At 40.1% G+C, this 72,089-nt stretch overlaps 1 long non-coding RNA gene across 1 annotated transcript; it reads left to right on the forward strand.

Annotated features, from left to right (window-relative positions):
* The first annotated feature begins 14,748 nt into the window (after window positions 1-14,748).
* LOC141578081 (uncharacterized) lies at window positions 14,749-51,507 on the forward strand. The gene is made up of 4 exons (XR_012507950.1): window positions 14,749-14,817; window positions 19,763-19,862; window positions 47,441-47,538; window positions 51,270-51,507. It is a non-coding gene; the product is annotated as an uncharacterized LOC141578081 (long non-coding RNA).
* Window positions 51,508-72,089: the final 20,582 nt, after the last annotated feature.

A 72,089-nucleotide genomic window follows, 5' to 3' on the forward strand; every position in this document is an offset into this window, starting at 1 on the left:
TAACCTGAGTTCCACGAACCTGGGGCAGCAGAGGCCAAGCTCAGGACATGTGCTGGGGAGTTTGAAGCAAATCCACTGGCACACATGGGCGGACCCCATAACCAGCCACTGCCTTTGACCACACCGCGCCCTCCTCCTGGGAGCAGGCTGACCTGGGGTCCGTGCCTGGAGCAGCAGAGGCCGAGCCCTGGACAGGCCGTGGGGGAGATGGGGGCAAATCGACCAGCTTGCCAGGTCGCTGCCCATCTCCCTGCCGCTACCCCAGGTTCGTGGACCACTTGTTTTCAAGTCAGTGGGTTCCTGAGATACAGGAGCGGTGCAGTCAGGAGGCAGGGTCTGCGGGGAGGGGTGCTGCCCGAGGGGGAGCAGGTGGACTTGCTCCCATCTCCCCCAGGGCCAGACCTGGATACGGCCTCTGCTGCCTCAGGTTTGCAGGACATATGTCATGTCAGCCTGTCCCTGGGAGGAGGGTTCAGGTTACTCGGGGCAGCCTCAGTGGCTGAGAAGGATTTTAGAAGTGGGCTCTAGCCCAGCATAACTAAATCCTTTCTTCTCTTGCTTCCTCAGTTGGTGGCTGTATCGGCTTTTTCATTATAGGTTATTGCTGGATAATGAACATAGTTTTCTGTGCTATACAGAAGAAACTTTATTTAAAATCTATTTTTATATATAGTGGCTAACATTTGTAAATCTCCCAGATTTATCCCTTCCCATCCCCTTTCCCTGGTAACCTTAAGATTGTTTACTAAGTCTGCAAGTCTGTTTCTGTTTTGTAAATGTGTTCACAGTGTCTTTTTCTCTCTTTTTTTAGATTGCACATCTGAGTGGTATCATTTGGTATTTTTCTGTTTCTGGTTGCTTTCACTTAGAATGACGATCTCTAGATACATCCATGTTGCTGCAAATGGTTTTATTTTGTCCTTTTCATGGTAGAGTAGTATTCCAGTATATAAATATACCACAACTTCTTTATCCAGTCATCTGTTGCTACATTTAGCTTGCCTCCATGTCTCAGCTATTGTATACAGTGGTGCTATGAATACTGGGGTGCAGGTATCTTTTCACATTGGAGTTCCTTCCAGTTATATACCCAGAAGTGGGATTGCTGGGTCATAGGGTAAGTCTACTTTTAGTTTTTTGAGGGATTTCCATGCTTTCCATAATGAGTACACCAAACTGGATTCCCACCAGCAGTGTAAGAGGGTACACTACACTCTTCTGCCTATCTAGCATTTATCATTCATGAAATTCTGAGTGATGGCCATTCTGACTGGTGTGGGCTGATACCTCATTGTAGTTTTGATTTGCATTTCTCAGTTTATTAGTGATACTGAGCATTTTTTCATGTATCTATTGGACATTTGTGTCTTCATTGGAGAAATGCTGGTTTAGGTCTTCTGCCTATTTTTGGATTGAGTTTTTTTTGTTGTTGTTGTTGTTAAGTTGTATGAGCTGTTTATATATTCTGAAAATTAAGCCTTTGTTAGTCGTATCATTTGCAAATATTTTCTCCCATTCATAGGTTTATGTTTTCTTTTACTTATGGTTGCCTTTGCTGTGAAGGAAATTATAAGTTTAATTACGTCCCATTTGTTTGTTTTTTTCTCTTATTTCCATTGCCTGGGTAGATTGCCCTAGGAGAACGTTGCTAAGATTTATGTCAGATAATGTTTTGCCTATGTTTTCTTTTAGGAGGTTTATCAAGTCTTGTCCATCTGCAGCTTAAGCCTGTACTCTAGATCTGTGCTTCAGTTTTGAATTTTGAGCTTCTTAGAGAACACCTACTCTTAGCTCATATGTCAGATTCAACATGTCTAAAGCTGATTTCATAATCTTTTTTCTTGCAGCGTCTCCACTTATTCAGTGGGATCATCATTCTTCTGGTCTTGAATAGCCAAAGGCTTGGAATGGACTTTGATTCATCTTTCTCTCACCACCCTCCACATTTTGTCAGCTTCTGGAACTGTATGTTTTTGGTTTCAAGTGTCTATTCTGATTGCTGATACTCTGATGAAGAGCTTTCATCCCTGATACATGAATTTTCCCTTCTGTAGAATTCTTGGATATTCTCTCACCTCCCCTTTTCAGTCAACCTACCATTTTGACCTTCCAACATCTAGAGTCAAGTCAAAGACTTACCACAAACAGTTCTCAGACAGGTAGGCTTGAACCTTCATCACTTTGGCCTTACCTTATGTGTTCCAATCATTATGTGACTTAGCCTCCGAGGGTAACCTGTGCCTTATTAAAAACCAGGAGTCACCAGTCTTTTCCTCTCCAGTCCTCAGTTAAAACAGCTTAGAATTGCCCTGAGAACTAGTTGAATCCCTATCCCCTTCATAGAATCTTCCCTATTTACTCCAAATACTTCTAGCTCCTCTTTGTATTCCTGCACTGCTTATGATCGGTAGCCTGTTATCTTGGCTTTGAGTACTGACTTGGTACCATTCCTGGGTGGTTTCCAATGTGTCTCCTCACTGAGCTGGTAACTGGAGAAGACTCCATTGTTCAGCCTCCTTTATACCCTCACCCTGCTTAGCATCGGGCAATAGCAGGCATCCAGGCAGTGCTAAACTACTTTAGTTATTCGCAGGGGTGGTGGTGTGGAGTATAGCTAATAACTATTAATTCAGTGTTGCAATTAAAAAAGAAAGCCAAGAAAATCCATGGAGAAAAACTTTATCTCCATGTTCAGCTTAGCGCTTTACCTCAACAGTTTTCTTAACTCTGTGTTTACATTCACATAGTGTTCAGTGCTTGTACAGTTCCCTGAGGCAAGCAGGTGAGATGTCATTATGTTTGACTTTCACGTTACATTTCATATTGGATATATTTGTGCAATGACAAAACCTTCTTTTATAAGTAAACAGCCGGAAGCCCAGAGAGACTAACAGCCTAACCCAGGGTCACCTGTTTAGTGTTTGGCACAGGCCAGGACCGCGGTTCACATCTTCCAGCTGCTCCTCTTCCAGTGCCTTTTCATTCCAGTGCTGGGAAATGTAGCCCCATCAGCCAAACGGCCAAGTCTCATTGCTGCCCCTTTACCTGCCAGTGATGGCAGTGCTACAAAACGTGGCAAAGGAAAGGTCAGAGATAGGAGTGATAAAAGACATGGAAGTGCTGGAAATGGATCCTCAGCCTCTTCCTCCTTATTTGAGCGCCTCACAAGTGTCCCACTCTGACACTGCTGTTCACTGATTATAACACAGTCTTTAAAATCAGACTGATCTTTTGTAGGACATGCTTTTATCCTGGTCCCTTTCCTGCTAGTAGTCACCGTCATGGGCAGAAAGTGCCTGACTGTGCTCTGTTTGTCACGTAGGTGGGAGGGGAAGTGGGAGAGTAAGCGGGTTGAACTGAAGCCGAGCTTTTTACAGCTCTGTTGTTCTAGGACCAGAGCAGTTCCAATCCTGCTTTCATCACCTCTCCACCTCTAAGTCCCAGCCACCCACTTCTGCCTGCTTCCCCACATGCCACGTCCTGGGGGAGGACAGTGTGGTTGGCAATGCCCCCTCCACCCTCCGCCTTCCGCCCTGGGAGGTGCAGGAGTCTGCTTCAACTTTTGAGCTGTTTTGGTAGTTGGGCTTTTCCAGCCTTTCTAGGCATCTGCTTTCCAGCTCTGGGAAATTGGAGATGTAACTTAACCATACAAGTTCTATACTAATGTATTCAGTGGCATTAATGTGATGTTGTCTTTAAGGTGTTCTGGGACTGGATAGGAGGTTTTTAACACAGGATGCTTCACATCCAATTCTAAAGGCCTACAGGATGCAGGTGTAATTCAAGTTCTTACATGGCTGTAAGGCAGACATGGACATTATTTTATAATATGACCATATGTTCATAGATTACGGTTAGTCCGCCGGCTCTGTATCTAATAAAAGTTTAAATTCCAAACGCTTGAAGAAAATTTGCGGACCATGTCTTTTTGCCTGTAACTAGTTGCAAAAACTGAAATCAAGACTCTACCACAAGCCAGTGTTTCCCAGTAGAGAAACCCTCTACTTTTACAACCTCTAAGTAATGCGGTGGTTCTTTGGGTGAGATGAGGGATGCCAGAGTATTTTGTTGGGACACTAGAGTGGCATGACAAGTATTCTGGGACTGGTTACAGTTGAATCTCTGCTTCCTATATCCTGGACTGATTACAGAGTCAATGTTAGTGCGTTAACCAGCTTCTGAATGCAAGGGTAGCTAGGAAGACAACAGAGAAAATAGAAGGATATAAAGTAATGGACAGACTTCAGAGCAGTACAAATGTTGACTTTGACACCACCAGCTGCTGACGTGAACTTGGCAGGAATTTGTGAGAAATGGTGGGTGTCACTGCAAGCAGGAGAGTCCTGCAGCTTTTGGGGTGAACAGGCAAAGGGGAGAACAGTTATTGTGACCACTCGGGGGCTGATTATTTGTGTCCTGAATGTGAAAATGTCTGGTCTCCTGTTCAATTTTGCAGCCACAACTTCACGTGACTCAGGGCATTATTTCCACCAGAAAACCATAAAAACATAAACAACCTCTGTTTCCCAAAGTGTTTGTTCTCGATCTGAGATGATTGTCCTGTGGTGGGAGGTAAGTGGGCGGTGGGTCCTATTACATCACTCCCTTTCACTAAAAGTCTACCTCGCTGTTTTTCACCCTACTGAAGAGGTGCTGCCATTCTGTTACACCTAGACCTATAAGACGGGCTTGCCTGAATCCTCAGGTGAATAGGGATAGTTATGTGAAATTTTAAATAATTGCTTGGGTCATGTGGTCCTTTGTTCCCTCCATTGGAAATCACTATTCCAGAGCAAATAGTATGAATCTATATAAACTATATTGTTTGTAAGTTGTCTTCAGAAGTTTTGCAGTAGGTTTAAATATTTGCTTGGTGATGGCATCTTGATTGTTTGAAGGAGGCAACACTCACTAGGGGCTTTGTTGGCTCCCTTAGAGTTCCCTTACTGGCAGTAGAGTGTTTGTAGGCAGAGTTAGAAATTTAACTGTGCTGAGAAGCCAAATTTGCCCTCAGCTGGGAATTGGCAGAAGAGTCAGTTATGGAAGGAAGGCTTTAGGATTATCTGGTAGCAGAGTTGTGGGATCCAAGCACTGGGAAACCTCAGCTTTTGTATAGTATGTTCTGTAACAATAGGCTATTGGATAATTTTAACACTTGTTATGGGATGTAGAGTTGGGGAAAGACTTAAAAGTGAAAGAACCTTAAAAAAGAATCTCCAAATATTTTAAAGAAAACAGTACTCAGATTGAGAGCTTTCCTGGAAAAGACTAGTTCTTCACTTCACAGGGGAATCAGGGAGAAGATGTAACTGCACTTACGGTAACTTAAAAGGTAAACCTTACCCTCCCACTTAGCTGTTTCCTGGTGTAAGTTCATATTCCACATCTGTAGTTTTAGACATGATGTGTCATTTTCTGGTACTCTATTCTGCTTCTGAGTGAGAGACTGACGCAAAGTCACATAGCAATTGAAAAATTGCACAAAAGTCTTTATTGTTAAAAATGTAGATATGTGGCAGGGTGCTGCATTTGCAAATGACTTTCAGTACAGAGAACACTTAAAAGAATGCAGTGTTATTTCTTTTTTTATTCCTTTAAGCCTTTGAATAGAAGGTTTCCTTTGCAGAGTTTCTGGAGTACATCAGAACAAGCAGGAACTAAAAATAGCTTTAAGAAAGCACCAGTATAGATGTTGCTTATAGTATGGTATCTGTCTTAAAGTTAACTCTTTAAAGCAGGAAGTTGTAACTCTCAATTTCTTAAGCAAATATAAACATTCTTGACTCATAATGACATTCTTTGTGGGGTGAAGCCGCTTTTGCTTCCATTCTGAGCATTGAAAGGCCTTCAAGTATAATTCTACCAGTCCTCAATATTTTATTTTCCCTCTGTTGTGAACTTGTTATTAAACTTGAAGCAGATATAAATATCATTAACTTGCTACATATGTAGATATTTAGTGTTACATAGTCAGAAAGTTTGTGTACATCACACGTATCTACATAATTCCCCAGTTTCCAACTGTGTTCCTGATGAAAGGATGGTGGGAAATGGCAGTATGGGGATATGTCTTACAGTACAGTGTTTCCCCTGTTCCCTCTACCAGATCTGGATGTTCTTTCATCTTTCGGCTTCTAGAATTTCTACCTCTTTTTCTTAAGACAGGTGTAACTCATCCCCCTGCTCACACAAATATGCGTACACACACACACACACACACACACACGCACACACAATGTGCCGTAGGGAGTAGCGTGCACCATCCCATTCTCTGACTCCAGCTCTGATCCCACACACTGGAGGCAGTGTCTTGCACGAATTCATTTGTAAGTTCCTTTTTAAAACTCGAGTGGTCGGGAAATAGGACTGATATCCTCACCTAGTAGGCAAGCCCTCAAGGATAACTTCTATGGTTAATGCCAGGGTATCTTAATGTTTGAGTACCTGGGTTTCATGTCTTCCTGTACCACCTGTGTGACCCATGATTCCCACAGTTCTGTCTCCCGTTAGACTTTTTCTCTCAAACTCTGGACTCTTATAATATTCTGCTGATTTGGCATCTTCACTTGGAACTCTGATATCTTAAAACCAACATGTGTAAAAACTGAACTCTTGGTCCTCCTACCCCCCAAACTGGTTCTTTATGCAGCCTCCCCCATTCAGTTAGTGGAAACTTAATCCTTCCAGCTGCTTGGGTCAAAAAACTTGGAGTTATTCTGACTTTCACTGACATACCACATGAATTCTGTCAATAGATCTGGTTTAACACTGCCTTTAAAACATATCCAGAGCCCAGCCACTTCTCACCATGGCTCCTGCTTCCACTGCTGCTTCCCTGCCCTGAGCCACTGTCCTCTCCTCCTGCATAGCCCTTCTCAGTAGCTTCCCACCTTTCATCTCTGACCCGTTTGCACTATTCTCACCCCGCAGTCAAGTGAGCCTTGAAAACCTAAGTTAGATTGTGTCGTCCTTCTGCAGTGCCTCCCCATTTCACTCCGGGTAAAAGCCACAGTCCTTACAATCTCCTCCAAGGCCATACAGGATCTGCACTGACCCTTCTCCGCAGCTCCATCCGTGCCCCCATTCTGGAACATGCGAGGTCACGCTGGCCTTGGTGATGGTTATTCCGTCCTCCTGGGACTTCTCACCTCCTAGTCTTAATTCTAACCTCAGTTCACAGTGTGCCCTGCTCTGGTATTTAATACAACATCACCCTCATCCTATACCCTCAACTCTCTTTACTTTGCCCTTTTTACTTTTTTCCATGGTTCCTCTTTCCTAGCATGCCACCTCCTCTGCTGCTCTGTTGTGTGTATTGTCATCTCCACCCCCCACCCCAGCTAGACTCCAACCAAGCTCCGTGAGGACAGGACTTTTGTTTTGTTATTGATCTATTCCAAGTGCCTAGAGTAGTCCTGGGTACATTGTAGGCCGTCAAAAATTATTTGCTGAATAAATTAAAAGGCTATTTTAAAAATGAATCATCCTTTCATTAACAGGTGAGGAAAGGAAGCTGCATGAAGGAAAATGGTGCAGTAAATAATGATATTTGCCTGTTGTACTATGTATGATATATATATATGTGTTTTAGTCTTAATTTGGTATCTCAGTTTCTTAATTTAATAGCTGTATTAAGGTGTAATTTACAGGCCATACAATTCACATATTATAATTGTACAATTCAGCCATTTTAACTATTTCTAGAGTTGTGCAACTGTGTCCTCATAAAGTCCCCTTGTGTCCATCCATATGCAGTTCGCCCTCCCCTCAGTGGCACCCTGATTTTATTTGTTTTTGTTTTTTTGGCAATCACATCTGAAAAGAATAATTTACACAGCAGTACTAATATAGCTTTGCACTTTTAGAAATGACACACTTAAATATGAAATCAGGAGTCATTGCTGAATGTAGGCAGCAGTATCAGACATCGGTGAGAAGAATGGACTTGAGTGTCAGACTGGCTGCGATATTACCCAGCTCCACCATTTACCAAGTTACCCAAATTATTTTCTGTCTCAAGCTCTATGTCTGTTATATGGGTGTAATAATAGCAGCTTACAGAGTTGTGAGGATTAAGCAAACAGGGAAACAAAATTTAGTATAGTGGCCAGCTTATGTTATTACCTAAGAAATAGCCTTGCAGGTAGAGAGCAAAATTCAAATCAGTTTCTAAAGTATGTGTAAAATATGATCCAGTTCCTGCCTGGTTTGTAAACACGTATGCCTACTGCAGAATGTAAAAGCAGGCTAATTTCCAACAGAAAAGATCATTTCTCAGCATTTCTTTCAAAGGTAGTTGCAAAATAATTTTTACTAAATTTTCTGTGCCCATCTCTGACAGAGCTTTGACACCAGGGAGGTAATTATCTACATTTTTGTTAAAATGATGCTGACCATCAGGAAGTGTTCCGAATTATATTTTAGCCTTTATGTTGGGAAATATTGTGAAACTTCTTCTAAATTAATGGAGGAGGGGCATTCATTGTAGCTCTTGTAGCCTGATAAGGCTTCTCTAAATTATCTTTTTTTAAATTTTAATTAAAGTAATTAATTAATTTTTTGCAGGGGGTGGTAATTAGGTTTTTATTTATTTTATTTTTATAAGAAGTTCTGGGGATTGAACCCAGGCCCTTGTGCATGCTAAGAATATGATCTTTCATTTGAGCTATACTCCCCTAAATTATCTTTAATAAGGTCTTTTTCTCTGTTTTGTTATTTTCTTTTATGTACAGATGCACAAAGCAGGGTCATCAGAAGCCTCTCAATTCCAAAGATGATTATAGTGAAAAACATTGCACAGTGACAGTGAATCCTTGGAATATGAAGAAAGATTGTAAAGTCCTGAATGAATTAAGAAGGAATTGTTACATTAACTTACATGTAACCATGGCTCTCTTACCTTTATTTTTCACTTTATAATGAAGATATTCCTCACCCGTCAAGGTTGCTTTGTTAGATATAGGGAATATCTAAAGCCTTTTCTGGAAGTTTTTTAAATAAATAAGAGCAGGTAATTTATCAGAAGTGTGAATGGTGTAATCTGCTCTGTCTAGTATGGTAGCCACCAGCCACATGTGGCTATTGTGAATTGAGATGTTCTATAAGTGGAAAATACATAATAGATTTTCAAGACTTCGTACAACAATAATAATGTAAAATATTTATTAAAAGTTTTCAAAGTGTTAATCACACTTTTGAAATGATAGTATATTGGATATTTTGGGATAAATATAATTATTCCTGGAATTAAGTACACTTGTTCCTTTTTATTGTCTAAATGGGATTACTGGAAAATTGTGACTTGCACTATGTTTCTATTGACAGTGCTGGCTTCTAACTTATTGCAAATAATATGAAAAAAACTTTGATTAAGTATTTTATAATTGAGTAGTTGATTTCCATCATATTATTTTCAGGTGTACAACACAGAGGCTCAACATCTTTATATATTATATTCCATTTAATGTCACCATAAAATAATGGCTATATTTCCCTGTGCTGTATGATACAGCCCTATAACCTATCCATTTTATACATAGTACTTTTTACCTCTCAATCCCTTACCCCCTTCCTGCCTCCCTCTCCTCCTTCTCCCCATTGGTAACCACCAGTCTGTTCTGTGTACCTGTGAGTCTATTTCTGTTTTATTATAGTAATTAATTTGTTTTATTTTTTAGATATACATATAAGTTAATAAATAGAATATTTGTTTTTCTTTCTCTGACATATTTCACTTAGCATAATACCCTGTAGGTCCATCCATGTTATTGCAAAAGACATTATTTAATTTTTTAATGGCTGAGCAGTATTCCATTGTGTGTGTGTGTGTTCATGTGTATATATGTGTGTGTATATGCGTGTATATATGTAAATATACATATATATATAATATACCACAACTTCTTTATCCAATCATCTGCCAGTGAACATTTGGGTTGTTTCAGTGTGTTGGCTATTGTAAATAGTGCTGCTGTGAACACTGGGGTGCATGTGTCTTTTTGAATTATATTTTTCTCCAGACATATACCCATGAATGGGATTGCTGGATCACACGGAAGTATATTTTCAGTTTTTTAAGGAAACTCTATACTGTCCTCCATGGTGGCTGCAACATTTACATTCCCACCAACCGAGTAGGAGGGTTCCTTTTTCTCTTAAAAGGTCAAAAATTCTCTACATTTATATACTTTCCTTACAGTTTAGGACACAATTTGGCAAAAGCCAGATAGAATTTAATAGGAGTAAATACAGTATTTTTTCAAATGTCCATGCATTATGGATAGATATGTTATTGATGAGTTGGTTCCCTATTTTTGTAGATGCAGAAGTTTTTATAGCTTCACAGACATTTCAGTCTTGCAGAAAGAAAAATGTCTTTGCATTTTGCTGAACTTGTCCGGGTGGCTTTATGGAATTTGGTCCAGGCCTGCAGAGGTGAATACACATCCAAACCTGAACCATTTGAATGTCTGCAAGATTTTAAGAGTCTAGAATGTCAGATCTGGACTATAACTCTGGTGAATGACATCAGTGAGTGGACTCAAGAAAACTCCATTTGAGTGCAAAGCCTTTCATAAGCCAAAAAAGGCTTTGAAATTGTGGCAAAGCCAGAGACTTTTGTGCACCACATATGGCCACAAACCCATGGGGACAACCACAGGCCTTCTGGAGTGCCAAGGGAATTCCATGTGAGGAGTCCAGCACTCAAAGGAATCCAACAAGTCCCTGCCAGCCAGAGCACCTTCATTGCTACTGTGGTATTTTGAGCAAATGTCTTTTCTTCAGGTTCAAATTGGTTTGTTGTTTTTTTTTTAATAAAAGAAAATCAAACAACTTCTTGTTCCCTTGGTGAAAGTAAAAGCCTAACATTTTCTGATTTCTTTTGACAGAGAAAACTTGAGCCTATGAATCTAAACTCATCTGTGATGGTCTGCAGCTGGGAGCAAGCAGATCAGTGTCAGTCCCTTTGCAGCCGTTGGCTGGGAGCCTGCATGTTCCCTGGACTGATATTTGAAACATGTCACCCTAGCCGTGCCTTCGCTCTGGACTGGGAGGCGAGTCAGTCAGAATCTGCATTATGGAATGTATTTTTCAGATCCAAAGCTACGAGATCTTTTTTAATAGCCAGAGAATGTAGTCATAAATATATCTATTAATGTATTTATGCAAGAACAATTTTAAAGTTTTTTTATTATAAAAATTTCCCCCAAAATTGAAAATGAAAGAACATTGGAATTAAAATCCAATGGAATTAAAAACAGTGGAATTAAAAATCATCTGTACCTTAGTTATACATAAAGAATCTTAAAATCCTTCTAAACATTTTTTTGTTCAAATGTAGATATTTTTCCCTTCCAAAAATGAAAATTATTATTTCACATTTTTTTCTTTTTCCTTTTATTATATATTCCATATTAATAAATATAATTCTTTTAAATCCCTTTTAATGGCTGTTTAACATTATATTGAACAGATATGTAAATAGTCCTAGGTTTAAGAAATTTAAAAAATTGTCATTACAGTGCCCCTGCAAAGAATTTTTTCGTGTTTCTATTCTTAGTTACTAATTTGGACTAAAAGTTAACAAGTTTACTTTTCTTCATCTAAAACATTGGTTATTTTATGAATGAATTGTAAGGATTTTAAATAACTTTTCAGTAATTTCAACAAAGAAATTAACTTTAATGCAAAAATGTATGATGGTTTGCAAATCTATTTTCATTATATCTTCACTTTTACCAGTGTCATATCTGTGTGTGTTTGCACAAGTGCTTTAACTACCAGCAATGTAAGAAAAATCTGTGTACTAAAAATGTGAAAATAGTTTCCTGGTTTGTGTTTTCATTCTCCCAATATAGGTTTTGGATGACAAGCTTGTATTTGCAAATGTACACACCCTGTGGGAGGTGATCTGTACATACGCTGAGATACTGTACATAAAATTGCCTCTGAATCCCAATCATCTGAAAACCGTGTCCTCAGCCTTTGATACCTTCAGCTGTTTTATGAAAGTCCTCCAAGTGGATGAAAGTATCAACAACCGGAACAAGAGTTTTTCATTGCCCTATTTGAGAAGAGCTGCGTGAACGACTTTTATATTCAGGATAGAGATACATTCATCAATCCAACCACCAGGAGCCGCACTGTAAGTCTAAACCGAGTTTAGCTGCTGTCTTGGGGGTGATTTAGAACCTGCTGTTGAATTATAAGTGATTTGGTTTTGTTGGTTTGGTTTGGTTTTTAAAAGCTGCCCATAAAAATGAAAAAAGAGAAAGAAAAGAAATATGCCTACAGATTCCTGTTAGGATAGTAAACAGTGGCTGGTTATTTACCCTGTATAAACCACACGCTTTCTTAGAATCTATTTAGGTTTACTTCATCCTTTCTCAGATCAAGTATCAAGTAAGGGACAGTTTTAAAAAAAAATTCAGGATTAACTGGATTGTGAGCTCCGGGATCTGCAAGGCAGCTTTCCCTTCCCATGGTGTAAGTCAAATGGCAGAAATGAAATAAAGCACTTCATGTATCCTCCGGTGTTAACAGGAAAAGGTGAGTCTTCTTGACCTTGTTACTTCCTGGGTAAAATGAAGATAATATGTCAGGAGTCGACAAGCCCATTTAGGGCAGGAACCATGTTGTCTTGTTCACTGCTGAATCCCAGGCACCAGGAAGGCTGAGTTTAACAAGTGGGTGAATGAATGAACTGTATTTCCCCCAGAGTTACCATGTGGGGCAGTGTGGATTAGCATCTAAGAACATAGACACGAGAGGTGAGGGTACAGCTCAAGTGATGGGGCGCATGCTTAGCACGCATAAAGTCCTGGGTTCAGCCCCCAACACCTCCTCTAAAATAGACAAATAACCCTAATTACCTCCCCACCCCCCCACCAGAATTACCTTATTATCTCCCTGCCACCAAAAAAAAAAAAAAAAAAGGTAGAAGTGGCCAAGAGCATAGACTCAGGCTGGAACACTTGTGCTGGTTTCTCGCTGTCTACCTTGTAAAAGTCATTTAGCCTCTGTGTTTATCAAGTTCCTCATCAATAAAATGGGGATAATAATAGTACCCACCTCGTAGAGATGCTATGGGGATTAATGAATCTGCTTGAATTTTAGAACAGCCCTGGCTAATAGTAAGTACTATGCATTTGCCAGCTCTTTTCATAATTACTGACAGATGTTATTATCAACCAAAGAAGTATTAGTTCTTTGTAAGGGAAATGCATGTTAGACCATTTCATTTATCATTTTCTGTAATTCAGGCTTTTTCCCTCTGAAATACCATTTTCTGTCTGTGCACTAGTAAATCACAGGGCTTTCCAAATTTCATCTGTCTGAGTTCTTGTCATGATGACAATACTGCAGAGTTTTGACATTTTTTAGGGACTCCATCTGAGATGACAGCAACCCCTCAAATTCAGAAGCACTTCTCTAACTGACAACATCTCGCATGAAATGAAGTTTGTAAAATGTAAGAGCTTCAGACGCTAAATGATGCCATAAATGCAAAGATGTTATATCTAAGCTCTTTAAATAAATCCTGTCATTGAAATAAAGGAAATACTATATTATAGCGCTCTATGACTTTGTTACCTTGCTATCCGTTTATCTGACTCTCTAAGACAAAAGAAAGCAAAGACTGAGATTGATCATTACTACTGTGTGGTACACGTATTTGTGGATGAAGACCATACTGAAATACACTGTCTAAGATACTAAAATGGACACTAAACAGCTGCTTGATGCACATGCATGAACAGAACAGGGAGCTGGTTGCAGGGAGCAGACACTGAGCTTCCTGGATCAGAGACTCAGCATAGCAGTCCAGCCCAGCAGTCCACATGTTTTATATTTATATCCGAGCAAAATTAGCAGTGAGAGTCTGAAATGAACTTTGGGGACACTTGCAAACAGCTGTCATGATTACTAATGTGGGACACCAGGATTCTACAGTGTTTAGTTGGCATCTGCACACAACCATTTCTTTTCCACTAAAGCCTGTTGTAATTGCTGGTTCCACATCCAGGCTGAGGAATCATCTCATGTGTTGTTTGGGAGGGAGGTAAGTGGAGTCAGGACCCATGCTAAGGCTGGGTGGGTAATAATCTGGTTCTAGTACAGGAGAAAGGAAAGTACGTCAGGTGGGAAGGAGAATGACTGGATTTAAATTTTGTTTCTTGAGTAAGCTAAATATATAACATCATGTCAAGTTTCTTTATTGTTTATATTCCATGTGCTGTCACCGAATAACTACTGAATTGTGGGGACAAAATAGCCTGGGTTTTAGAATTGACCCTGCCCCTAAACAGCCAGAGTCCAGGTTCCTCTGGGTGTCCAAGGAGGGGGCTGCTGCCTCCACTGAAGCAGTTTGGGCACTTGGGTGGCGTAGTTTTTTTTGCTGTGGAAGACTGGCCCGGTTGTAGGACATTAAGCATCTGCAAGGCCCTCACCAGGTACCCACGGTGGTCCCAGGAGTGTAACATCCAAGTGTTCCTTTCCAGCCACGTTTGCAAATGACCCTCAAGGGGTTAGTATTAATCCTCGGTGAGAATTATGAAAAATTATATGGTACCTCCATCCCTTCTGGCAAAGGATGGCCCCTTATTTACAAATGACCACAAAGTGTTAGCACCACATTTTATTAGCAGAACATGTGAACACGTGGTGACAGTGACGCTCACCTGTTTGCTTCTGCTTCCCAGTGCAACTTCAGCCTCCATCAGAGGACCTCAGCTGCCCCAGTGAACAGGGCCTTCTGTACAGGGAATGTGCTCCTCCTCGAAGCATAGACAAGAAGCAGCCCTTAGATCTCATCAGGTGAGCTGTTGTGGAGGGCACTCCAGTGGGAAGGGCTCAGGGTTGCCCTCATGGCTTCTGAGTGTGACAGTCCTCCGAGAGTGTTACCAACCAGGAAGCTCACAGGAGCTCTGAGCTTTGTTGCCCCAAGTTTTTACTGGAGACTTTATTACAAAGACATGGTTTATTGGGTCACTACTGACATGGCTACCCCACACAATAACTGTAAGTCAAAGCCCTAACATTTGAGCCCCTACCTCTCCTGATGGTCAGTCACTTGTCACAAAGCTCAAAGCCCCACTCCTCTAATCACATGGTTGGTGTCTCTGGCTGGCCAGTCCCCATCCTGAGTTATCTCATGAACACAAGCCATCCAAGGGTCCACCATGAATAGTAAAGACACTCCTATCTTGGGAAATTTCAAGGCTTTAGGGGTTGCCGTCCAGGAACTGGGAACAAAGACCTACCAAATTCTTCATTAAACAGAAGTAAATGTTAGGTTTCACTTAAATTATAAAATAAGAGAAGTATTCTCACTGCTTAGCTCTATCTGCTGTTCGACACCGTTTCACTACACCACGTGACTGTAATGTCGCGCTCAGCATGTGTATTCTCAGAGCATCAGCGCCGGCTGCTCCCCGGGAGCTTATGCTGTTTGTGCAAGGCTTCTGGGAGGAGGGAGGCCAAGGACAACTGAGCAAACAAAAATAATCGGGCTAATAAGGAAACAATTTCAGATTGAAATGAAGGAAATAATACAGTGTTGAGATGGGAGACTTGGGGGAAATGGAGTCAAGAAAGCTATCTTTGAGAAGGTTACATGTGAGCTGAGATGGTGATAAGGAGGCTGGTCTTTGAGGATCTGGGATAAGTCACCCCAGGAATAGAGGCAGCTTCTCCATTGCCCCGAGGCACAAATGTGCTCAGCAGGTTTGAGGAGATACTGGAGCCAACGCTGGTGAGAGTGATGAGACGCGAGGTTTAGAAGGGCATCAGGAGCACGGAAAGTAGTGTAGACTCTAAGTGCAGTGAGAAGCAGTCATGATAGTTTAAGCACTAAGGTAATTTTCTCTCACAATTTGCAAAGATAATGTGGAGAATGAATTGCAGGGACCCAGGAAGCAGGGAGGCCTGGTCGGAGGCTCTTGGAGTGGGCCAGATGAGAGATGGTGGGAGCCAGGGAGAATGCGTTTGGGGAGTGGAGCTGACAGGATGCAGTTATGGGCTGGCTGTGGATGGTGAGGAGAAGAGAAGGGTCAAGGTAGCCCCAGGTCGGCCTGGAGCCAGGTGCCTGATCTTCCTAATCTCAGTGCCCCATTCAGATGCCCACCTACTTGGGCAAACCTCTTAACCTTCCAAGTGAGGGTTTTAAATCACTGAAGTCTTTTTGTTTGTTTCACATTTTATGGAAAGATACAAACACGTACAGAAGTAGAGAGAACAGCACAGCCAGCCTGTCTGTATCAGTCACCCATCTCCAGAATTATCAACTCAGAGTCACTGTTGTTGCAACTTTCATCTCCACCTCTTCCCCTCCCCCACTTCGGGATCATTTTGAAGGCAATCCTACGTAGCTTAACCTTTCATTAGTGAAATGACAAGGTCTCTTTCAAATACAATTGGAATATTCATTTTTTTTAGGGTTACAAAATAATTCCCTGATTGTCACAAAAATACACTTTTAAGCAGTTTTGGGGTTGAAATCAGGATCCAGACTAAGTTCACACATTGCAGCTAGCATATCTCTCAAGTGGGTTCTAATCTATAATTTTCCTGTTTCTCATTTTCCTTGAAATTGCTGAGGGATTTCTCTATTTCCTGTTTGGTTGATTTCATTCTCCCCTGTGGTTAGACTTATTTCTCCATCCTATGTATTGGCTTTAGCTAAGTGATTTGATCCTCCCCTAAAAGCTTGATCTGAACGAGGTTCAAATTTGTGCAAGAATATTTGTTATATGAAGTTTTGTACTCCTGTCATAAGGTACATAATGTCCAGTTGACTCTCTTTTTTGTGATGACAGCAGCCAATAATGATTGTCACCCGGGATCATTATTACATAAGGGATTTTATTTCATGTGGTCATACTCTAATTTCCTCCCACAATTATCAGCAGGATCACAGTCATGAAGAGGCACTTTCTCATTAACCCGGATTATCCTGTAGAACAGTTTTAAAACAGGAAGTTTTTATATTTGTAAATATTTAAAGTTGATACATTTTTCTATTGTTTCTAATGTTTTTTTCTAATAGAGGTACTGAAGATTGAATCTAGGACCTTATGCTTGCTGAGCACACACTCTGCCACTGAGTGTACCCCATCCCCCTTGAGATTCATATTTATATGATATATTCCTTCTGTTATTTTTGTTTTATGTTATACAAAATTTGATGGCAGGGCAATGGGTTTGATGGCTATTTAATCATTCTTTACGGGATTTTGGGGTTGGTGTGTGTGTTTGTGTTTGTAAAGAAAACAATTTTCCCACTATTTTAAGTATGTTTTGTGAAGGAAATTATGTTGATCTGTTCCCTTCTCCTGGTCCATGTATTCCCTTGTTGCTTCCCACTAGTGGCCCCTTGAGCTCTGTGACAAGACTAGCATGTCTTTAATCCAGGTTGAAGGAGATCTGAAGAGATTTATTCAAGGAGATGAAATTTGTAGACAGTGAATTGGAAAGTATTGAGAAAGTTATTCATTAGGAGAAGGTATGGGGTTGAATTGTTAAGCGCAGAGAAATCTAAGCTATGAACCACCAAGACAATTATTAACTCCAGGAAAAACAAAGTAGGGAATAAAAAAGTAAGCCTAGCAGACAACTTGCTACAGCTGTGAACAGTCTGTAGAGAGTCCTAATAATGTAAAGCAGGGATACTGAGCTGATCAAAATTATAATGTATTTGTATCAAAAGGTTGGAAGAATGAAGGTTTGGGTGTGTAGAGGAGATGTGGTTTGAAAGAGAGCTTAATATTCATTTTCCAAAATAGAAAGTTAAATAGGTGATACATAAAGCTGAAAAAGTCAGTAGGCTGTGTTACAAGGATATTAGTCAGAAATAGGGAGTTTTTATTCCAAGAGTCAGCAGTAGGAGCTGAACATTGTTGCTTCTGACCAGGAAATGGGGTGGTTGTTGGGAACTGCTCCTTTTTACAATCGGTGTTCGAGAACTGTTTGACTCTTTAATGAATGTATGGTATAAGTTTGATAAAAAGAAATCAAAGCTGAATTTTGAAAAATTGATGTTAAGAATTGGGGTGTTTTTGACAGAGAGAGATAACAATCAGACAAAACTACATTTGAAGGGATCCTCATTATTTCTAGCCTTTCAGCAAGGACTAGGGGGCAGACATCTGTTTAAGGTTCAAAAATTCTTTCTGACATTCTTGCCGACATGTAACCTTTGGAAGTAATGAACTCTCCGTCATTGTAAATATGCAGGCAGAGGCTGCCTGACCAGCTCTCTAACTGTAGCAGGGTGTGTTTACCATTGGCCAGTTGGAGCAAGCAACTTCTAACATTCTTTCAGTTTTGAATGTGGCATTTTCAGGATGGATAGTTGATAAGAATGTATTACAAAAAGCTTAACAAGAAAGAGTCCAAGATATCTCAAACCCATTGCCAGGGTTTTCTCTGCCAGACACCATCCTGAGCCTGCCATCTGTGAGCCAGGCCACAAAGACCAGTCACATGAGAATGAACACACTTTGTCCCTCCTATCTGATTTGGCATCAGGCTCAGCCATTTTCCCCATGGAATGGTCCACGCCCAGGTCTCTGACGATGGAGCTGGTCTCACAGCAGCCCTGTGAGCGCTGGTCCAGCCCTAGGGGTTCCTGCGTGAAGTTTCTCAGGACTCCAGGCTGTTCTCAGAGCTGAGTCCCCCCTAGACTAGGCCCTCGGAGCTCATCTCAGCTCCAGACTGAGCCGGAAGCTTCCGAGAGAACTCAGAGCTGAGGAAAGTCACAGGTTTTACCCAGCACTGCCGCGTCAGCAGTGCTCCAGCTGAGGGAAGTATCAGCAGCAGCAAACACACCTGAGCCGCCGCCTCATTGTTCCGCCTCATCCCTAAGCCCTCTGTGTCTGCCTGTCTGTGTCTGTCTCCCTTTCAGGACCAGCCTGGCACCGCTTCGTGCCCTGACTCCTTTCTTCTAATCTTGCCTCCCTGGCCTGTTCCGTCTACTCCAGATTAACTGAGTAACATTGAAGTGTTTTTGAAACCTAGGAACAGCCGACGTGCTAGATAAAAAGAATACAGGGCAGTTCCTTACTCAGCCACATCCCTCCTGCCCTCTCCCATTCCTACATGAGTTTTATAAATATTTTGTCAGAGAGACATTGCACTCCCAGTTGTTATCATTATCAGCCATTTCCTTATTATCTGTGGTTTACGATGCATTTGCTCCTGGGAAGTTCCCGAGATAAGGCAGACTCAGATGACTGAGCCAGTAGTTGAAGTCCACTTGTGTCAAGCCTGTTAAGAATGATCTTTGGTGGGATTTGTTGAATGTGCCAGACTGTCCAGTGAGTGGTGATGATCCCCTGCATCTGCTCCGGAGTCGGCCTCGTCCCCTCCTTTGCTCTGTTCTCATTTATCTCTCTTCAGCAGGTGAACCAGTGATCTGTATTTCTATGATACGTAAAATACTTCTTATTTCACGGTAGAATTTGGGGGCTGCTGTGAAAGCGCATATGTTTTAAGTGTGAATTGAGTCAGAGGTTTAAACTTAAAGCCCCCTTGATTTAGAATCAGAAATTAGTATGATGGAAGGAGGGTATAACTCAGTGGTAGAGTGAATGCCTTGCATGCATGAGGTACTGGGTTCAATCCCCAATGCCTCCATTTAAAAAACAAATAAATAAACCTATTTATGCCCCACCAAAAAACAAAGAAAAAAGAAATTAACATGAGGATGAAGCTACAGAGTGAATATGTGTGTCTTCTGAAACTACCTTCTGTCTTTCTACAGGAAATTCTACGGAGAGAAGGTCGGAATCTACTTTGCTTGGGCTGGGCTATTACATTCAGATGCTCCTCCTGGCAGCAGTCGTGGGGGTGACTTGCTTTCTGTATGTATATTTTAATCAAAATAACTGTACTTAGAGGTAACTTCTCTTTATTCCTTGTTACCGTGCTTACTTAACTTAGAATGACATTCTCCAGGAGCATCCACGTTGCTGCAAATGGCCCTATATTGTCAGTTTTTATAGCCGAGTGGTTTTCCATTGTATAAATATACCACTTCTTTAGCCAGTCATCCGTTGATGGACATTTAGGCTATCTCCATGTCTTGGCTATTGTAAATAGTGCTGCTATGTATATTGGGGTTGCAGCTGTCATCCTGAAGTAGGGTTCCTTCAGGATATATGCACAGGAGTGGGATTCCTGTGTCATATGGCAATTCTATTCCTAGTCTTTTGAGGAAACTCAATACTGTTTCCACAGTGGCTGCACCAAACTGCATTCCCACCAGAAGTGTCGGAGGTTTCCCTTTGTCCACAGCCTCTCTAGCATATGTCATTTGTGGATTTTTGAATGATGGCCATTCTGACTGGTTTGAGGTGATACCTCATTGTACTTTTGATTTGCATTTCTCTGATAATTAGTGATATTGAGCATTTTTTCATGTGCCCATTGATCATTTGTATATCTTCCTTGGAGAATTGCTTGTTTTGGTCTTCTGCCTATGTTTGGATTGGGTTATTTGGTTGTTTCTTAGTAAGTCATATGAGCTGCTTATATATTCTGGAGATCAAGCCTTTGTTAGTTTCATTTGCAAAAATGTTCTCCCATTCTGTAAGTTGTATTTTGTTTTACTTAAGGTGTCCTTTGCTGTGCAGAAGCTTGTAAGTTTCATTAGGTCCCATTTGTTTATTCTTGCTTTTATTTCTATTGCTTGGGTAGACTGCCCTAGGGGAAGATTTCTGAGATGTATGTCAGATATTTTGCCTGTATTTTCTCCTAGGAGGTTTATTGTATCTTGTCTTATGTTTATCTTGCTGAAGAGACTATCTTTATTCCATTGTATATTCTTGCCTCCTTTGTTGAATATTAGTTGACCAAAAGTATTTGGGCTCATTTCTGGGCTCTCTATTCTGTTCCATTTGGCTGTATGTCTGTTTTTGTACTAATACCATGCTGTCTTGACGACTGTAACTCTATAGTATTGTCTCAAGTCTGGGACAGTTATTTTTCCAGCCTCTTTCTTTTTTTCTTAAGTTATTCCCTGGAAATTCTATGTCTTTGATGGTTCCATATAAATTTTATTGTGATTTGTTCTAGTTCTATGTAATATGTCCAGGATAATTTGGTAGGGATTGCATTAAATCTGTAGATTGCCTTGGGCAGTGTGACCAATTTAACAATATTGATTCTTGCAATCCAAGAGCTTGGGATACCTTTCCATTTTTTAATGTCTTCTTTAATTTCCTTCACCAATGGTTTATAGTTTTCTGTGTATAATTCTCTCACGTCTGTGGTTAGATTTATTCCTAGATATTTTATTACTTTGGGTGCTATTTTAAAGGGGATTGTTTCTTTACTTTCTTTTTCTGTTGACTCATCATTTGTGTAAAGAAATGCAACTGATTTTTGAACATTAATCTTGTAACCTGCTACTTTGCTAAATTCTTTGATCAGCTCTAGTAGTTTTTGTGTGGACCTTTTATGGTTTTCTATATATATTGTCGTGTCATCTGCATATAGTGACACTTTTACCTCTTCTTTTCCAATTTAGACCCCTTTTACTTCTGTTACTTGCCTGATTGCTGTGGCCAGGACTTCCAAGACTATGTTGAATAGGAGTGGTGATAGTGGGAATCCTTGACTTGTCCCAGATTTTAGTGGGAATCTTTTGAGGTTTTCATCGTTGAGTGCTATGCTGGCTGTAGGTTTGTCATCTATAGCTTTTATGATGTTGAGATATGTTCCCTCAATACCCACTTTGGTGAGAATTTTTATCATAAATGGGTGTTGAATTTTATCAAAAGTTTTCTGCATCTATTGAGATGATCATGTGGTTTTTGTCCTTTCTCTTGTTGATGTGAACTATTTCATTGATTGATTTTCATATGTTGAACCACCCTTGTGTCCCTGAGATGAACCCCACTTGAGCATGATGTATTATCTTTTTTATGTGCTGTTGGATTTTATTTACTAGTATTTTGGTAAGGACTTTTTTCATCTGTGTTCATCAGTGATATTAGTCTGTAATTCTCTTTTTTGGTGGTGTCTTTGCCTGGTTTTGGTATCAGGGTAATAGTGGCTTCATAGAATGAGTTTGGGAATATTCCTTCTTTTCAATCTTCTGGAAGAGTTTGAGAAGGACTGGTATGAGTTCTTCTTTGTATGTGTGGTAGAACTCCCCGGTGAAGCTGTCCAGTCCTGGACTTTTATTTGTAGGGAGGTTTTTTATTGTTAATTCAATTTCATTCCTAGTGATCCATTTGTTCAAGTGGATAGTTTCTTCTTGATTCAGTCTTAGTTGACTGTATGTTTCCAGAAACTTGTCCATCTCCACTAGGTTATCCATTTTTTTCCATGTAGTTTGTCATGATATTCTCATATGATATTCTGTATTTCTATGTTATTTGTTGTAATTTCTCCATTTTCCTTTCTTATTTTGCAAATTTGTGCTCTCTCTTTATTCTTCTTTGTGAGTACGGCCAGAGGATTTTCGATTTTATTTATTCTTTCAAAAAACTAGCTTTTGGTTTGATTGATTATTTTCTCTATTTTTTTAATCTTTATTTTATTTATTTCCTCCATGATCTTTATTATTTCCTTCCTTCTGCTGACTTTTGTGTGTTTTTGCTCTTCTGTTTCTAGTTCTTTCAGCTGGTGGGTTAGATTGTTTATTTGGTATTGTTCTTCTTTTTTGAGGAAGGCCTGCATTACCCTAAACTTTCCTCTTAGCACTGCTTTTGCTGTGTCCCATATGTTTTGTGTGGTTGTGTTTTCATTTTCATTTGTCTCAAGGTATTCTTTAATTTCAACTTTGATTACATCATTGACCCATTGGTTTTCTAATAGCATGTTGTTTAATCTCAATGCTTTCCTTTCTTTCTCCTTTGTTTCTCTGAAGTTGATTTCTAGTTTCCATGGCATTGTGGTCAGAAAAGATTCTTGAGATAATTTCTATCTTCTTAAAATTGTTGAGGCTTCTTTTGTGACTAAGTACATGATCAATCCTAGAAAATGTTCCACACACATTTTAAGAGATTGTTTATTCTGTTATGGGGGATTGTAATGCTCTGAAAATATCCACTAAATCCAATTATTCTCTTGTATCATTTAATTTCTCTGTTGCCTTATTTATTTTCTGTCTGGAAGATCTGTCTAGTGATGTTAATGTGGTGTTAAAATTTCTGACAATGATTGTATTCCCATCAATTTCCCCCTTTATCTCTGTTAGTAGTTGTTTAATGTACTTAGGTGCTCATGTTGGGTGCATATATATTAATGATTGTAATATCTTCATCTTGTATTGATCCTTTAATCATTATAAAATGTCTTTATTTATCTTTCTTTATGGCCCTTGTTTTAAAGTCTATTTTGTCTGAAATCAATACTGCTACACCTGCTTTTATGGCATTTCCATTTGCATGGAATATCCTTTTCCGTCCATTCACTCTCAATCTATATGTGTCCTTCTCCCTAAAGTGTGTCTCTTGTATGCAGTGTATTGAAGGTTCTTGCTTTATTATCCAGTCTGCTACTATGTCTTTTGACTGGAGCATTTAGACCATTAACATTTACAGTAATTAATGATAGATGAGAGTTTATTGCTATTTTCAATTTATTTTTGCAGTTGATTTGGTATTTCTTCTTGGTTCCTTTCTTCTTCCTTTTGTGGTATGGTAATTTTCCTTTGTATTGTATTTAGTTTTTGTGACTCACTTGTAAGTTTTTGGCTTGTGATTACACTTTTTTGTAAGTCTGTTAACCAATTACTGTAACTGTGTGTACTAAACAGATATTAATGTAATCTCAAACCCATCCTACTGAGAACAAGATTTAAAAAAAAAAAAAGAAGAAGAAAGGAAAAATACTCTCACAGTCATGAATTCTCATTTCTGTAGCATCCTGCTTCTTTTCTATTTAGAGTAGACCTTTCAATATTTCTTTTAGCATGGGTTTAGTGTTGCTAAATTCTTTTAGTATTTGCTTCTCTGTGAAATTCTTTATCTCTCCTTCTATTCTAAAGGATAGCCTTGCTGGAGCAAGTATCCTAGGCTGCATCTTTTTTTTTTCATTCAGGACTTTGAATATATCTTGCCAATCCCTTCTGGCCTGTAGTGTTTCTGTAGAGAAATCAGCTGAGAGCCTTCTCTTGTAACTCACTCTTTGTTTTTCTCTTGCTGCCTTTAGGAACATTTCTTTATCCTTCAGTCTGGCCATCTTGATTTATGATATATCTTGGCGTGTTTCTCTTTGGGCTCTTCCTGTTTGGGACCCTCTGATCCTCCTGTGCTTGGGTGTCTGATTCCTTCTTTAAGTTTGGGAAGTTTTCAGTCATGATTTCTTTAATTACCTTTTCCATCCCCTTTGTTCTTTCTTCCCCTTCTGGTACCCCTATTATGCATAGATTGGCATGCTTTATATTATCCCATAGGTTCCTTATATTGTTTTCATTGTTTTATATTTGTTTTTCTCTCAGCTGTTCTGATTGGGTGCTTTCTGTTGTCCTGTCTTCTAGGTCACTTATTCGTTCTGCTGCATTATCTAGCCTGCTTTGTACAGCCTTTAGGTCAGATCTCATTTCAGCCAATGAATTTACCAATTCTACTTGGCTCTTCTTTATAGCTTCTATTTTGTTTTTGATATATTTTATGTCTCTAAAGACTATCTCTTTTAGTTCCTTCAGTAATTTGATCACTTCTTTTTTGAAATCTTGATCTAGTAGGCCATCAATGTCTATTTTATTGATCGTTCTTTGAGGGGATTTCTCTTGCTATTTTAATTGGCAGGACTTCCTCTGCTTCTTCATTCTGCTCATATCTCTCTGGCCCTGTGGCTTTTGGAGTATCAGTTATCTATTGTGGTCCTTAAAGGAGTTTATTTATTTATCTATCTAAAGCCTATGTGGGAATAAAACTTAAAAGAGAGAGAGAGAGAATTTTAAAAGAATGGAGGAAAAGAAGGTTTGAAAAGAGTGTATAATCAATAATAGAAGAGCAAGTTGAAGCAGAATAGCAATCGAGTTGAGATATCTTTTAAGAATCTTAATAAAAAGAAGAGAAAATTCAAAATACAATATTTGAAAACTGTGACTAATAAATAACAGATCAAAACCAAGAGAATATAAATGAAATGAGAATTGTAAACATATAGGACTGTTTAAAAATAAAGATTAAAAATGTAATAGGAATAAAACAGATATAAAAAGATTTTAAAAACAAAGATGTGTTCTCCTAGAGACTGTGTGCTCTTAATGGTTTTATTGAGAGGCCTTTGTGTCTTCGCCCTGTTTCACAAACTCACCTTGCTCTGTTTGCCCCCTTGTCTGTGCTGCTCACAGTGTCTTTCGGCAAGAAGATTGCACCCCTCCAACACTGGGTCAGGTGATCCTTTCCTTTGTGGTGGGTGGGTGGGTCACTCCCCCTCCAGATGCTGCAGTCAGTGCTGGGCCAGTTGCTCCATATGTGGGCTCAGCTTCAAAAGTAACAGCTTTATGGAGATATAATTCACATACAATAAAATGCAGCCTTTGAAATTGTGCATTAGGATTTTAAGTACATTTCAGTGTTTTGTAGCCATCACTCCCAAAAAGAACCAGTACCCTTTAGTAAGTCACTCCCTAAACTTCCTTTCCCTTAGACCCCAGCAGCCACCACTCTACTTTCTGTCTCTACGGATTTGCCTGTTCTGGGCATTTCATATAAGTAGAACCATACAGTATGCTGCCTTTTTTGATTGTCGTCTTTCATTTAGTGTGACGTTGTCAAGGCTCATCCATGGTGTAGCATATATCAGTACCCAAAGTCCTTTTTGTGTTCAAATAATATGCCATTGTTATAAATACACCACTTTGCTTATCCATCTATCAGTTGATGATGAATAATTCTGCTGTAAATGCTCATGGACAAGTTTTTGTGTGAACACATATTTTCAGTTCTTCTCAGGATATATCAAAAAATGGAATTGCTGGGATGTATTCTACTTTTAACATTTTGAGGAATTGCTAAAGTAGTTTTTAAAGTGACTGCACCATTTTATATTTCCAGTAGTAATGTATGAGGAGTCCAGTTTCTCCAAATCCTCATCAACACTTTTTATTACCGAGTTTATAGATACATATTTATATATCATATATCATATATATTTGTCATCCTATTTGGTATGAAGTGGCATGTCATTGTGCTTTTGATTTCTGTTTCCCTAATGCCTACTGATGTTGAACATCTTTTTATGTGCTTATTTCCCATTCGTATGTCTTCTTTGGAGAAACATCTATTCAAATTCTTTGCCCATTTTAATTGTATTTGTCTTTGTATTTTCATGTTTTAAGTCTCCTTTGTCTATTCTGGATAAAAAGTCCCTTATCAGGGAAAATATTGGAAATATTTTCACCCATTCTGTGGATTGTCCTCTTACTTTGTTGATGAAGTCCTTTGAAGCACAGAAGTGTTTAATTTTACTGAAGTCCAGTTCACTTGATATATTTTCTTTTGTTGTTTGTGCTTTTGCTGTCATATCTTAGAAGTATTTGTACTTCAAAATCCTGAAGATTTTCTCATTGTTCATTTTCTAAAAGTTTTATAATTTCAGGTCTGTGATTTATTTTGAGTTAATTTTCATAAATGGTGTTAAGGTAAAAGTTCAGTTTTCTTTCTTTCCAGGTGTATGTTCAGGTGTCCCAGCATCATTTTTGTAAAAATTACTTTTTTCCCGTTGGATTGTCATGGAACCTTTACGAAAAATTAACTGGCTACATATAAGAGTTTGTTTATGGACTCTCAGTTGTTTTCTCTCAATCTATTTGTGTGTCCCTTATGCAAGTACCACACTGTATGGATTACCATTTTGTTACTGAGTTTTGAATTTGGAAACTTCAAAACTTTGTTCTTTTTCAAGATTGTTTTGACTATTCTGGGTATCTTGCATTTCCATAGTTTTAGGAACAGTTTGCTCATTTCTCCCAAAAAGCCAGATTTGCATTGAATCTATAGGTCATTTTGAGGACAAATGCCATCCTAACAATGATAAGGCTTCTGATCCATGAACACAGAAGAGCTTTCCATTTATTTTAGGTCATTTTTAACTTCTATCAGTAGTATTTTAGTTTTCAATATACAAGTTTCAGACATTTTCCTCAGTATTCCACAAATTTTTCTTAATATTCCTAAGTATTTTATTCTTTTTGATGCTATTGTAAATGAAAATGTTTCCTACATTTTATTTTTAGATTATTCACTGCTGTTGTATAGAAATATAATTACTTTTTTATATATCGATTTGTGTCTTACAATTTTGGTCAAACTATGTTGTTAATTCTAATAGTTTTTTTTTTCTCTCTCTCTCTCTCTTTTTTCTTTGTGGATTCCTTGTGATTTCAATGTATAATATCATGTCATCTGGAATTGAAATAGTTTTATTTCTTTCTTTCTAATCTAGAGGCTTTATTTTCTTTGTCTGTTTGCTTTGACTAGAACCTCTAGTACAATGTTGATTTTGGGAGGAAATAATTCAGTCTTTCACCATTATGTATGATCTTTGCTCCAGGTTTTTCATAGATGTTCTCTGTCAAGTTGAGGAAGTTCCCTTCTATTCCTAGTTTTTATCTATTATTCTATTAATATGGCATATTACATGAATTGACTTTTGTATGTTGAAATGCCTTTGCATACCTGGATACATCCCACTGAATTGTGGTCTATTTTATATGTTACTGGATTGGATTTGCTTTTATTCTGTTGAGGACTTTTGCATTTATATCCATAAGAGATAGTCTTTAGTTTTCTTGTGATGCCTTTGTCTGGTTTTGGTATCAGTGTGAAACTTGTGTCATTGAATGAATTGGGAAGTGTGCCCACCTCTTTATTTTTAGACGAGTTTGTGAAGCATTTTTTTGTTTGTTTGTTTTTTGTTTTTGTTTTTTCTTTAAGTAGTTGATGGAATTCACCAGCAAAGCCATACTGGCCTAGCATTTCCTTGTGGGAATGTTTTGGATTACTGTTTCAGTCACTACTTATTGTAGGATTATTTGAGTTTTCTATCTCTCCTTGAATTAGATTTAGTCACATATCCTTCTAGAAATTTATCCATTTCATCTAGATTATCTCATTTATTGGCTATACAAGTATTCATGGTATTCCCTTATATTCCTTGTTATTTTTGTTAGGGCAGTAGTGACATCCTTCCTTTCATTTCTCATCTTAGTAATTTGAACCATCTCTCTTTTTTTCTTCAGTATTAGCTAAAAATTTGTCAATTTTCTTGATCTTTTCAAAGAACCAACTTTTCTTTTTGTTGATTATTCTCTGTTATTCATCTATTCTCTATTCCATTTATTTCTGCCTTTACTATTTTGATTAGAATATTTAATTCATTTACATTAATGTAATTTCTTATCAGGTTGAAGTTACATCTGCTATCTGCTTTCTATATGACTTTTTATTTCCCCAATGCTCTATTACTACACTTTTTTGTACAAAGTAGGCATTTTCAAGTGTGCCATTTTAATTTGTTGTTTATTTTATCTTTTTCTTCTCCTCCTCCTCCTCCTCTTCCTCCTCCTCCTTCTCCTCCATTGCCCTGGAGATTATTATTAACATATTGTTTTAAAGCAATCTTATTCACATGAATGCCAACTTAATTTCAATAGTACACAAAAACTTTGCTTTGATAACAATCTTTTCCCTCCCCCTCCTCATGCTGTCACTGTCATACAAGTTACACCTTTATGCATTTATAAGTGCATCTACACTGTTTCATAAGTATTGTTTTATGTAGTTGTCTTTTACATCAAATAGAAGAAAACAAGTACATGTAATACTGTATTTATACTGTTTTATTTTCTTACTCATGTAGTAGTGCTCTTTATTTTTCAGGTGAGTGTCTTTTCATTTACACCTGCTGGACTATCCTTAGTATTTCTTGTAGGGCAGGCCTGCTAGCAATTGATCCTTTCAGATTTTGTAGGAGTGTGTTAATTTCTTCTTTTTTTTTTTTTTTTGAAGAATCATTTTGTTGGCTATAAAATACTTGGTGACAGTATTTTCCTTTTATCACTTTGACGATACCATCCCACTGCCTTCTGGTCTCCATGGTTTTTGATGAGAAATCAACTGTCTTACTGAGGAGCCTTTGAATATGTTGAGCCTCTTTTCTCTTTCTGCTGTCAAGATTCTTTGTTCTTCTCTTTTGACACACTTAGTCTGATGTGCCTATTTTCGATGTCTCTACGTTCATACCACGTGGAGTTTGTTGAGCTGCTGGGATGTACAAATTAATGTTTTCATCAAATTTGGGAAGTTTTCAGCCATTATTTCTTTATATATTTTTTCTACCCCTTCTTTTCTCTCCTTCCTTCTGGCGCTCATATTATATGTGTATTGGTATTGTTGATGGTGTCCAACCTATCTCTGACACAGTGTTTATTTTTTTTCATTCCTTTTTCTTTCTGTTCCACAGACTGGATAATCTCAGTAGTTTTAAATTAACTGACTTTTTCTTCAACAAGTTCATATCTACAGAGAAATCTCTTATTGAATTTTTCATTTTAGTCATTATATTTGTATCTCTAGAATGTCCAGTTGGTTTTTAATGTAAATTTTATCTATTGATATTCTCTGTACAATGAGATGTTCACATACTTAAATTCTTTAGGCATGGTTTCGGTTAGCTCTTTAATCATATGTGTAATTCCTTATTTATGTCTTTGTCTAGTAAGTCCAGTGTCTGGGTTTCCTCAGGGAGTTTCTATTGACTACTTTCTCCCCTGTGTTATGGCCAAACTTTTCTGTTTCTTTGTACATCTTGTAATTTTCTGTTGAAAATTGGACATTTAAAATATTACAATATGGCAGATCTGAAAGCCAGATTTTCCTCATCTCCAGGGTTTATCGTTGCTTCCATTGTCATTGCTGCTGCAGCTATTTATGTAGTTACTTTCCTGAACAAATTCTGTAAAGTCTGTATTCTTTATCATGCATGGCCATGAGATCTGTATGTGTGCAGAAAGCCTAGTTGTCATCACTGTAATAATGATTGGACAGTGAATTCTTTCAATGCCTGGAGCCAATCGTTTGAGCTGTTGCCAGGTGGCTGTGTGCCTGCGTGCTGAGGGAAGCCCTCAGCACCGGCAGGCAGTCTGCAGCTATTCTGTAGACTTTAGTTCTTGCTTATGCAGAACCTCAAGTTCAGCCAGAGTTGAAGGCTTAAGATTTTCTCAGATCTTTCCTTGCCATATGCCACACATGTGTACGGACTTCTACAATTCTCAGAATTTTTTGGAGCTATTTAACCCTACCTCCAACCCCAGAAAGTCTCAATACTCAATTTTGCCTTCTAAGTTTCCTAGTCAGCATCTAATTAGCCTGTACTGGTACCACTGCCTCATGCAGTTGTAAAGTTACTCACTGCTGATTGTTTTCCACAAACACTCTGGGGACAGGCTGTTTGCACAGCATGAGTTTGAGATAGGTGAATTAGTGACAGCTCTCTGGGGGCGGATTTTTTGGGTAACTTCAAATCACTTCTGCCTCTTCCTTGATTGTGAGACTGTTGCTTTCAAAGGCCACCATTTAGGTGAGGATACGGGGATGGGGGTAGTTCAAGTTACGATATGACAAACCTGACTATCTTTATGGAGATTTAGCTGTTATTTTTTCTCAAATAAACATTCCCCTTATTGCTGGAAGCCTTGGTTAAATTTCCAGAGTTCTGCAGAGGTTAATTTTAACAAATTTTGCCATTGTCATTGCTTAACAGAGGAGTAAGTTTTCCAAGATTTTTACTCAGATATTGTAGAAGTGTATCCCATTTGCATTTGTTTTTAACTGAGTTACTTGCAAGAGTAACTAATTCTACAGCTCCAGCCCCATTCACATAAGAGTCCATCTGCATGGCTTCTCCTACAGGGAGAAGTGTGCAACCTGTTGTCCATTTGTTGTTTTACTTATTAAAGTGTAGGGGTTTTTAAGAATATGCTCATGAATAGCCCTTTGTCATTTTTACACGTTACAAATCTTCCACTAGTCTGTGGCTATTTTTTTCCCTTTCTTTTAGTTGCTTTAATGAAGTTCTCAGTTTTAAGGATTTTCAGTATAGCAATATGTGGATGCTGATTACACGGGTGAGGCATTTAACTACTGTCTAAACCTCAGTCTTTGCTCTGATTCACTGTCTAGAACATCTGAACATATCTACTGAACCCCATATACCAATGGACACTGACAGTCCTAATTAAAAAAATGCTTTTTAAGTAAAGCAAAAAATATTATATTCGACACTGGAAAAGACAAATTTCAAATTTACTAGCTGATCTTGTTTTCTGTGATCATTAGCTACATCATGATTATAGAGCCGAGAGGCATATTGAGCTACTGATTATATTTCATCGGATTTTAGAATGTAGAACACATTTCAGGCCCACTTATAGCACCATATGTGTATCTTTAAGGATATGTACATATGATGATGTCTTTATTATAAGTACCTTATTTTATTTTAAGTACCAACTCTGTGAACCTCATTAAGGAAACCTTGGAACTGCGGGACTGAAATTTTTCACACCACCACCATCCCGTAGCATCTCTTTTGCACTTAGATGTTGTGTGGCAGAGTATTTTTCTGCTCCCTAGGAATGATCAATGTTGAAGGGGGAAAAAAATCCCTCCTCTAATAAATAAAGTCCAAATCACATATTTATCTGAACAATGGCCACCATTTTAGTCCACACCAATCCATCTACTCATACTGACTCAGAGTCCTTAACACAGACAATCCACAACTGTAGTCAGGGTCCTCAGCCCACGTTGTATCCCCTCCTCATTCTTTGTTGATTCTGACCTACTTTTGTCCAACACGTCCTGCCAGCCTCTTCGCTACCTTACTGCAGTTTTTAATTTTTACCTTTGAGTCCCAGGCTGTGCCTAGTGATTTCCAGAGAAACGCCAGACACCTGGCACATCAGGAGGGGTGGGGAGGATTTCAGGAAGCTATTACCAAAACTCACTTGCAGATCAGTAAGTGGCTGTTGTGAGCATTCCTTCTAGATCTCTGCCAGGCCCGCTGCATCCACCCCAGCAAAATAACGTAGCTCCTCCACCCACCTTTGCCTCCATTCATCTGGTTTTCTGCTTTAAGTGACACTCAGAAGCTGCTGATGGGCATTATATATATATATATATTTTTTTATTTGAAGTATAGTCAGTTACAATGTGTCAATTTCTGATGTACAGCACAATGTTCCAGTCATTCATATACACATATATATGTATGAATTCCTTTCCATATTATTTTTCATTAAAAGTTATTACAAGATATTAAATATAGTTCCCTGTGCTATACAGAAGAAATTTAGTTTTTTTAGCTATTTTTATATATAGTTGTTAATATTTGTAAATCTCAATCTCTGATGGGCATTTTTAAAGCCACATCTGGAACCCTTGCTGCAGAAGAGTCTGAGAAATATATTTTCAACCTCATAGCATTTTGGTTAGGAAGTTGGAATAAAGGCTGAGCTGGCTCACCTAACTTGTCTGCCTTTGTGAGTAAAGAGGTCTGGAGATTCAAGGCCCAATGAAATGTCCCAGCCCTTCAGTAGCAAACTCTTAAAGCAACCAAAATGCTCCCATCTGCCAGAGCATGACTTGTCCTTAGATACTGCTGGCCATAACCACCAACGCTGTCTAATGCATCGTCTTCATCTGGTGCACACTTTCTTTAGATGTCTAATATCCTGATTAAGAGGACAAGCTGGTTTGGATTCCCAAGGTCACAGGCAGCCTTCTGCCTGACTTTGATGTATATATGTTCATTGAAGAGTCCTCTCTCAGATCAGCTAGAGCTGCCTGGTGTGTGGCTTGCCAGAGAATGTGGGTATATTGCTCCCCACCAGAGTCCTACCAGTTGTTTTATTGCAGGAAGAGAGAGAGCAAAAGAGACAGAACAGAAAGTTCTTGTCCAGCCTCAAGCACAGTCACCCCTGCCCAGGGCCCTTGCTCTGGGACACGAAGAAGTACAGGTCAGCATCGACGTGGCCCTGGTGTACTCCAAAACATGGTGTGGTTTTACTGGGCTATCTGTGTCTTTCATGGACCCTGCAAAATTCTCCCCATTTGTGAAATGGGGAACCAAGGAACTCCCACCCATGCCTGTAGCTCCCAGGGTTTGCACCCTTATGGGTTTTGAGGATTTGCTGGCAATTCATTCTTTTACACCAGGTCATTTCTCAGTTACACGGCAGTCCTGTGACTTCCTCATCAGAACTACTCCTTAAGTACGGGATTCAGTGAAAGATGCCATTCATGTTCAGGGAGGAGGAGGAAGACAACACAGATCAGAATTTCTGTTTTGCTTTTTTTGTTGTTGTTGTTTTCATAAGCCGTCTCCAGTTGTCGAATAGACCCTGAGCAAATGAATGACAGTTACACTCCCATTTGAAGGATGAGGAAAATGACACTCAGGGAGAGGAGGCAAATATCCTGAGGTTCCAAAGACAAAAAGGGATGAGCACAGAATAAGATCCCTGCAAATTTCTTGGCTGTCATCAGCCTTTAGGTCAATGACAGAGTGCCGTGTGTAGTAGTAAAGTTGTAGCGTGCATTTAGAAGGGTGCAGATATTCTTGTTTTAGTTGATACAATCACACTGTTTTGTCTGGGACTCTGAAAAAGAGAAATGGGTTAGAAAACGTTGGTTTCTCATCCTTGGTCCTTCCTCACCCTCACCCGTCTCATGAGATCAGTACTCATTCATTTCATCCCTGCCCACCTGTAGGTGATAAAGCATAGCATGATTTTCATGTCCTGCTTCACTGATTCTTGTGAAATTAGGTGTTTGAAGATAGGAAGTCATGAAAGGAAGCTGCTTTTTTTAAATAAAGTGCAGTAATTTTCTTAGCAGTGTAGGAAATTGAGGATTTTCTTCATTGAAAATCAATAGAGATTTCAAGAATATCTGTATTTCTGATGTGTAGATTAAAATGACAAAATCTAGAGGGATTACAGAAACACAAGGATGATACAAAAAGTATCTTTAAAGAGCTTTCCTAAGACTGGGCTTGTAAAGAGACTGTTAGTTGACAGAGACCCTCTTCTCACCCATAGTCCCTCTCCTTAGGTTGTAAAGGGCCAGCGTTTCCCCTGTGTGCAGTCCTGGTGCTTCAAGTGAGTTGTGGGGTAGGGCGGTGCACATGGTGCTGCCTTCAGTTTGTCCACCCTAAGTAACCTCTAACAGTCAAGGGGCGAGTGTGTTGTAACGGCATGAACCATGCGCCATGCTCTCCGGGGTGTGTGCCCATCTCAGCTCATCCCAGCTCAGGTGATGGCAGAGCAGAGAGTGGTGGCAAGAGGTCAGCCATGAGTAGCAGGGAGCACCTGTAGTCAGCTGGGACCCAAGAGGCTAGGAGTTCCAGGTGGAAATCCCAGGACTTCCCACAGCTCATTCATTCAGCTAATACTTCTCCAGCACCTGTGATGTGCTGGTGCTTCCTTTGTGAACAGAACCAAATCCTTGTCCTCCTGAAGTTGATGTTCTAGTGGAAATAAGAAATGATACACACAGGAGCAGATCCTGGTCAGGACACATGAGTGCTGTCTATTTTGGAGTGCACAAGGTGAGATCCTTTGGGAAGGAATGTATGATACAGGAAAATGTGGGGGAGAGGATGGCCATATCCCAGGTCGTATTTGGGTCCCTGGGATGCACCTCACCAAGTGTGGGTCCTTGGTTTGCCCAGCAACAAATTCGAGAGCCACAGTTCAGTAAAAGTAGATTTATTCAGAGAGATATATACACCATAGACAGAGTGGGCTGTTTCAGAAGGCAACAGAAAGGCCATGAGGCATGGGGGTTGGGTGCTCCAGTTTAAAGTAAAAGTAGATACACACTCCACAGACAGTGTGTGGGCTGTCTATCTCAGCAGAGAGAGCAACCACGAGCTGTGGGATTGTTAGATTTTATGCACTCAGTATCTTCATATGCTAATAAGTGGGAGGAATATTCCAACTGCTTTGGGAAAGGTGTTGGGATTCCCAGAAATTGGGCCACCACTCACCCTTTGACATTTTATGGTCAGCCTTGAACCTGTCCTGGGACCTGTGGGAGTGCCATTTAACATCCTGCTGTATTTCGGTGAGTGTGTATTGAAGCTCAAGATCTACTGGGAGTTGACTTTTCCACCATCTTGGTGCTAAAGGCTGTGCCATTCCTTTATTGGATTTGCCCGGCCCCTTCCTTTCTCATGAGGGAGCTCTGGACTGATTGCACAATTGCAGAGCAGGGGACACAGTGGAAAGAACTTCATAAGTGGAAGGTGGAAGGCAGTGTTTTCAGTAGAATTCTCAAGTCAATTACAAAGTAACGGTCTTCTTTTTGCTGGGGGTACATGGTGTCACATGAGGGAACTGTGAGCCTTGGATACTGTAGTGAGTGGGTGGCTCACTGTGTATACTGTGTTGCTTCTTAGGTGGCCCAAGGACAGTTGGCTTATAGGTGACCCATTCCCTCAAGCAGGGGTCTCTTTGGGGATTTTCTGCATGTGAGGGTAACATGGGTCACTTGGGGGGCAGGACCAGCCAGTCACAGCTTGGTCCACAGTCACCTAGTGCCCTCAAGGCTTTCACCCCATGGATGCGTCACCTCCCCCTGGATGGGGACAAGGGCACAAGTGGTGGGGCAGCTTCTCAGTGGTGGAGGCATTGCTCTCCAGACCCAACACTCAACAGCGTGGACCCCTGGTGTTGGCCACAGTCTTGGCTAGATGAGGCTGTTCGGTAGCTGAGCTCATGAGACATGGGTGCCATGCTTCCATTCTCACCAAGAGCTCTAGTTTCGAAGGTTCTCGTCAGACAGCCACAAATACTCCATAGCCCATAAACAAAGAACAGTCTCCTTCAATCGGGGAAGGGCACACAGAAGGAGAACGGATGATCCCGAGAGCAGGAGAGGACAAATCCGTCCTGCCATCAGGGATCTGACAGACGAGCCAGCTCAGTTCCTCTTACTAGTTGTTTACTTGGAGGATCTGGGGTATTTGGGTGACCTGCAAGTGTCAGGAAATAGTACACGAGGGCTTTGTAGATTTTCTGGTCCGGTGTTTACTCACCCTATTGTAGCTGTCGTGTAAGGAAACAAAACTTGTTGGACAACAGGCCATGGCCTCTGCTCCCTGGTGGAGCCAGGAGATTACAATATTAAGTACGACTGCGGGGGCATCATTTCTATGTTGAGAGGCCAGATGTCCTTACATAACTCTCATGCTGGATGTCTAAGTTGCAGAGGGAAACTGGATTCCATCCAGCTCTCCAGCCAAGGAGGATACCAGAAGTGGCCTCCGCCACCAACTGTGAGCTCTTTGCCTCCACTGACAGCAGCATCTATAGCAAAAAGCTGGGCTGCCACCTGCGTTTCCGTGTAAACATCCGAGTACCCACAGCAATGGCCTCGTGAGGGTTGGTGTGCCCAAGGAAGCGGTGTGTGAGATGGAGGGAGCAGTGCCGGGGTCAGACACCGGGCGGGCAGGCAGGCAGTGACGACATCTGTGCAGCGCAGGGCCCATGGAACTGAGCCAAAGGGAGGCGGGTTTTGGAGCAGGGAGCCTGGGCAGTGCCGTGTTATTCGTAAGAAGATCCTGGGCTCTGGATCCACGAAGTCATTGGCTTGATTCCAGACACTAACCTTCATCTTGGGCAAATGTTTGAAGCTTTCTGTGACTCTGTTTCTTGGTGTCCCAAATGGGGACAATAGTAGCAATTACCTCTGAGAGTCAGGAGTGCCTTTATAGTTGTCATTTCATTACGCTCACAGCAGCCCACGAGCACGGTTCTAGGTCCCCCAGTTTACACGTGGCAGACCGGTAACCTTTTAATCAGTAATCACGCAGCTAAGAATGGTCAGAACGAGCATTTGAATTTGATCCCTTTGTCCAGATTATTTCTATTCTCACCCAGTATTACTGGAAAAGTAGTAAACTCAGAAGAAACACTGCTGGGAAGTGGGTGCTTGAAACATGTTTGTCATTGGGGAGTGTTGAGTTCACGTTCCTCACAGCCCATCCGAGGCTCCCTGCATCTCCGGCTGCCCTTGCTGGGGTCTGCAGGGCTCTGGGAAGCTTCTCCTTGATCTCTACCCCAAGGCTCTCTGCTCTCTACAGGTTGATTCTCAACCCTGACTGCTCAGTAGAGCTAATGTCTAAAAACAAAAAAATGGTGGGGAGGGTATGGCTCAGTGGCTGAGCACTTGCTTAGCATGCAAGAGGTCCTGGGTTCAATTCCAAGTACCTCCATTAAAATAAATAAATCTAACTACCCCCCCAAAAAAGGAAAGTATTTAAAAAACAATAAACAGTACAAAGGCCCCACACCAGGCTGGGGCGCACTATGTTTTAAAGTCTCCCAGATGCTTCCCATGTGCAGGACGGTGAGAGCTACCCCTCTACATCTCTTCTCGTGAGCTTGTCCACTCACAACCATTAGCCTCTTGAAGCAGGAAAACTACTTGGCTCAGCCTAGAACTTTCTCCCGATTTCTAGACTTTTATTTGCCTATTGGACATCTCTCCTGGAGCCCACAGGCACCCAGCCAGAACTGAATCAGTTGTCTCCTCTCACGACTTGCTCCTCTTCCTGCCCTTCTTGTTTTAGGAAATGGCACTATAATTTAGGACACTGCCAAAGCCAGAAAGCTGGCCGGCATCTTTGACCTCTTCCTGCCCTTCCATCACATCTGTGGCCAATCCGTCCACCTGCTGAAATGTTTTCTTCTCTCTCCTCCTAGCGGGGCCTCAGCAGGCCTTCACATGAACCTGCCAATAGGTCTCCCTGCCTCTATCTTTTTTCTTTCTAGATCACTTTGCATGTCTCCTTTACCTTGGAGGCACACAGAGTCCTGTGTGATGTGCACCTGTGATCTCTCCACCTGGTTGCCTCACCTGCCTCCCACACCCTGTTCTCACTTCTAGACTATTTGCAGTTCCTGGAAGTGACCTGGCTCTCTTTGGCCTCCCTCCTTTGCATGTGCAGCTCCCCAGGGAGAAATGGCCTTAACATTATAACTTCACCTGATCACTTCTAGGGCATCTCAGAACTCACCACAGTGGTTCCCTCCTCTGGGAGAGCGTTGGCTACAGTTCCGGCTCTCTGCCCCGAGCACCCACTGCTGACTGTTATCCAAGCCGTCTTAACACGCCTCCTCAGCCATCATTTCATGATGAGTCCTGTGCACCTAGGAGCTCCCGGAAGCAGGGACTGTGTCTTTTTTCTCTTTATTCTCAGAGCATGGTAGAGACTCAGGTATAATGGTGGAGGGAACAGTGGTTATTCTGGAATTTCTCTAGAGTTAGGGCCTAGGGGTAACAGTCTGGTTGGAAGAAGGGCTTAGGGGATTTACCCTGAAGCCACATTTTTCAATAAACATTTCATGTTGTTTTTGTCTACTATTTGAAGTTACGAGTCTTAAAACAGATTGACGATTTCTAAAAATTACTTTACCGAAGATTGAGGAAAATGGCAGTTTTCCATATTTAAGAATATTATTTTAATTTTGTGTGACTGGGGTGGTGGAAAATAGAAATGCAAGGGTTACTAAAGCATTGTTATCCCCTTCCCCACCCTCAGGTCCTTTGGACAGAAGAGACAGGGATGTGAGGAGAAGGCTTGGAGGGTGGACCGTGCACTGCTTTTAAATTGTGACAGTTAATTTTACTTTTTTTTAATTTTCTTTTTTAATGGAGGTACTGGGGTTGAACCCAGGACCTTGTACATGCTTAGCACGTGCTCTACCACTGAGCTATACCCATCCCCCTGATATTTGTGTTTTTAGTGGGCATAATATGCTGGTAGCAGGTACTTTAGCATCAGACACAGTCACCTGCGTCAGACCATCACGTTAATAACTTTTTCTTGAGCTAGAGAGCTAGTCTGTTACCAAAAGTTCAATAAATAATCTACATTTTCTTTTTTCTAAAAAAAAGGCATTAACTCATGTTTCTCTTTAGTATCGCCTATAAATAAATGTGATTTTATTAACCGTTTACCAAAGTGTTAACGGTAATAAATATTAAGTGCTGGTTTCTGAAGCATCAGTCATCACTGAAGATCCACATTCTGCTGTTCTCTCTCTCTGTTAGTCACCTTACTTCTGGAGTTCTGGAAGCGGCGCCAGGCAGAACTTGAGTAAAAATGGGACACGTTTGAACAGGAAGAACAAGTCCAGCCAGAATAGGAGGCGCGGTGTCCCCACGTGGAGACAGATGAGATTACCCAGGAAAAGCGGGCGCTGTTTAGATGCACTTTAGTCTGTTTACTTTTGGGCTTGTCAGCCTTGGCTGCATGTTGGAATCACCAGGGTACCTTAAAAAATGTTGGTGCCTGGATTCCATCACTGCTAACTCGGATGGTACTTAGTGGCCTTTGGTGCATTCTGGCATAGGGAAGTTTTTAAATCTCCTCTGGTTATTCTAATGTGCAGCCAAGTTGAAGGACCACTGACTGGAATGGTGTACACAGAAGAGAAGTGTGGTCCTTCATTCATAGTAACAGTAAAATGGGGGAAAAGAAAAAGTCTTGTATAAGTGTATAAGAAAAGAGGCATTGACTTTTATCCTTTCATAACACCAATAAATAAATGCAAAATATAAATTAGCTGCTATGACATAGATGTAGGAGGAAAGACACATTGGTTTTTATAGTTGACTCCCATTTTTTCACATGTGCCTTCATTATTGCCGCCTCCTTTTCATCGTAGACTAGGTGCCCCTTTGTCTTTAACTAAGTCCCGGTCACTGCTCCCATTTCCGTTTGGGATGTGCACAAAGCAGCATGACTCTCATCCTAAAGTCAGAGAAAGGTTAGGAGAAGCAGGGAAACATTTGTTGAGATGCCATCAGTGTTTGAGCAGTGTTTGAGCTAGGCATTTTATATAATTGGAAATGTAAATTTATTGCTGCCACTCCTGCTGCAAAATTAAAAAAATAAAACTATATATCTTTGTATCAACGTTCCAGAGCTATGAAAAGATGATTTTTTGAGTCATCTGTATTATTGCTTCTTTCCATCAGCTGAGATAATTTAGAGCTGATGGTACTTGCAGTCAGCAGCAGCAGGACAGTATGTTGTGAACATGAATAACACTTGGAAAGAAAATGCTTTTACTAGGAGTATCTGAAAATGTCTCCAACTATAGATTTAATAAATTGAATCACAGATCTACAGAATGTTGGCACTGAAAAGTTCTGGAGGGAGCAGGTAAAACTCCTCTTTTTATAAATGGAAAAAAATGAGGTTCAGCTACCAATAGAAAGTGACATTTGTCTTTTACAATGTAATAAGCTTCTAATAATCCCCATTATGAATATTTCCCATTGTTTACAACTGAAGATGGGGGTCAAAGCATATGTTGGTTAAAGACTGTACATTCAGAGTTGAAAGCTGAAACTTAGACAAAATTAGATGTACATAATGCTTTTGAGTCCTGAAAAACAAAAACGTATCATATTGGCAGCATACAAAACATACTGAAGAAAAGTTTTTTGGTCATTTAAACTGCCAATTTTAAATTTAAAATTGCCAGCTAATAAGTTTAAATTTTCATTAGAACATGCTTGTTGAAAAATTGAAGATGAAAACTCATTTCACTTTATCGTACTTCCTTTTTTAAAAAATTGCCTAATATTTTTTTGTTTAGTTTTTTAATTGAAGCATTTTACTTTACTTGCGAAAGTATGCTCCATTGTTTAGAGAGGCCAGCGTTGTGGTAGTGAGAGCTTGGGAATGAAGTTGCCTAAATTCATATTTGAACACAGCAGCTTGCTTCCTGAGTGATCTTGGACAACTTAACTTCTCTGTGCCATAGTTTCCTATAAAATAAAAATAAGAGGGTTGCTTCTTCATGACTGTGGCAATGACGGGTCGAAGTAATGTACAGAATCTACTTGGAAGACTTCCTGGCACAGAGGAAGGGCCATGTACTTAGGGACAGCTATTATTATACTATATCTGTTTTTATAATCCAGGTAAACCTTGATTCTTACTGATTTCATCTCTTAAAAATATTCGAAATATAAACTCTAAAATGTAAACACTAAAACTTCATAGTTGTAGCTAATTAACACATAAAGCTCAACCAAGAAACACACAGTGGAGACCAGTTAGCTGCCGATACCTCTGATACATTCTGTCCTGCACAGACTCTATGCTGTCACTACCGTCACTTCTGAAATCTAAGGCAAGCTCAGGCCTCGTCAGGTACCCAGACCCCCAAGCTCAGACCATGGCAGGGAAATAGTTTACTGTTCACATATGCATTTTCAAAAAATAGTATTAAAATGAACACTGTACGTATTTTGTTGTTTGTTTGACATCGTTAACGGAAAAGAAAAGAACAAAAAAAAGGAAAAAACCCATGCAATTACAAATAATGAGGCTATGTCTGAAAATTATTTTTTTTAAATTATGTTTAGGATTTATTGACCAATTAGGAGAAAAGTCATTTCATTGGTGTAATCCCTTGATTGACTTAACTTGTTTTTTTAATTAGGAAGAAGAGAGTTTTCCATTTACCACCTGGGGAAAGTTTATACATATAACCCTTTGTGCAAGTGCTCTTTTTCTGGGTAAGAACCTGCCACAGACTTTTTAAAATCTAATGTGAAATCCTGAGAAAACTGAAAATCAAGCTGGGAACTATGAAGTCTCATAGAGAAAACTTTTTCCAGAGAACATCTGAGCCAATGCAGGGCGCCACTCTGGAGGTTCCACAGTCTCTTCTGCTCACAGTGCTTCCCCCTATTCTTTTCACCTCATTTGTTCAAATCAGATCAGTGGTTTAGGATTCTCCAGGGTCTGATTAAGAGACCAGATGGAGGCATTAAGATTTCTAAAATTTCCCAAGAGTAACAACCAAGGTAAAATGTCTAAGAATAACCTAAGAAAAGGATAGTAGGAACTATCAAAAAATAAAAGTAAAAACTACTGAAAGATATAAAAGATGCTTTAATCACATGATTCTAGATTAAAAGATCATATCTCCAAAATATCAGAAGTTATAAAATTGATTTGGGGTTTATTGTGAATAAAATCATATTAGTAATATAATAATTAATAAGATAATGAGACTTTTAGTAGTTCAAGAATAGCCAGATTAGAAAATAGGACAGGAAGTCCAGATATGGGCTCTGATATCAATAATAATTTAATATAAGAGATGGAAGGCATTACAAATCAGGGAGATAAATAAAGGTTATTCAGTGAATGGAACACTCGTTAGCTACTTGGGGGGAAAAGAAAAGATTGAAATCATACAGTGAACCATATATTGTGATAAATTCCAGAAACATTTAAAAAGTAACACAATTAGAAAAAAACTAGAAATAAATATGGATGTTTACACAAACTCTAGATGAACAGTAAGTTTCTGAGGAAAGTATACAAAGATTTCCATGCATCAGAAGCATCCTAATTTTAAACAAAACACCAGAGGATGTTATTTGTTTACAAATCCAACAAGGGGCTAATTCCTTCAATACATAGAGAGTTCAGATCACTTCAAAGGTAACATCAAAAAATCTCAGGAGCATAGAAGGCAGAGAAAAGGAACACACATTCACAAAGAAAAATAGATGTCACACTCCAATGGTAATTCACTCAGTGCACATCAAAATGAAGTAGTTTTCCACCTCTCAAGTGACACAGCTCTGTTTATGAGGATGAAATGCCAGTGATCACCAATCCCATGCCTAGGTTACTGGATATTTTTTGTGAAGTATGGTTGATTTACAATGCTGTGTTAATTTCTGGTGTACTCCTCAAGCTTTCTTAGAAAGCAGTCTGGCAGTTGATATCAAGAGTCAAAAATATTCCTATGTTTTAATCAACTAATTCAGCTTTGAAAAACTTTTAATCAGGAAGTATTTCAAAATGGCAGGGAAAAGTCAGTACGGATGCAAGTCACAGACATATTTTTATATGTATATATATATATATATAAAATCTCAGCCAAAATATTCTTCCAAACGTTCACAAAGTAGAATAGTTTGCAGCCATGAAAAAGTGTGTCCATGAAAATATTTTATGACATGTCAAAGTGTTACACTTACGATAGGCTTGAGAATAAAATTAATATATAAAATGATTTGTAATATACAAACAATGTACCCTTCTGAAGGAATTATGTCTATAGGTAGAAGCATTTTCCTTATTTTATTTTTTATTCATTTTCAGAGTTGGAGTCCTTTCATTGTAGGTGACAAAATCAATTTCCAATGTGTTTAAACAACACCCAAAAAATGGGGATGCATGGGATTTATTGGTTCCTGTAAATGAAAACCTCAGATCTGAGGTCTGGCTTCAGTCAAGGAGAGATACTGTAGCCCAGATGATGTCAAGGGCTGGTCTTGTCCTGTCTTCATTCTGTGTCCAATTATGTCTCAGCATGCTGCTTCTAGGCACTCAGCATCCCAGATCATCCATCCAAACCAAGAGAGGTCTCTTTGGCAGCTTCCTCTCTTGATAGAGGAAGCTTATCATTCACATGGGCACAAGCACGTATCTCCTCACATAATAGTGGCTCTTACTGGGTTATTTGCCAATTCTCCAATCATGTGTGAGGCCAATACAATGAGGGGTATTATTTGTCTTAAACCAACTGAGATCTACCTCTGGTGCTTCAGAAAGAGTTGGTTAATCGAGCTTAAATCACAGGACTAAAAACAAAAGGGAGGTTATTTATCCTAAAGCAAATTCTGGGCCCTCTTCTAAGACTGGGGACAGATCCAGGACAACAGTTCTGTCCAGTACTGAGTACTTTCAAATTATCTTTAATGAGCAAATGTTAAAATTATGATCAGAAATGATGATAAATAAGAAGAAACTTGAGGAAGGAGAATGGAAAGCTTTCCTGTTTCGTAAGAAATATTGAACCCATTAAGTGCTTGGAAGAAAAATGGAAATGTGTCAAGTTTGTAAAAGTTCTGAAATGAATTACAATTGATTTCACAGACCATGTAGTAGACAGTGCTCTACAGTTAGTGTGTCTTTGGGCTCTTTGAGTATTTCAGTTCTTTCACTTAATAGTTGCTTCATTTGGGGCAAATTGCATCATCTCCATGTGGCCCTATTTCCTCATCTGTAAAAGAGATATAATATTACCTTCCCAACAGGGTGATTGTGAGGATTTAGAAAAATAGATGTGTGCTGAAGCAATAGTAAGCATTTAAAGAATCTTAACTATTAAGATTACTTAATATATAATTAAAAAATTATTATGCAGACTTTTTAAAAATGCATAGTATTTAAATAGCCTATATGTGCTGTACAAGAGAGGAAGGCTTAATATACCTTGTATAATACATTTTTCACAGCCTTAACTAATTTTCACATTTAATCACACACACACCAAAAAGTTATTCCTTTCACAATCATGAAGACTTACTGTGAAGAAAAGGATGATGAAAGAGAGTAGAGGAGAAAATAAAATGCTTTCTCTACAAAGTGATGGCTTAAAAACTAAGAAAAACACCTTTTTAAGACTTTGGTCACCATATTCATAGCTAACACTTAGGTATAGTTTTTCACATGCCTGTGGTTAATGTTCTAATTGTTTTCACAATTAATAAATCATTGACTCATCACAATAGTCCTATAAATTGCTATTATTATCCCCCCATTATATGGGTGAGGAGATTGAAGCCCCTAGAAGTTAAGAAATTTGCACAAGGCCCCACAGCTAGCATCGGAGCTGGGATCCAGATGCAGGAGTGTGGCTCCAGGAGGGGCTTGTAAACACTCCATCTGCTCTCCCCTGCAGGTGCAAGCCAGCCTCCCGCTGTTACTGTAAATAACATGATGTGGTTCACCTAGTCTTGAAATTCACATTCTTTGTAGCTTTCTCTCTGGGGCAGCCATCAGGAGCAGCCAGGGACCCTGAGTACATGCTTCTGGACTATGACCAAGAAGGTAGATGGAAGGAAAACAGTTTAAAAATGGTACCTTTAATGTGCATTCTTAAGTGGGCAGAAAAATACCTGCCTAGTGAGGAACTGAAGCCTTACCAGCCACGTGCAAATTATGATTCAGACACTCCCGTTGCCCTTGAGTCCACACAGTCAGAACTACAATGGATCAGGGACATGAATCTTGTGCAAATGCAGGGAGTAGGAGTACCTGTCATTTTAAGATCTCAAGGAGTATGAAAAGCATGTGAAGCTTTCATCAGCAGAGACCTGCAGTCACTTCCACTATTTCCCTCAGGGCATGTCCACAGCTTCACTGGTCCTATTCAGAATGAAGATGACAGCTAGCACCTGCTGACCCCTGAATCAGTGATAGGTTCTCCCTTGAAAGGAAGCATATCCCCTTCATGGGTTACAACTAGTTCATAACCTAAATAATTCTATAGATGTAGAAGGGATACTTTCATTGGTTCTGCTATCACAGACTTGTCTCCAAAAGAACATGCCACCAGTTACTCCATTTTCAGCCATTTAAAGATATACTTAACAGGCTTCCTTCTTTAGTGCAGTTTTAGGTTTACAGAAAAATTCACAGAAAGTGGAGTTCCCATATATTCCTTATGCCCTGCACACAGCTGCTCCTGCTGTCAGCATGTTACATTAGTGGATGCACTCATTCTTTTTGACATCCTTCATTCCTCCTCCCCTAAAATTTAACATGCCGGATATTCACGTCTCTTGTGGCATTTACATGAGATTTACATCACTTCTCAGGTTTATGTGAGGTTTACAGCACGTGCATGTTGTCTGTTTAAGCGTAGATTGGGGGCAAGTTTTCTGTGTAAAAATATGATCATTAGTGAGCCTTATGCTGCTGGGCTTTTGGGTTGTCAGGTCCTGTTGACCATTGCTTCAGTTATTGGGATCATTGTCTACGGACTTTCAGTGTTCATTGTATTTTCAGCAGAACTTCCCAAGAACCTGAATGGAAGAGACCCAATCCAGAAGTACCTGACTGTGCAGGTGGGCCACGCCCATCACTGCTTCCCTCATCAGTTTTAACATCATCGTGACCCTGAACGCCATATATGAGAAAGTGGCAATCAAGATGACTGAGTCTGTTAAGCTCCTTCTGCAGCTGAGGTCATTTCTACACCAGTTTTAGAACCAGGTCAAAACAGAGACTTTATCTTTTAGGCACTTCAATTCCAGTACATTACAGTCTTTAGAAAACTTCAAGTGTAAACGTATTTTCTCTAGCCTATATGAGAAGTGAATTAGCTGCAGCTATGCATTAGTAAAAGGGACAAAGATAGCTTTAGAATGTCCAAGCTCTGTGTAAATATGTCAGTGCTTAATAATAATTTCAATTACATTAGATCATGTACCCTATTGTTGAAAGTAAATAGTCTCTCTATTGCAAATAAGTGGAAGAGGGTCGTGGTTCCAGTGGCAGATTTGCTTGTGCGTTACGGAGAGGACAAGTAATCACACTGTTATGTGTCCTCCCCCCATGCTGTTCCTGTTAGTGTAGCTCCATTCTCATCAGCTGTGGCTTCTATAACAAATGTTTCTTCTCTCTGGCTTGTATCCCAGCCAGCGGCTTAGCGGCCCTAGTTAACTGCTTCCCACACACTGCATGTGGCTGGGTCGTTCTCCCAGTTGTCTGCTCAGTGGTCATCTTCTGAAAACACTAAGACCAATTCAAATTTTGAACTAGGAGGATGTTTTATGTTCCCCAAATGCTTCTAGCAAGTTGCCCCGTGTTTTGTTTGTTTTCTTCAATAGTCCTACCTTCCTGCCGTTCAGGGAGACAAGAGAATTTCACTTAGCAGGATGTTTAGAAGTAGCTTTCTTTCAAATTACACCTGACAGAGGACAGTTCTTGCCCATTGGATACTGTTGTGCTTATAAATTTTAAGGAACGGGTGACTTTGTTTTTTTTTTGCCTTGTGTGATATTGCATTCATAGTGGGAGAAACTCTTACAACAGTGTGTACAGTTGGAATTAACATAGTAGCTATTTTAAGGAATTCAAAACAGCTTATATGAAAAAAGTGTGAATTGTGTATATATATATATATATATATACATATTTAGCTTGTTAACTCATGTGTCCGTGGCTTTGATTATGGTCTCAAAGCTGTTCACAGTTTTACAGACTTAACTTTTCTTTATTCTAGCTGCAGAGATCCCAAGGACCAGACTGACTGTGGGAACAACCTAGCCATGAAGGTGTTCTTCTTCCAGTTTGTCAAATACTACTCCTCGTGTTTCTACATCACATTCTTTAATGGCAGATTTGTGACTTATCCTGGAGATCTGGTGTATTGGCTGTGAAAATACAGAAATGAAGACGTGTGAATACAGCTTTGTGTTCTGACAGTCTAACCTGTTTCATGTTTTCTCTTAGTTGCCCAATGAAGAGTGTCTTTACTCTCTGTTCCTTAGATTTTTTTAGGCATAAAATAATGACTTTATTTCATGTTACAGCTATCTAAAATTTAAATGAGATTTTCTTTCTAATATTCCAGTGTGACCCAGGTGGCTGTCTCCTTGAACTGATGATGCAGCTGACAATAATCATGGGAGGACAGTCCATCTGGAATAACATACAAGAGGTGTTACTTCCGTGAGTACTAAGTCATGTGATCTTGGGGTGAGAACGGCCCACCCATCCAAGTAATTTTCCTGCATGCCCATCTCTAAAACAGGGGAGACTCTCTGCTTATTAAAGCTCTCCAGATAAGATGATCCAGCCAACAGTGTAAACATACCTCCTGTTTAATAATTATGTTTAAATTCCTTCCTTTTTATGTTTAAATTAAATCCTCAAGTGCTATAGTTTCTGCTTATTAGCCCATCACTGGGGACTGACTGATCAGAGCCCGTTGAGAGATGGCCCTTTTTGGGGCCATGAACTAAGTTTTCCCACAACTTCCCGCAACTTTCTCCTCCTTTTATACATGCATTTAAAAATCCATAACAGGAATTTGTTGAGTGCCTAGTATGTGTTAGTCACTGTATTAAATGTTGTACATATATGTGTGTGTGTGTGTACAATTTAATCACCCAAACAATCCTTATTCTTATCTTCCTTTTCAAATGAAGATCCTGTGGCTTAAAGAGGGTAAATGATTTGCCCAAGTTCTCATTGCCAATAAGAGACCACTGTGGGACTCAGATGTAAGACCCTATCTCATGGGATTCATGTTCTTCTAAGAACAGAGACTCTCTTGGTGTCCTAAGGCACAGGGCTACATAATGTTTTAAGAGACACTTGTCTAAAATAATAACTACAGAGGTTTTGACTTACTGTTCTCTTCCTAAAAATGAGAAAAGCAGATGTTAGCAAAGGTCACACTGTCCTTTGGATTTTCACATAAGCCCTATCCCATATCAAAGTGGACAGTCCAGTGTTATCTGCAATTTCTGAACATTTCAAGGAGCTTAGTGTATTCACTTTCTGTTGTAACAAGTATCCCCAAATGACATGGTAGTAGGAAGAAAAAAGAAATAGTCTCCACTAAACAACACAAATTTAACCTTGTAGGGTTCTTGAACGCAGGAGCCTGCTGAAGTCAAAATATTGGCACGGCTGTTTCTGAAGGCCTCAGGGGAAACTGTATGTTTGACTTTTCTGGCTTCCAGAGGCCACCTACGTCTCTTGGCCTGTGACCTCTTTTCCTTCTTTCAAGGTCAGCATGGTTGTGTGCCTCTGACTCTGATCCTGTGGTCAAATCTCCTCTCCTCTCTCCCCTCTTCTGTCTCCCTCTTCCTCATTTAACTACCCTGGTGATTACAATGGGCCCACCTCTATAATCCAGCTCATCTCTCTTAGAGTAGGCTGGTTAGCAACGTTAACCACAACTGCAAACATAGGCCCCCTTTGCCAGGGAATATTACCTCTTCCTATGTTCTGGGGATAAGGACATAGACATATTGGGGGGGGACATTTTTCTGCCCACCACACTAAGCTTTTTAAGATAATTTCTGGCTTTGAGTTTCTGTCCTCATGAAACTGTTGATCTCTCTTCTGTCTTGCCTTCCACAAAAGCATTCTGCTCCTGGCCAACCGAACTGCATTGCTCACCCCTCTCTGTGGTGTCCCCCAAAACCAATTACACAAGCAGGTCTTACTGTTGTTTGGAGCATGGAGGAGAAACTCAAACAACTTGAATTTTGAAATAAAAACCTCCATCATTTTAAAATCTTCCATGCCACTATAAAAAAAATTATTTTTTAACTTCATTTTTTAATTTTTAAACTATTTTAAACTTTGTAACTTTTTTTAAACTTTACTTTTTTTCTTATCATCCTTCATTTTAAGCTCTAGAAACCTGCTATTCTGCCCACCGCATCCAAGTTCCCTTTCACTGTTTCTCCTCCCTTCCCTAACTTTCCTTCACTCTCCCTTATTACCAATTTTCTGTCCATTCTCTTTATAGGGCAGTTAAATTATTTTTTCTTTCCTTCTTTCTGTTTTTGCAGAGTGAACACATTTTTGTGTCAGTGTGTCCTTCCACATTTCTTCACAAGGTCTTCATCTTTCAGCTTCAGGATGGATTACTGTGGTCTGTCTACAAACAAAGGCATTTCCCTTGTCCCCCAGCTCACCACGCCCCTCAAAAAAAAGATTCTGATCTTTGCTGTGAAATGAATCTTTTTTTTCCCTACTGTGCAGTAGACAACTCTTACCCTGAGCTCACAGTCAGATTTCTCCAGAGGAGTAAAAGTAGCTCATGTGCAAATAATACTACTTTTCTCTGTGAAAAGAAATAGACCAGATAGAGGAAATACTTAACTCAGATTACTCAAAAGCATTTCCTGAAGGAAATAGGTTAATTATTTAACACTAAATTTTGTTGAATCTGGTTATCAGTGAGCTATTTTTACCAATCAAGAAGGATATATTTCCTAAATTGGTACTGAGCAATTCATGTGAAATGAAACTTGCTCACATTAACTAGTTTAAAGTAAAGGATGCATTATAGTATCTGTGGTCTGTTTATACCTTCGCTTAAGTAAGCACATTGTTGTAGGTTCCAGTGAGCTGAACTTTGCCTACATGTATTTCTACTCTGGGCTAAAATATTTAGGGAAAATATTTTGAATTATGTTTCCCTTTTTTGAATACCAGAAATTCTGAATGGTAGCCAAGTTCGAGGGTGGCTTGTGTTTTCCTCACTGCCTCTTCCCTTTGTATAAGGTGCCAGTTTCCTTCTTAATTTTTCATATAAAATCCTAACATACTAAAGATCTATCAATTACTCTTGCTGCCCCAAAACTATACCCATCCTCAAAAATACATCGGAAGGGAAAAGAAAACTTATCAAAGTTAGTGACTATTTTCATGCTATTTAAATATGTCTAAAGAAACATAATGAAATGAATTTTACCATATCTCACCTGCCTCCACCCCCCAATCCCATGTGGGTTTGTTGAGTAGGATTCTGGGAGCAAATGAAGGACAGTGATGCCGTGATCCAGGCTCTCTCTGGGGTCTCCCCAGCACTTGGATCGGCACTTGGTATAAAGTAGGTCTCAGTCCGAGCCAGCTGAGTGAGTGAGTGACTCACAGGCATCGAATGAGTAACATCAGTGAATTAACAGCATTCTTTGTAGGACTCAGAGAATAAGCTGAGTGCCCTATGGCCTTCCCAGCCTCCCGTACTATTTTGATGTTGGGGTCATTTCTGGGAATGTTATTCTGTACTTGACAAAAGTCTAGTACAATTCCAGGGTTAAGTAACTTGCCCTAGGGAAATTTTATGATAAAATATTAAGAAAAATGGTTAAATGCCCAACATGACATAGCACTGTCCTTTGGTGTTTAGATAATGTATGGCTGTAATTTTCTTACTTTATATGCTTTCTACATTTTCCACCGTGTGTACGCACTACTATATAGTAAGAAAATGCAAATATTTAAAAGAGAAAATCTCTCTTCTCCAGATATGATTTGGTTAGAGGATGAGTCAGATAGATATATTAAGAGAATCTTAAATACATGTGTCCATAATTCACTCTTTAAATCCAGGAACAGGAAACTCAGGAATGAAATAGATTAAGAGAATCAAAGATACTTGTATTCAAGATTAGCAAGTAGGAGTGTCCTCAAAAGAAAAGGTGATTATCTATAATTCAGGGATTAAATGTGATAATGAACGTACTAAGACAACATGAAGTAGAAAATGCCACGTGGGAAGCACTGAGTAAAGGGCAATTTACCATGATTATGCCAATATGTGTGGTCAATTCCCAAGCAAATTATTGTGTAACCCCTGCTAGAGGGAGAAAGCTTCCAGCCTTGGCTGAAGAGTGGGGAGGATCCAGTGTCTGTATTTTTTAAAATGTCTACAGGTGTTTCTCATGTGCAAATTGGTATCCCTGCATGAGAACCATAAACCAACAGAAAACCCAAAAGACCGAGGACAATGATGGGTTGCCGACAGCCCAAGCTTTTCTGCCACAGAAGAGTGGTTCCAGTCAGGAAGACTGAGCAAGAGGCTCAGAGTCTTAGCTAAGGACAAGCAAGTCGGGACTTCTAATACGACCTAATGTCATCGACGGGGGAGGGCAGTTCAGCACAAGAAGGGAGCACCAGGTGAGTTAACATGGAAGTTACATCCTGGATCCAAACAGTGATGGATTTGGGTCCCGGAGGGTTAAAGCCCTGCTTCCGTTGGGCATGGACCGCATTCCACAAGAGGCTGAGACAGGAATTATGAGGCAGAGAAAAATTCCCCCAGGGGACTCCCGAGTCTGGGTGCCTGGAAGGGTGATGGACGAGCACGGTCCCAGCTCCACCCGCACCGCAGGGCTCCGAGTGGCTGTGGAGCTGTGCGCTCCCGGCCGGACCTCAGACCTGACTGCAGTGCTCCGGGCTGCGGCCTGGGGAGCGGCATCAGGAGCAGGCTGTCCCCGTCATTCTCGTAGGTGCTGCAGTGACCCCCACCCCGGTGGCCACGGCGTTCCCAAGCCAAGGGTCTAAGTGACTTCAACCTTATTTACAGGTGACCACAGCTGGTTAGCCTGTGCTGCTCAAAAAGAAGATCCCATATGGGGTTTTGATGTGTTAGGGGGTTTGCTAATACCTGGCCTGCTTTGAATCGTTTCATCTTGACAGCAGCCTGGGCAGTCGAAGTTTCACCTCCCAATTTTATTTCAACATTTTTTGTTGAAAGTATAGTTGGTGTACAATATTGTGTTAATTCTTGGTATACAGCATAGTGATTCACATATACATACATATATATATATATATATTCCTTGTCATATACTTTTCCACTATAGGCTATTAAAAGTTTTTGAATGTCGTTCCCTGTGCTATGCAGTAGGATCTTGTTGTTTGAAACAAAAATTACTAAACAAAGTAACAAAGGAAGCAGACTAAACCTAGCCATGTATACGGCACAGTTGAGTTTATCTCAGGATTTAAATGTGGTTTTGAACTCCAGGATCTCTTTATCAACTTATCTTATGTAAAGTGCCTGTGGAACACTTCTCAGAAAAATGTTTAAAAATCATAAGATTTAGAGAATAAAGAAGGAAGATAATTATACTGAAAAGCAGGTATCAAAATATAGAAATGGGCATTTTGTGATACAGTAATATCTGAATTATTGGAAGGACGTGTTGAATAAGAGGATCCAGTGATGGGTCTACTGACCGCAACATTCTGCCACAGCAGTGAGTGTAAATCAACTTCTGAGATCTGCAACAATTGCATTTTGAATGTAAATAAAGTTAAATAACAAATAAGCCATGAAGTGTGGATTCAGATTCAGGGGTATCACGAGTCCATATCCCCACCCCTTCACAGAGCTCCCTGCTCTTCCCCTAATATCATTGAAAGAATTGGGGAAAGTTTGTGAAGCGAAGGGCATGTTCCATTGCAAAGAAATCTCGTAGCAACCCTGGGAGCATGGCCAGGGAAAGTTTAACGCTGAGATCAGAGGCAGTGGGAAACCTAGCAGGGGAAGCTCTTTGCAAGTCACATCATATACTCTGTGTGTGTCCACGTGTGTGTGCATACAGACGTGTGGGCATGTATGATGTATACACCTGCCTTTCGTGTGAAGACGCCTCACTGTCCAAATTTGAAATCCATCCAAACGTGCAGTGCAGTCAGCCGAAGCTCCGCCAGACGCTAAGTTGTCTGTTGTTGCTCTGTCTCTTCTGCTGAACTCCACGAGTAAACCACGCGCCAGCTGTTGCTTTCAGGAACAACAGCTCTGTAGTCTACAGGTCCATGCCTTGTTTCACTGCCAACTCCGAATTCCTTTCAGGACAAATTGCCATTTGAAAAAGGGGGAAGCATTCAGTTGTCCCACAAGCCTCTGAGTGAGGAAAAAATTTAACCTTAGAGACAGCTCTGTGGGACAACATCCAGAAGGGTGCAGAGCACTGGGCTGCGAGTCGAGGCTGTTTCTTTCAAGCTCTGCACTGAATTTGAGGTGGCATGTCACTTCTTTGGCCCTTGATTTGTTCAGCTGAAGTTAGGGTCTTGGACCTGTTCGATCCAATGGTAGAGTATCACTTTTCTGATCAGTGATCCTCCATGGTTCCACAATTCCTTCAGAGGGAAAAATGAACATCCTCACGGCAGCCTCTAAGGCTCCACCCCCCAAAACCACCACTTATTTCCTATTCATTCTGGCCCACACCAGCCTCCATGCTGTCTGTCCAGCGTGAGGGACCTCAAGGCCTGTGATCACTCTTCCCTCTGCCCACACCTTTGCCTCCGTCTTTGCCTTATTCAAAGGTCACTTGCCCCATCCACACTCCTCCCTACCACACATTCCTCGCCCTCCTTTATTTTCCTCTGCAGCACTTATCACCAGCTCACCGACCCTGTATTTCTTTCTTTTACTTATTTTCTCTGACAATTTACAAACTGGAAATGCCATGGTGGATAATAGCAGAGAAATAGGGGGAAAAAACTAATGAGGGTAGGTATCTTCTAAAAGCTAAAGTGCCCACCTGAAAAGGAGGTAGGAGATAAAGTAGTAGTAGTCGTTACAATTTTGGTAAACACAAGGTACATAGTCAGGACTAGTTTTCACAATACTTGAGTGTAGGTAGGCAGCAATAAAAAGAAATTTATCCTGAAAACAAGAAATTAAATTCTTGGGAAGATGATGTGTTCAGCTTGAAATGTCAGTAATACTTTTATGACCTTGGTCTGATAATATCTTGCTTTATAATTTGATCTGTTTGACAGCTGGGTCATGAATCTAATGATGCCACAGTTTCGGAAGCAGAACAGACCACCCCACGATGGGAATGGGACAACCATCTGTATCCAACGGGCAAACTGGGGTTATTTTATGAATACCCTGAAATGAGTAAGTCATCAGTGGGGATTTCTGTGCTGTCGGTTATACTAGAATATGCTTTGGGTCTCAGAAGCATCGGTTACCGAGCCAAACAAAGACCTAGCATACCGAAACGGATCCCGCTTTTCTCAATTAGATGCAATTATGCAGTCAGGCTTTCAAATAGGTTGCCTGTGTATATCTTTGTCAATATTTATGTTGTACAATGCTGAAGGTTTACTGCCAAGGAATGAAATGGAATACTCATTCAGGTAATTCTCCATCATTGATTCTCAGATCCTTCTGGTCATGTCGTCTAAGGATGAACTCAGAACCGTTACTAGATGTGACTCAGCACGGGCTGCAGCCCGTGTGGCACAGCTGTTGGCTGATATCCTTCTAAACAGAGTCATGTGAGCCCGCCAGCCTGTGCAGAAAGCCCGCAAGAGCATCCTGCCTCATGGCAGCAAGGGTCACAGGGTCACCCCTTCCACACCTCACACCTGCCTTTGACATTTTTCCTATTTCTTCTGGCCGATGGTTTCAGCCTGGTTCCTTGAGTCACCTCATGGCACATCACTGGCTTGAATTCAGGATGAATTTGCTGATCTGGAGTATTGGTAGAACACAGATCCCCTCCTTCTCCAATGTCTTTGTCCATTTCTGTAAATTTGCTTGGCCTTTGTTTCTCTTTGTTTGAACTTGGTTTTGAGCTCTCGGTTGCCTTTAAATTGTTGCATCTCAAAATAGATTTCCCTAGGAAACTTCAACTTTTCTATTATGCATGGCGCACTTTTATCTACTAGAAGGCTGATGATGTGCACGTTTTGTATCTGAGACCTTTGAGCTCACCACTGCCTTGAATTACTTTTTTTTTTTTAAGCTTAGGAGACAGGAAAGTATTTTTGTCAATAGGCTTTGCATTTATGCATGCCGGTTCATGTCTGCAAGACACCCCATTGGGCTTCCTGTTTATAAGTCTACAGAAAGAGGGAGTTTTCTTTTTCCTAAATTACATGCTATATATATAATAATTGCTTTTAAAATATATAATATACATAGAAAAGCATCTGATTCCCTCGGTGAATGAAAGGTCATTTTGTGTCATCTTCAGTCAGCTATGCTTTGTGGCCTGGTGTCTGATTTGAGTTTCATCTTTGCTTTTGTTGTGCTTAGTGACCAGGTTCGATTAAGGGTGCAGCTCCTGTCCCTGGTGTAGAAATTATGTTCTTTTTTTCTGCTTATTTTCAAAAGGACTTTAATCCAATGACCTGTTATTCCAAAATGAGTCATAATTGTAAATATTTCTTATTGGGGCTATTATCAGCATTAATAATAACAACAACATTCTGAGGGCAGCATATCATTTGGTATTTTAACACACACGAAAAAAGCCTTGGAAAATAGTTATTGTTCTAGTTAAGTCAAATAAAGGTCATTGAAAGGAAAAGTTGCACGCTTTTGGGAGAAATGGATAGGACTTTTAGAACTTTATAGTCTCATTAAAATACTAATTAAATAATTCAGCCTAACTCTACCCTACATAACAGGATGGAGTAACAGCTATTCTAGAGAGATTGTTCAGATTTATTCGTTTTCCTATTCTCTAAATAATCCCTAACGAATTAGAAATTTCAATCCATTTTTGAGAGTAGGCAGTCTGTTATTCTGTATTCAACGCTGGAGTGAAACTTATTTTGTGTTCTTTTCGTTCATGGGAGATAGGATTTCCAAGTGCTTTTTGAATTATTTTTGTTCCTCTCAAATAAAGTGCCTTTGGTGGTGATCTCCTGACCTCAGTTTCCTCCTCCCAGTTTTCCCCATGATCATTAATGACACCCCACCTGCCTTTTTAGTTAGGCCTCTTAGCTGCTGAAGGGGAACAGCTTCTGACAGATGACCCTGGAGCCCTCCACCCTTGCTTCTTTAGGCCTCACACCCAGCCACCATCCCTAGTCTCCTTCGCCAGAAGTATCTTTCTCTGCTTTTCTGCCTGGAAGGGCTCTTGCCAAGCCTTGGCAGCAAACCCTCAACATTTTAGAGATTTTCTGCTCTCCTTTCTAAGCATGAATTGCAGTTGATTCTTGTCTTGATGGTGCGTGATCATGTCTGTGTCCATTGCGCTCCCCGGCTGGACTGATCCTGTCGGAGGCAATAGTCAGGCTTTTCATCTTCCCGTGCATGTCTGAAGCACCACAGCCTGGACCCTGGTTCTCATACGTGTTTAAGTGACTTGAGCTTGGAGTTTCAATGCACTCACATACAACTGTTAGATGAGTTGGCGGTAACATTGCCCCCAAGGCCCCCACAAGTTTCTATAGGGCATATGTTTTTTTCTGAGTGAAATTTCTCTTTTATTTGTTCTAGTGATTTCCCCACTGTCCTTTGAGATTATTGGAGTAACCCTGAGTTATTAACCACAATAGCTCACCCCCAGAAGCAAAAGATCCTGCTGTTTGAGAACTCAGACACGGGACATAAGAGAAATAATCTATCAGTCTTAAAATCTGGAAGCCATAAGATACCGTTTTGTACTTAGAGCACCCACAGCACAAACACCAGTCTCTCAAGAACTTGGCGCTGCCTTCCCAGAGGGCGGGTGCCGTAAGTGAAATGCAGTAAGTGATGAAGTGAGAGCTCTTCGTCTCTGGTACTGCCTTTTCCATCCTTGCTGTGTTAACTTGATCTTCCCTTCATTTATTATGTTCTCTATTTAATTTACTGCATTTAATATCAGTTGTTCTTCAACATCTCCTTGCACCCGCCCCCTCCATTCCCTCTCTCTCCAGTGCTCTCCCACCCACGCCTCTCCTGCGCTCTCCAGGACCGCCTTTCTCCCCCACGCCCTTACCTCTGTTCTGTCTGCTCACCACCTGCATTGACATTTCCTTAACTCCGCAGAATGAACTTTCCAAAATGGCAGCTGAGTTACTGGGGGGGATTGTAGACCTCTCATCTCTTTACTGATTCATTCGTTTATCTATCCAACAAACACTGAGCACCTGCTATGCCAAACACTGTATCAACTGCTGGGGAGACCAAGACAGGTAAGACATGGTGTCTGCACTCTGCAGGGCAGGCGAGACTTGGCGAGTAGTTGATGGATTGCTAAGCAGGTGAACACACATTGGACTTCATAGAGCTGGAAATATTTGAACTGAATTTTGAAAGGTGAAAGGAAGTTAGCTCTCTAATGTGTGGTAGAGGGAGTGGACACTTCATGCAGAGAGGTAGAGACATATAAGAGTACACGGCATGAAGCGGCTTGGCCAGACTGAAGAACAACAAGTAGGGTTAGAACAAAGTATCCACAGGTGGGAATATCAGGTGCACAAGGCCTCTGTCATGATGGGTCTTGTGTGCTTAGACTTGAATGTATCCTTAAAAAACAGCGCTATATTGGAATATATGTAAGCAAGAGAATTGCATAATGATTATGTTAAAGAAGATCTGGTTATACTGGCAGCAGAATGGAAAATAATATTTTTGGGAGGAGGCCCATATTTTGGTGGGAAAGGATATTTCGGGGGCCACTCCAGGTAATCCAGACAAGTGGCACATGCCTGCAGAGAGGCCCTGGGCAGAGGGATAGAGACGTGGGCGGCAGAAGTGGTGACTGCTGCAGAGGGGACTGCAGGGCCGCGGCGGCGGGCCACAGAGCTGCTGAGGTGACTTTCCAGTGACCCATCTGGAGAGCGGATCTGCAGGGGGAGTGTAAGGGGAGGAGATGGTTTCCAGGAGATTGTTCTGTGTGTGGCATTTTGATTGCAAAGTGTCTATGGGACATCTGAGGAGTGATGCCCGTTGTTAAGCTGGATTCAACAGTCAGGAGCTCAGAGGAGCTGCGGGTGAGGCCGTGGGGGCGATTCATTCCTGCCAAGTGAAGGATTGAGGACGAGGCCCTGGGGAAAAGGGCCATGTACATGGCACATGGGAGAAGAGAAATCCAGCAAGAGAAAGAATAATATCAGAGCAGTTGGGAGAAACTAGTTGAGGCAACACAGAGAAGGCTGTAACTTGGCTTCAGAGGGATTTGAACACGGACTAAAAGGAGCATAGTGAGAAAGGGTGTGTGTGTGGGGCAAAAAAGCAAGAGCTAAAACCCAGCTTTAATTGCCAAGACTGGGGAAAAGGCAGAGGAGGACTATACTTAGGTAGACTTTAAAAAACAGATCTGTGTGTATCTGTGTGTGTGCATATGTGCACACACAATTTTCTGTCTGGGCTTTTTAAATTTATTTAAGTAAAACAAAAATTAAGGGGGGAAAATATTCCACTGAGAGGAAAATATTTGTCCACGGCAAAAGCTAACTGGTAATCAAATAAATAGGAGCTGGAAGTGCCGACTAGTTTGAAACACGCAGCCACCGGCAGTGCAACTCCTGTCTCAGTGCTGCGATGAGGGCCGTGGGGGATGCAGGGCTCTGAGCCCTGGAGAAGTCTTCAGCGCAGGTACTTCTCCAAGAAACTGGACTTTAAAGGGAAGAAGAAAGTGTAGAAAGTATCAGAGAGCAACACAGGACCGTGAGAGAGGGTTGGGCGAGGGTTAGTTTTGTTTTACAGTGGGCGTTTCTGGCCTTGCTGAGTTGCTGGGCCTTTGCTCTTTTTGGTCTTTGCTCCAAAAGCTTTTTAGAAAGTTCTTCTCGCTTGAAAATCTGAACAGACTAAATCATGTTGGGTTATTTCTGGTGTTTTATTTTTTAATTAAAAAATTATCTGGAATTTATTTTAATGTCATAAATGAGGACACTGTACCAGGTCTTCCAATGATTTAGCTAATTACTGCAGTACTTGAATCCACTGATTTGAAGTGTCAGTTTTATAATATTACTAAAATCTCACAAATATCCACGTCTATTCTTGAAATGTAATCTATTTCATTCATACTCTCAGTGCACTATTTCTATAATGTTTCCATGAACATAGATTAATACCTCCTAGAGTTGGTCCTGTTTTATCCTTTTCCAGAATGTCTCTAATACTACAAATTCAAACATCCCTCCTCATTATTTTATTTGTATATATGGGTATATTTCTGGAATACATTTAGGATCACCTTTCAGATTTTTTTCTTAAATCCATTTGGGAATATTAACTAAATTTGCATTCAGATACTAAATTTATTTTGGAGAAAAAATGTTCTATGTCCCCCAAATTTGAGTCTGCCCACTGAAGAGGGTGGTGCATTCTACTGTTCATTCAATCATCTTTTTTTTTTCTTTTTTTAAATCATTTATCAGAATCTTCTTAATATTTTTCATTAATTTATTTCTGAATAGTCTGTGCCTGCTTTGTCATTATAAAATGATATCTTTTCTGGGTTTTGATCTGGGTTGATTGCTAATAAACTCATAATTTCTGGCTTCTCTTGAATAAGAAGGAGATCTGACACTGTGAGGCCCTATTTCCAATATGGTGATGGTGAGCATTGCGTTTCCTTAGGATGTCCACTTGCCAATTTGCCAGTGGCTGCACCCACTCCAAGCATTTCTGCTACTTACCTGCCCCCGTAGGCAGATGAGCTCATGTAGGGTTAGGTGGGTTATGGACACAGATACTGACATCAATGCTGCCACGCTGCTGAACCTGTGGCGTCAGTAACTCTGGTTCTTGCTCTCTGACCTCCCTGAATATGACAGCTCCTTTTGGGCTGTGGACCTACTGCATCTTTCCAGCACTGTCGGCTTTTCTGCAACACACGCCTGCCTCTCAGGTCAGAAGCAAATGTCAGCTCCTCCTACCCATCCACCCCATTCACGGTCTTGCCGTTCCTGGCCAGAGTGGTCCCTACCCCTTGACTGAGCAGTAACACTAAAGGGACTATAAATTTGCCTCTCATCCACTGTCTTAGTTACATACCTGTGCTAGTTTACTTTAAAGGTCTGCCAGTTAGGAGGGGAGGGTCTAAAAGTCTTTTAGATCTCTGACCTTATCATTTCTAACCACTCCCCCACCCTATGGAACAGCTTACCACAGATCTCTGCTGCCCCATCTGTAGCATTGCCCTGTAAATTACACACAGAGAGAAAAGAACTTCTAAGCCACCACCATAACTTTGACTTCCTGTGACCACACAGACCATAGAAATATCAAGATAAAAATTCCTGAAGAAGAATATTTTGCTTAGGAAGACACTTTAATTGCATACCTTTCTGTGACTTGTAATAACTTCATAGACCCTCTGAATGTGCTGCACTCACTTTCCCAGACTCAAGGGAGCTTGCTCACTTGCCTATATTCAGTGTATTTCCTCCAACATTCTCTATGCATAGCTTTCCCAAAGGTACATTTCTTATTTCTATTTAAATTGTTAGATACATCCACAATATTCTTTTTTTAATCCTCAAATACAAATCATCTTCCAAGATTGTATTATTTCAACACTGAGAGTGAATAATATGCTTCAAGATTCCCAAGTTTATTATGAGCAAATAATTATGGTTGGTTGAAGATTTTTAAGTATGTTATTCCTACTAAGGGTATATATGTGAAAGAAACAGGTTGTAATGAGTCTTCTTCCCAGAGATTTTATATTTGCCTTTTGTTTGGATTCTTTCACTGTTGAACATTATTATTACCATGAACTTCTTTTCTCTTTGGGATTTAGTTCACCATTTTCCCCTCTCTCTTTACAGGAGTAAAAGAATTTATGTTGTCCTTCCATCCATCCACCACTTCATGTTTTGTGTCCATTCCTTCAACAGGTATTCAGTTTGGGTTCACCACAGTATATGTGGCCTCTTTCCAGTGGCCCCTCTGTTGGCTCTGGAGAACAATATATTGGAAATCAGAGTGGGTACGTGGAACCTTGACTACCCAGTATAGATGCATTGTGCCAGAAAGCCCAGAACATCGCAGCATGGCAGCCCACCATGCAAGGAACTGCAATTCTGGCTTTGGTGGACCAATGTGAATAAAAAGGCTTCATTGGGTGAAGACTTAGAAAAGTCCAAAAATGCATTGGTGTTGTTTCCTAAGGAATCTAGTGTTGGGTACTGTTTAATATGAGAGGGAGATGCTAACACTATCATCGTTATAAACAACATAGTTGTTGTAACTGTAATTGTTATTATTTTTAATATATTTTCTTTATAATTATTATTTGTGACTTACAAGACCCTTACAGAGGCAGTTGTTAAGGAGCGTGGCCGTTATACTGTTGCTGAAGTGTTAATTCAGTAGAAGCATGGTAATAGCATTAATAAGTACTCACTCTTTTGATCCTCACATTGACTATAAAGGTCACCCAGCAGTGCTTGTATAATGGAGATAGAAATCTATCCGTTTAAGTGTTTGTAGAACTTAAAATAAGAGCAGACATTCCACCGCATTTGACCATATATTCCAGACTATCAGTTTAAAATAGGAACTACCTGATGAGGCCATAGAAACACTTTGTGCATCCCCAATCATTCACTACCTTCCTGGTCCCCTGGGGCAGCGGTTCTTCCAGAAGGTGGCCCCATCTCTCCTCCCCACCCCACTCTTGGCCTTTGATAACAACTGTTGGTCATTAGCTAAGCATCCTCATGTCCTGCATGTGTCTGAGCTGTGAGGGAACAGAACTCAGCTGTTTACAAACTGTATTGACTATGACCAGTATGAACAGCCTCTCTCCTTCCCTGCCCACAACCCCACAGTGCAACACGGGGCTCACAACCACAGCGATTCCCATGCCAGCCCATCAGGGAACCTTCTTCCCTAGAAATATTCTTACAACCAGAGATGTTTCCTCCCTTACTTCACTGCCAGCTTCACTCCCAGGTTACAGTCCCCAACAAAAGGCTATCCCAGTTTGAATTTCTTAATCAAGTCTCATTGACCCTGAGTACCTGGCTTTTTCCTATGAGCACTCATAGAAATAGAACAGGGCCAGGCAGTGGCTGTGGGCCAGGTTCCTGGGTGAGGGGACTTGCTGGGAGCTTCAGGTTCTGTAGCCTGGCCCGAGCTGAGCTCCCAGCACGGCGTCTTCCCATCTGCATTATTTCGGGCCAGGCTTCAACAGTTCAGAGTTTCATTTTATCATCTGCAAACAGAATAATCCCCTGCTGCATATTTTAAGACTGTTATGTACCACAAAGTGTTCTTAGGGAATTCAGTGAGTCATAGCATGGAAGTCACACAACCTGGTCCTCAGGGAATGTTAGTTATCTTCATTATGCACCATCGATAAAATTGGCTCACAGACTTGGCCAGGTATCAAAGCTACAGGCACAAGAATTTGACAGTGTGTTACTGTCTGGATCATAGTCACAATTTTACACAGTAAAACAAGCTACCTGGGACCACCCAGCTGTCAGCCCACCCGACTCCCCACCCCAGGATCCCTCAATTTATCTGATTTGCTTGCTACCCCTACTTTTTGGAGAAAGTTGGCAAATCACACACAGTCAATGACTGCTAGGTTATGTCCATTCCCATTCACTCAAATTGCCCCATTTTCAGTATCCACTGTGCTGCAAAACATAGACTAATGTTCAGAAATATTACAGCAAGGCCTTTCCCGTTCCACAGTCAGAGAACTAAGAATCTGTCATGTTTAATATGCCATGTGACACTAAGCAAAGCAGGAAAACAGGCTTCTGTGCTTTAAGAAAGTTTTTAACAATGACGTTTGAAACTAAAAGTGTTTTTGTTTGGCCTTCAGCTAACCAGAAAATTCAATTGACTCCTATTATCCATTACTCAGGTGTCCTGGTTTGATTGTATTAGGCACTTTTTCCTCATCTCCCCAGCATGGTTTTGCTCCATCAGCACAGATGGAGTGTCTCCAAGGCTGCTCCGTGTGCATAGGCGTGTGTATGCACACATGTGCACCCACTGATTGGTGCCTCTGATACATATCCTGGAGTTGTTCTGTCTTATAACTCAAGCACTGCTTTATTATATCCTAGAAAACTGCTTTTAGATCATTGATTGAACTATAGACCATCCTTTTGCCCACATTAGAAAGTGACATCTTCCAAGACACAGGTCCTGTGTGCTTGTATTTATGTATAAGTAAGAATTAAATATGTATGTCATCCCCTCACATATTTAATTTGTGCCTTCCCAATTGATTGTGCACAGTAAAGGCTAACTTCCCATAACAGGAGAACTTTTAGGAAGTAAGAAGAAGGAATTAGCCACCATGGAGAAGACAGGATATCAAGCAGGAGTTTGGTATAAAGTCATTTATTCTAAAGCTGCTCTGGCTCAATAAATAAGTGGAATTGACATTGTTGTATCATGCCAGAGCATCTGCTATTGAAGACTGATTTTAATTTACTTTGATATAAGTGGAAAATTATGTCAGAACAGCATGGGAAATGAAGAACACTGCATCTATCTGTACTCCTGAAGTGTGTTTCAGAGCTGCTCAATTTTGAGGAAAATTATCTTGTCTGGAGACAATAGAATTATTTTCATTGTTGGAATTTTTGTAGCTCCCAGAAGCACATCTGCAGGTGATTCTGTAAAAGTCTAGAGTTGACTTAAATAGCAGTAAATTTTAGCCTATTGAAATCAGGAGATGTGAAATATTTTTGCCTACCACCACCACCGCCACCACCACCACCAGGCAAGCACTTGTACACCCAGAGAGATTTCACATCAGAGGGAATGACAAAGCTGGTTCTGTTACTGAGGCCAAACTTGTTCTGCTCACTGCACAACAGTGATAAATAAATAAATCAGGAGACAAGGTTTTGGGGCAAGGAATAGTAACTTTATTCAGAAAGCTGGCAGACCAAGAAGATGGGGGACTAATGTCCTGGAGAATCATCTTTCCCAAGTCAGAATTAAGGCTCCTTTTGAACTAAAAAGGGGAAGGGGTGTGGTTGGTTGTGCAAACTTCTTGCTGCCGGGATTCTTTGTTCTTGCAGCCATCCATGTGGCTCAGGCTATTGTGTCCCTGTAAGCCTCCAACAAAACAAAGGTTATTCTCTATTTTGCGACTTGCCATCTCTGCATAAGTGCAGAAGTGCTAACATCCTTAAAGGTCAGAGCCCCGAGAATAGGCTTTCCTGTAGGTTTTAGGCTAAAGGCAACGTTGTTTTACAAAAGGTGCAAAGCCAGCAAGATTAAGCCTGGAAAACAGGGCACAGTGCTTCAAACTGAAGGAACAGATCCAATATGGCGTCAGATTTGTTCTCAATTACAGTTTTAGTTAGGGGAAATTTTGCAGCAGAAAATCCCCTCAGTTGTTTTTCTTGCTTTGCCTGAGATCTTGTTTGCTGGCTTGTGGTCTCATGGTGTCAAAACCGTATGATCAGATGAATACTATTAAAATCATATGGTGCACAAAACATACCTATTCTGCTTCAAAAAATTGACTGAAACATTTAGCTTCGTTTATTCCCATAGAATTTGGATTGAATCTATTCTCGACTTTCTTCTTCTTCAAACCAGTTTTTTACTGGAGGATTTAAAGCCCAAATTAAAGAATTTTGGAGAAGACTCATGTAATTTATAAGGCGTTTACATCCGAATTTAAGACTGACTCATATTTGTACTTTTAATCAAGGAACACAATAAACTTTGTTAGTCAATCATTTATGACGTTTTAAACTTTGTCCATGTAATCTTTTGGAAGTTGAGAGGCTTAGACAATTGATATAACAAAACAGGTATCATTGCTTAACTGTGTGAATGAAAGAATCCCAGTATAGTTTCCTGAAAGTATATTTTATTAAAAATAATAATGAATTCTTTCTCTCTAATATAGCAACAGACAGAAGCACATACTGAGTGTTTAAAATAAATAATACTGCGGGAAAAATTATCTAAGCAACTCAAGATAGTATAGAGAAAAAAGGGTGAACTTGAAGGAAAATAAATATTGTGCAATTAATATCTTATTTTTAAGAAGCAAATGATAAAAAAACCAATTTTTAAATGATTTATCGAAAAAGGATTTATGTAAAGCCAACTTATTTTCATAAGTATTACATAAAACAGGGCTATCTAAATCTATATTATTAAAGAATAAAGTATATGAAATATATCTCCAAGGTTAATTGATTTTCATAATATTATAATTTTTGAAAATATAACTTACATATACATATCCAAGAAGCTCTTCAGATAAACAGAGTAACCTAGTATACAGTTATACCTATTCCACATAAAAAATGAAAAGGCAAGGATAATGCCCTTGCTTACGAACTGCCACTGGACTTCTGGATATTCCTTTAGGTTAAAGACCAAAAGCAAAGTAACTAGTCTACTTTGAAGCGCTCGCTCAAGATTTTAAGATATTCACTATCTATATCCAGTTACAGGAAAGACTTAAGTTTTCTGAAGTTTAAAAAAAAGAAATCAACTGCTGAAAACGAAATTCTGTAATGTCTCATGGCCATAACTATAAAGGCTATAAATTAATGCTCCCTTAACTGTTTTTTTACAAGCACAGGTCATGATCATCACATTCAAATTCCATTTATGCTAGATGAACGAACGTCTCCCCACATGCTCAATTCTGAGAGTTAAGTGTGTGTGAAAGCCGTCAGTCACCTACCTTATTGAGAAAACACAGTTTCATTTAAGTGGGAAACAACACTACATACATACATATGGGGAGGAACAAGTTCCAACTGGGAATTAAAGTGAAAACTGCAGGAACTTAAAATCGGCAGAGGAAACATACTGAGAATCCAGAGTAAGTGTTTTAACTGCAAACCATTTCCCTTAAGCTAGATGAACGAATGTCTTTCCACATGATCAATTCTGAGATATAAGTGTGAGTGAAAAAGTCAATCACGTAGCTTGTTGGGAACACAGCTTCTTTTCAGTGGGAAACTACACTACATACATATATATGGGGAGGTTCTAGCTCCAAATCTGTTTTACAGTAAAACCTGCATGAACTTTCAACAGGCACTAGGAAACATACTGAAACCAGAGTAAGTGATTCTACTGAAACTCACTACATTTGAGCTAGATGAACGAATATCTCTCCACATGCTATGGTCTGAGATATAAGTGTGAGTGAAAGAAGACATTCACTTAGCTCGTTAGGAAAACAAACTTCTTTTCAGTTGGATTCTACACTACATAAATATATATTTATTGTTACTACCTCGAACTCGGGTTTACAGTGAAAACTGCATGAATTAAAACCCGGCATTTCGAAACAGAATGAGAAACCAGAGTAAGTGATCCTACAGCATCCAATTCCGTTTGTGCTACATGAAAGAACATCTCTCCAAATGCTCAGTTCTCAGGTATACGTGTGTGTGTGGCCGTCAATCATCTAGCTTGTTGGGAACATAAAGTTTCTCTAATTTGGAAGCAACACGACATACATATATATGGGGAGGTACAAGCTCCAACTCGGTTTTTCACTGAAAATTGCATGAACTTCAAAACGGTACTAGGAAAAATACTGAGAAACCAGAGTAAGTGTTTTTACAGCAACCCATTTCCTTTGTGCTAGATGAACAAACGTCTCGCCACATGATCAGTTCTCAGAGATAAATGTGTGTGAAAGACGACATTCACATATTTGGATGGAAAAAAAGGTTATTTTCAGTTGGAAAAAACAGAAAATATATATATGTGGGGAGGTACAAGCTCCAAAAGGGTTTTAAGGAGAAAACTGGATTAATTCCAAACCAGCACTATTAAACATACTGAGAAACCACAGTAAGTGTTTCTACGGCAACCCCTTCCGCTTCTGCTAAATTATAGAACGTCTCTCCACAGGCTCATTTCTGAAAGATAAATTTGTGTGAAAGCCTAACTTCACCTAGACTATAGGGAACATACAGCTCCTTTTAAGTTGGAAATTACACTCCATACATATATATGGGGAGTTTCTAGCTCCAACACGGTATTACAGTGAAAAATTTAAAGTTCAAACCGGAAATAGGAAAAAGACTGACTAACCAGAGTAAGTGTCTCACCTTCAAGCCGTTCCCTCTGTGCTAGATGAACGAACGTCTCTAAACAAGCTCAGTTCTGAGAGATAAGTGTGTGTGAAAGCCGAACTTCACATAGATTGTTGGGAACACAAAGTTTCCTTTCACTTAGAAACAACACAGCTTGGATATATATAGGGAGGTACTAGCTCCAAATAGGATTTACAGTGAAAAATACAGGAATATCAAACCGGCAGTAGGAAAGAGACAGAAAAAACAGAGTAATTGTTTCACCTGCAACCCGTTCCCATTGTGCTAGATGAAAGAAAGTCTCTCAACATACTCAGTTCTGAGAGATAATTGTGTGGGGAAGCCGACTATCACCTAGCTTGTTGGGAACACAAAGTTTCTTTTTAGTTGGAAACTACACTGCATAAATATATACGGGGAGGTACAAAATCCAACACGGTTTTTCATTTAAAACTGCAGGAATTTCTTACCAGCACTAGGAAACAGACGGAGAAAAGAGAGTAATTGTTTATCTTTCAAACAGTTCCCTTTCTACTACATGAGCGAACGTCTCTCCACATGCTCAGTTCTGAGAGATAAGTGTGTGTGAAAGCTATGCTTCACCTAGCTTGTTGGGAACACAAAGTTTCTTATCAGTTGGAAACAACACGACATACATATTTATGGGGAGATACTAACTCCTAGTCGATTTTACAGTGAAAACTGCATGAATTTGAAAACGGCACTACGAAAAAGACTGAGAAACCAGAGTTAGTGTTCTACAGCAACAAATTCCTTTTGCGCTAGATGAACGAACGTCTCTCCACATGCTCAGTTCTGAGAGATAATTGTGTGTGAAAGCCGTCCTTCAACTATCTTGTTGGGAACATAAAGTTTATTTCAGGAAGAAACTACATAATATACATATATATGTTGTGGTATTTGCTCCAACAGGGGTTTACAGTGAAAATTGCAGGAACATCAAACCGGCAGTAGGAAACAGACTGAGAAACCAGTATAAGAGTTTCCCCTGCAACCCGTTCCTTTTGTGCTGGATGAACGAACGTCTCTCCACATGCTCAGTTTTGAGAGATAATTGTGTGTGAAAGCCGTACTTCACCTAGCTTGTTGGGAACATAAAGTTTCTTTTCACTTAGAAATTACACTATATACATATATCTGGGGTGTTACTATCTCCCGCTTGGTTTTACAGTGAAATCGGCAGGAATTTGAAACAGGAACTAGGAAGCAGAGTGAGAAAAAAGAGTAAGTGTTTCTCCTGAAAACTTAACTTTTGTGCTAGATGAACAAACGTCTCTCAACATGTTCAGATCTGAGATATATGTGTGTGTGAAAGCCGTCCTTCACCTAGCGTGCTGGGTACACAAAGTTTCTTTTAAGTTTGAAACTGAAATATATACATATATATGGGGAGGTACAAGCGCCAATACGGTTTTTCAGAGAAAACAGCAGGGACTTCAAACAGAACCTAGGAAACAGACTGAGAAAACAAAGAAAAATATTTTCCCTGCAACCCGTTCCCTTTCTAATAGGTGAACGAACGACTCTCAACATGCTGAATACTGAGGGATACTTTTGTGTGGAAACCGTCCTTCAACAAGCTTGTTGGGAACACAAGATTCTTTTCAGTTGGAAACTACACTACATACATATATATGGGGAGTCACTAGCTCCAACTCGTCTTTACAGTGAAAACGGCAGGAATTTGAAACCGGTACTAGGAAAAAGCATGAGAAACCAGAGTAAGTGTTCTCCTGCAAACCGTTCCTTTTGTGCTAAATAAACGAACGTCTCTCCACACGCTCAGTTCTGAGAGTTAAGTGTGTGTGAAAGCCGTCCTTCACCTAGCTTGTTGGGAACACAAAGTTTCTTTTAATTTGGTATATACACTTCATACATATATATGGCTAGGTACAAAATCCAACTCAGTTTTACAGTGAAAAGGGCAGGAATGTAAAACCGGCACTAGGAAACAGAATGAGAAACCAGACTATGTGTTTCTCCTGCAAACTGTTCCCTTCGTGCTAGATGAACGAACGTCTCTCCACATGGTCTTTTCGGAGAGAGAATTGGGTGTGAAAGCAGCCCTTCACATATCTTGTTGGCAACACAAATTTTCTTTTCATTTTGAAACTACATTACTTACACATATATGGGGAGGTACAAGTTCCAGCTCGGTTTTACACTGAAAACTGTAGGATCTTCAAACCGACAGAAAGAAGAACACTTTGAAAGCAAAATATTTCTCCTTTATCACGTTCCCTTCGTGCTAGAGGAACGAATATCTCTCAAAATGCCCAGTCTGAGAGATACGTATTTGTGAAATGCGTACTTTACCTTAATTGTTGGGAAGACAAAGATTCTTTACAGTTAGAAATTTTACTACATACATATATATTTGGGGAGGTTTTAGCTCCAACTCTGTTTTCAGTGAAAATTGCAGGAACTTGAAACGGGAACTGGGAAACTGACTGAAAATCCAGTGTAACTCTTTCAACTATTACACTTTCCCTTAGAGCTTGATGAACGAAATTCCTCCACTTCCTCAGTTCTGAGAGCTACGTGTGTGGGAAAGCCACCCTTCACCTAGCTGTTTGGGAACACAAGGATTATTTTTAGTTCAAATTACACTGCATAAATGTATAAAGGGAGGTACAAACTCCCACTCGTTTTTTCATTGAAAACTGCAGGAATTTCTAACCGGAACTAGGAAACAGACTGAGAAAACAAAGTAAATGTTTCTCCTACAACCAGTTCCCTTTGGACTACATGAAGGAACGTCTCTCCACATGCTCAGTTGAGAGAAAATTTTTTGTGAAAGCCGTCCTTCAACTAGCTTGCTGGGAACATAAAATTTTTTATCAGTTAGAAAGTACACTATATGGATATATATATTGAGGTACTAGCTCCAATAAAGTTTTACAGTGAAAACTGCTGGAACATCAAACGGGCACTAGGAAACAAACTGAGAAAGCAGAAAAAAGTTTCCACTTCAAACCGTTTCCTTTGTGCTAGATGAACGAACTTCTGTCAACATGCTGTGTTCAGAGAGATGTTTCTTAGAAAGCCGTCTTTCATATATCTTGTTGAGAACACAAATTTTTTTCAGATGAAAAACATTATCTACATATATATGGGGAGGTAGAAGTTCCAACACGTTTTAAGTTTGAAAACTTCATAAACTTCACACAGGCACAAGGAAATAGACTAAGAAACAAGAGAAAGTATTTTCCCTGCAACCCGTTCCCTTTGTGCTGGATGAACGAACGTCTATACACATGCTAAGTTCTGAGAGATAATTTTTTGTGGAAGCCGCCTTCACCAAGCTTGTTGGGAACACAAAGATTCATTTCCTTTGGAAACTACACTACATACATGTATATGTAGATGTACTAGTTCCAAGTATTCATTACTGTGACAACTGCAGGAGCTTCAAATCGGCACTAGCAAACAGACTGAGAAAACAGAGTAAGCGTTTCTCCTGCAACCCGTTCTCTTTGTGCAAGTTGAACGAACTTCTCTCCACTTACTCAGTTCTGAGGGCTATCTGTGTGTGAATCCGTCCTTCAGCAAACTTTTTGTGAAAGCAAAGTTTGTTTTCATTTGGAAACTACACTTCATACATATATATGGGGTGGTACTAGCTCCAACTCTGTTATAGAGGGAAAACTGCATGAACTTTAAACAAGCCCTAGGAAACAGAGTGATAGAACAGAGTAAATGTTTCCCCTGAAAACCGTTCCCTTTTTGCTAGATGAACGAACGTCTATCCACATGCTCATTTCGGAGTATTAAATGTGTGTGAATGCCGTCCTGCAGCTAGCTTGATGGGAACACAAAGTTCCTTTTCAGTTGGAATCTACACTACAAACATATATATGAGGAGGTACTAGCTCCAACTCGATTTTACAGTGAAAACTGCAGGCACTTCAAACAGACACAAGGAAACAGACTGAGAAATCACTGTAATTGTTTCCCAGCAACCTGTTCCCTTTGTTCTAGATAAACGAAAGTAGATCCACATGCTCATTTCTGAGAGATAATTGTGTGTGGAATCAGTCCTTCAACAAACTTTCGGGAACACAAATTTCTTTCCCTTTGGAAACTACCAAACATAAATATATACAGGGAGGCACAAGTTCCAACTCAGTTTGATAGGGAAAAGGGCAGGATATTGAAACCTGCACTAGGAAACAGACTGAGAAACGAGAGTAATTGTTTATCCTGCAAAAACTTCCCCTTGTGCTAGATGAAAGAATGTCTCTCCACATGCTCTGTTATGAGAGATTAGTGTGTGTGAAAGCCGTCCTTCAGATTGCATGTTGGGAACGCAAATATCTTTTCAGTTGGAATCTACTTTTCATACATATATATTGGTGGGTTCAAGCTCCAACTCGGTTTTACAGGGAAAACTGCAGCCATTTCAAACAGGCACTAGGAAACACTATGAGAAAACAGAGTAAGTGATTTCCCTGCAACCCGTTCCCTTTGTGCTAAATGAACGAACGTCTCTCCACGTGCTTTTTTCGGAGAGATAAGTATGTGTAAAAACCTTCCTTCACCTAGCTTGTTAGGAACATAAAGTTTCTTTACATTTGGATACTGCACTTCTTACATATATTTGGGGAGATAATAGCTCCATTACGGTTTTAAAGTGAAAACTGCAGGAACTTCAAACCGGCACTAGGGAACAGACTGAGAACCCAGATTAAGTGTTTTCCCTGCGGCAGTTCCCTTTGTGCTAGTTGAATGACCGTCTCTCCACAAGCTCAGTTCTGAGAGATAATTGTGTGTGAAAACCGAACTTCACAAGGTTTGTTGGGACCACAAATAATCTGTTCAGTTTGAAACTACAGTACATACGTATATATAGGGAGGTACTATCTTCAACTCGGTTTTAGATTGAAAACTGCAGGCACTTCAAGCAGACACAAGGAAACAGAGTGCGAAAACTGTGTAAGTGATTTTCTTGTAAACGTTCCCTGTGTGCTAAA

This window comes from Camelus bactrianus, chromosome 7, assembly GCF_048773025.1.
Source record: "Camelus bactrianus isolate YW-2024 breed Bactrian camel chromosome 7, ASM4877302v1, whole genome shotgun sequence".
Lineage (NCBI taxonomy): Eukaryota > Metazoa > Chordata > Mammalia > Artiodactyla > Camelidae > Camelus > Camelus bactrianus.